We start from the raw sequence: 72,089 nt of genomic DNA on the forward strand, positions 1-72,089 counted from the left end.
CTTGGCAATGAAAGGCTAAAAAGATTACATGCCCGCCTCCATAAAGACCCCCGTATTTGTATAGCAAGACAAATGAGAGTGCATGGACCACATGGCAATATGGTATGCTCGTGGTTGCAAGACTTTGTGCAAAAACATGCTGAGGCTCTTCCAAATAGTGACCAGTTGCACGTACCAGATAATTTCTCCAAGTATGAGATCCATTCCATGTACAAGGATGCCATGGTTACTACAAGTGACGAATATGTGACATACCAGCATTTTTGTAGGATTTGGAAGAATGAATTCAACAACGTGAAGATACCAAAGATTTGTTGCTTTGGTGTGTGCGCCACATGCGCAAACTTGAAGGCCTTGCATAATAGAAGTCAAGGACAAGAGAGAGGTGTGTGTAATGATGCCGTGAAATTTTCTTCTTTTTGACAAAAATTGTTTGCTTGCAACATCTAATCGTTTTCTATATCTGCAGAAGAAGCAATTGCAGAGTTGCAAATGCATCGAGAAATGCAAGCTCTGGAAAGGAAGACGTTAGCGAAGCATCACAAGAAGAGCTACCAACAGCCTGATAAGTACATAACCATCATCATTGATGAGATGGATCAAAAGAAGGCCAATCTTCCAAACTTCAAACGAGTGCCCAAGAATTTGAAAGAGGAGAACTTCATCACATATCACGTGGTTGGATGCATGATCTACCATGGTGAATTAATCCCCAAGGTTTATCTGACGACACCAAATGTAAGAAATGATCCTAATCTCACAGTTTTCGTTCTTAATGATGCATTGAGGAATCTTACACAACCTCTTCCAAAAGTGTTGTATGTCCAACTTGATAACACATCGAGAGAGAACAAGAATCAAGTTGTGTTGGCATACCTTTGCATGCTTGTGGAGAAAGGCATATTTCTGAAAGTGAAATTAGGATTCCTTATGGTGGACCACATACACGACCATATTGATAAGATGTTTAGCCGGTTCTCAGTAAAGCTGAGAAGGAAAGAAGCATGGGATGGGGATGCAATGATCCGCATTTTACAGGATGCATATGTGCCAAAACTAATGATTGGAAACATGGAAAAAACAACAAATTTCAAACGCTTTGTGTTTGGTGACAACGAGCAAATTGATCGATGTATTGAGAAGCTCAACAAGTTAAGATTTCAACATCAACTTTGAATGAAAAAAGATCAAGAAGGCATGACCTTGTTGTGGGGGAAGTTCTATTCCACATCACCGACTTGGGTTCTAGTCAAAGGATTGAAGTTCTTGAAGTGTGTTCCAGAGCGTGAGTTGTATGTGGCACCCTTACAACCTTTACAATCAGTGAGGGAGGTGCAACGAGCCATCAAAGAGGGGAGAGATGTAAACCCTATAAGTTCAGTCAATGAGATTAGAGAAACAATCCAGCATGCTGCAACGTATTTTCAAGATGTGGTGTGGACATGGTGGAATCCATTCTTTACATCCTAAATACTTATCAATCACCAACTAAATGACCCCCAAGATGTGTCAGATTTTAGTTGGGCACAATGCATTGAACAAGATTTTGTAAATGCGCATATGAATGTTTCTTCAAGTGCACATTTACATGCACCTTCAAAGAAGAACTATCTTGGGGAGGAGAGAGAAATGTACCTTGGAGCAAGAAAGTCCAGGGAAAGGGTTCAAGAAATGTGGAGTGGTAGCATCGAGGACTTGGCAGTGGCTATGATGGTTGATGTGTTAGCAACAGATGATCCTAGTGGATTTCCTTTTTGGATTGATGTCAAATCTAGAGTAGCTAAGAAGTGACACTCAAAGAGTTGTGAATGTCACCAGGACTTCACCACCAATACCAAAGGGCCAAATGCTAATAGAAATCATGCACACCCCTAATTAGAAAATTGTTAAGTCTATTAGAAGTGCCACATGGCACCAATGGAAATGCGAGTATAGAGTGTCCCACACCCCTACCTCCTAGGCATTCCTAGTCCTAATTTGAGGTCCCTAAAGCGAGTACAGTGGGTCTCACACCCCTACCTCCTAGGCATGCCTAGTCCTTTGAGGTCCCAAAAGCGAGATGCTTGGGATGCTCAAAGGACTATTGAGTCTTCAAGTCCCATGGAGTGTTGCAAAAGTCATTAATTCTCCCTTGGAGCAATTTGAGGTTAGGATAATTAAAGAAAAAAAGATTGGTAGCTAGGCCTTAAGTCCTAGGTTAAGCCAAATATGATATTATGGACATTGGGTAGAGACTTTAAGGGGGGGCATATGATGTGGAAAACCCCCACATACTTCCATCATGGGATGATTGCCACATGGCACTATTTTATTGATTTAACTCATGTGGCATTGCCACATGTTATACAAGATAAGCATTCACCATGTCACTCACTCTAAGGGGACCAATTAGATTTTCTATGGTAGTTATGCATCTATTTAGTGGGGCACATTGTGTTTAATGCTTTCTAAGGCACAATGTGTTACTATGCCAGGGTTGAAGCCCTAGCTTATTTGAGAAGCCAGCAAGAGGCTTCATCTTCACATGTCATCACCTCCTCATGCTCTCCTCATGCAAGGGTTATCTATATGTTAGGTTCATTGATCATTTCTTAGCAATTACTAAGCAATTACTACTCTTCCAATTGTGCTTTCATTGATCATTGATCATTTCTTAGCAATTACCACTCTTCCAATTGTGCTTTCATTCTATCCAATATTGGCATTTTCATTGTAGCAATTAGCACACTTCTTCTTGAAATTTTTGTTGCACTTCCAGTTGTATACTTTCATTCTTACTAGTGTTGGCATTTCCATTGTAGCAACTCCTTTTGCATAGTGAAAAGACAAAAGAGTCAGGATAAAGGATAGAAAGAGAACATTATAGAATTAAGGAAGAGTTTGAGTATGTAGGTAAAGCACCTACAAAATTGCATAAAAAGTATATAAGAGCTTTGATAAGAAATGACAATATAATGTTTTTGCAAAAAAAAGTGGAGCTTGGTGAAGTCCTGATAAGCATCTCTTTTATTGAAGAGGAGAGTCTGCATACTTGCCACCGTCCAACAAGAAAGCATGGTGAGATCTAGGTTAACTTTAATTGGGAAGACAGGTGTCATAAACACCCCTCCCTTGTGGTCACAATAAAATAGTGGCTTGAACACAAACTTAAATAGCTCGATGTAGACTTTAAAAGTGTAAAAAAAGGGGCCTAGAGAGAATTTGAAAAAAAGGAAAAAGGATTTTAAAAGTTTGTTTTAAAAAATTAATAACAATAATTGGGGGGGAAACAAGTGAAATTAGGGAAAATTATGGGGAAGGAAGAGGAAAAAATAGGGAAGAAAATAGGAGAAAATTGGTTAAAGATGCGGAGAGAGAGAGAGAGAGAGAGAGAGAGAGAGAGAGAGAGAGATTTAAGAAAGAAATTGAAAAAACATTAGGAGGAATTAGGAAAAATTAGGGAGTGTTTGTGAGATAGAAGGAAAAGGAATTAGAAAAAATAGGAAAAGGGAAAATTAAGAAATTAAGTGGATGCAAAAGAAAAAGGAGAATAGTAAGTGTGTGTGTGTGTGTGTGTGTGTGTGTGTGTACCCACTACCCCAGACTCAATAGGATACAACACACTAGGTGAGACAGTAGGTCATCACCTAGTGGGATGACCTATTGTCTAGCCGAAAAGGACTAGTAATGTTTTAGAAGTGTCAAATAACCAGTGGAAAAAAAAAAGAGAAGTGCATGAGTAAGACATATGATTTTGGAGCAATGGGAGCTATTGGTTTTGCAAGTAACTAGGGGAAAAAAGAGTTTATTATGATAGCCATAACATGGATGGAGTGGGCTAATCTGGAAATTGTTTGGGGTGGAAGACTCCTTAGAAAGAAGAAAAAACCAAAAGAAAGAGAAAATTGCTAGACGAGCAATGAAGTGAGTCAAAAGGCAACACCAGGATGACTTAAATGTAATAAGTGCAACCATCAAAAGATGCTTCGGATGAGGAAGAAGGAGCCAAAAGAGGGTTGTTGAGAGCTTCTGATTGGAGCGAAACATCCCATGAAAATTTCTAAAAGGAAAACTAGACACAAGTTAGTGAAAGGAGTCAAGAAGTTAAAAAAGGCCTTAATGACTTAAGTGTACTATGTGCAACCGTCCAGAGTTATAGGGGAAAGGACATGTGTGGAAGACAAGAAAACAACCCCTTTTGTATAGTGAAAAGACAAAAGAGTCAGGGTAAAGGATAGAAAGAGAACATTATAGAATTAAGGAAGAGTTTGAGTATGTAGGTAAAGCACCTACGAAATATAGCTCGATGTAGACTTTAAAGGTGTAAAAAAAGGGGCCTAGAGAGAATTTGAAAAAAAGGATTTAAAATTTTAGTTTTAAAAAATTAATAACAATAATGGGGGGGGGGGAAACAAGTGAAATAAATAGGGAAGAAAATTGGTTAAAGATGAGAGAGAGAGAGAGAGAGAGAGAGAGAGAGAGAGGTTTAAGAAAGAAATTGAAACAACATTAGAAGGAATTAGGAAAAATTAGGGAGTGTTTGTGAGATAGAAGGAAAAGGAATTAGAAAAAATAAGAAAAGGGAAAATTAAGAAATTAAGTGGATGCAAAAGAAAAAGGAGAATAGTAAGTGTGTGTGTGTGTATGTGTGTTCAAATTGAGGCAAAAAGAACAAGAAGCAATGCAACAATGTCAATCTTTAGATTGGGGAAAAAGAACTACAATTGATGGTGATATGCACTATTTATTTGATCCAAAGCATGCATCCACCTTTAGAAGTTTCATAGACACATTGCTACTACAAAGTTTTACAAATATAAGCATCAAAAGCAACAATGTGCATGTGGGTGAAAGCAATATTTGACCTATAAAAAGATCAGTCAAGAATAGTTTAAAGTAACATGGAGGAAAATGTGTGTAATCTACAAGCGAATTCAAAAGCCCACAATAATGGAGCAACGTGGAAAACTTCCATCAATGTTGATAAGCCAAACAAGAAAAGAAGTAATTGATTGGTAAAGCATATACAAATAAGCAAACAACAAACAAAGAACATTGACAGACATTCAAAATATACCATCATCGTCAAGCTGCTCAAGGTGAAAGATTACCAACTTCTTTCCATATACAGATATTGAAAATATTATACAAGACCTCTATGGTAGCATTCAAGGTTGTATTGGGAGGTTGAAGGCTAATGGAAATGCTTTTATTGGTGGAATCATGTTTTTTGCTATCATAGGCCTCACAATGCTATTTTGTCTATAGATCACCATAGCCTCATTAAAAGCATGCCATTCATTTTGAGTAGCTATAAGGCCAAATTATGATTTATGCTATCTTGTAGTCTACAAGTGCCTTGAAGAAGGGTTTAATAAAACACACATATGCCAACATGTATTTGCTTCATCATTGAGATCTAGATTCTTTATTTACTCACTCATATTTCATTTCTTGGTCGATCCTTTTTTTTGACAAAGAATGCTAATATCAGTTGTCGGGTTGCATTCATGGGCCTTGTTTTAACACACAACTTAACCTCGTCATCGTTGAGAGCTTTTCTCATTCACATCATATCCTTGATGTCCTGTCACACTGAGAGAAAAGGCTACAATAGCTAAGAGATCTTCTCACACTCAAAGAAGAGCACCTTGTGCTAGGTGGCGATTTCAAGATTGAGGGGATTGGCATACAAGAAGCTTAGCATAGAGCAATTAAAGCCAAGATCAACAAAGCAAAGTGATAAGAGCCTTCATAGCAACAAAAAACAACGTTGTGCATTGAAATGCTAGAGGCTCACACAAGAGGAGTGTGGTTAAATCATGAATTTCTTTGTAAAAAATGAAACACTCCACTTACCAAGATGGATGCTCGAGGACATGGTTAATGAAAGAATGAACAAATGAGTGAGAAAAGAAAAGATGGATTCATGATAGTACAATGAATGGTTGAGTGGTTTGTAGGAACATGGCGATCCTTGATAATGAATGCATTTTACACACCTACACTAGTATAATTGTTACTAAAAGGACTCACATTGGAATGAATTTCGGGCTCCCAATCTCCTCCCAATTTGGTGTGCCCAAGAGAACACTATAAAGGGGAGACCTCCCATTGTTTGGGCACCACCCTCTTCTAGGCACTAGAATGCTATCAAAGTGCCTTTCCTCATAGTTACCCCTCTCCTATTAGTGTGGGTGACCATTCTTTTTCACTTTCCAGCTAGTGCCATGCCCACATGTGCTCCCCACTTCCATTTCTTCATGTGCAAGTATCATGTGGTGGAAATGGTCTAAAGTAGGCCCTTGTTTTGGAGCATGGGAATTACCCATATGTAGAGTCCTTCAATTTCACCCCTCTTTTGAGGGTTATTCTCCATCCCAATTCCATGCCTTGGTCATGAGGGATACATGAGAATAGGTCTTGAATTGAGTCATCTTCAAGATACAACGGTTTGCATATGTCAATCTTGCATTGTTACTCTAAGTTAAGTGTTGCAAGATATGTTGTGATGAAGATCTTGTTGTGGAATTTCTTTGCTTTGCATCTTTTTGGGGGTTATAGTTCTTTTGTATCTCCTTGGAGGCATGAAGATTACGAGACTCTTCTACAAATAATTAATGAATGCCCTTATTGTTTTTCACGCAATTTTACACTATTTGCATGTTTTAGATGAGCATCTACATGTTGTAGAAATCCTTGCCCTTGGTGTTGCTTCTTATTTGGATTGCAAGAAGCATGGAATTAATGGCAAGATAGCCACATGTGAAGATCATGTTGAGATCTTGATGTTCCAGTGGGAACATAAGAGAAATATGATGATCCTCTTTGATGGTTCCTTGATAGAGATTAAGGGCTCTAAGCGGATGTATCCTTGGCAAGTGAACAAAGTCCCCTTGATGTGGGGACCCCCCATTTAGGTGCCATATCTTGTGCCATGTACGTTGTTAGGTTTCCTATTATTTATGGTTTTCTTTTCATTGTTGCAACTTGATTATGAGTTCTTTCCTTATGCAAGCATAAGTTTCACCATTTGAATTGTGATGAGGAATAAATTGACATGTGTTCACCATTTTTTTTGCAAAATTACTTGTATTTCATGCTTTTGCAAGTTGACTATGTGAGATCTAGGGTAATACCTTCTTGATAGTGAGGCCTCTTATGAATTCTCGTCCTCATAGCAAGGTACATGAAATGATAAAGGTCTTTCAAACACATACTTCTCTAAGGCATAACACCCTATCCAACAAATTTGGGTTTCCCATTGAAATTGAAAGTGACAATAGAATGCACACTTGAATTGTTTACTTGAACACCTATTGTTGATGTTGAGGTAAGCCCATCATATTATTTTATTAATACATTAGGGAATGTATGCAAGATGTTCCAATCAACCTCCTTTGTAGTAAGTTTTGCTTGTAAAAGAGGCATGAAAAGTATGAAATAATTGGTTTAAGGAGATTCTATTTTAGAAAGGCACACTTCAATAAAGAAATGCACATGCAAGGGGTAGAAGTGATGAAAAACAAATACTATTGCTATCAAATACACTGCTCTCAAAACTGCCATAGACAAACCAACTATAATAATCATGTAGAATTACTTTAACCATAGGGAAAATTTTATCACCATAGACAAATTGACTATAATGATCATCTACAAATGCTTCAATTGTAAAGAAGAAATTAACACCAAAGACAAACCAACTACTTCCACCATTGAAAAAACAATTATAAACATCATCTAGTTGCGTAGAAAAAGTTTAGCACCATCTCATGTCTTGCTTGGCAAGAGATTAAGATCAATCATGATGAAATTATTTGTGGATTCCTTGTGAAAGCTCATTGATAGCAAGACTAAAGCTACTCATTAATGTTTGTGTATGGCCTTTTTCCTCAATTACAAACATGCTCCTCAACAATGTAAACACACAATGCATCATAAGTATATGAAGATTTGCTAGGGCCCATAACAATTGTTTGGGTCAGGGGGTTTTGTAATCCATGATGGGAGACTTACATTTGATAGTTTATGGACAAGGCCAAGGCTAGCATCCCGCCACCTACAACCAAAGATTATCCATCTTGTTCGTCTAAGATGGGTAAGTTACTATAATGACATCACGCCCATTTGGGCTAACGTTAATGAGCTAGTCATTTTGGCCCCCAATAGCCCCCTCAATGTATGCCCAACAATGTTCTAGCAGCCAAAGTCGGGTGTAAACAAAAGTGGCCCCCCTTCTATCAGAAATGCAAGCACACCATGGATGCTTTGTGGAAATCATCAGATTGTACATGTTAAGAGAAATTGTGGATATAATCATATTGTATAGAAGGTGCATATAGAGAAATTGGGAGGCGCTTTTGTATTCATGGTGAGGTTAAGTTGACAAGGCTTTGGGAGACATCAAAGGTTGGCTATTGAGCCAAACCCTAACTACGGGCCAGAGCAGAAGCATTTGTTAATGCTACTGCCTCGGAGGAATGATGGCCTTGAAAATGCATCTTGTCCACCACACCCTACTCCTTCTTAGCCCACTTAGCTCAAAGGTAAACCTCCTAATTTTCTTGTGTTTGTGGTAAAGTAAAGGAGGGTGATGCAGCCTTGAAGGGATGACTGCCTTTTGAAGGCCTAGAAAATGCATCTTGTCCTCCATAGCCTGCTCCATAGTCCCCCTCTTTGTGAGGAGCTTGTAAACTTTGTAGGTTGACTTAAAGGCAATTTGCTTAGCCCAACTTAGCTCAAAGGTATCTTGCTCGGGCATGTTATTTCACATGATTGTATACGAACCGAGCCATGTAAAATTCATGCTATTCAACAAATGCTAGAGCCTGAAGTAACAAGAAGCAAGCTTTGTGTTAAATGGGTAAAGTAAAGTAAAGGAGAGTTGAAAGCATAGGTCCTACTCTTCTTCTTCCACCATAGTCCCCCAAGAGTGTTAAATGGGTAAAGTAAAGGAGAGTTGAAAGCATAGGTCCTACTCTTTTTCGGTCCAGGCAATCTTCTTTGCCTGGCTTAGCGTCCTTCCTAAGCAAGCTTGCTTGCTTGAGGTTTGTGTAGTAATGTGGGTAAAGTAAAGGAGAGAGTGATGCAGCCTTGGAGGGATGATGGCCTTTTGCCAGCCTCGAAAACGCATCTTGTCCACCATAGCCTACCCTTCCACCATAGTATCCCTCTTTGCTCTGCTAGCCCCTACCTCTGTTCGTCACCTCTCCCTCTGCCTCTACAAGCTCCCTCCCCCTCCCCCTTCCCCTTCTCCCCTTCCCCATCCCCCTCCCTCTCCCCTCCCCTCCACCCTGGCTCACAAGATTGGTAAGTCCCTTCGCCGGCCTGGAGCCATGTCCAAGGCCCGTGTCTACTCCGATGTCAACCTCCTCCGCCCCAAGGACTACTGGGATTACGAGTCCGCCAATTTGCAGTGGGGGTAAGTGTTAGCTCTGCGCAACATGCATAGTCTCCAGTTGGGTCCCCATATCCTGGGTGGGTTTTGGGTTTCCTTCTCTCTTACGAAGCATAATCTCCAGTTGGGTCCCCATATCCTGGGTGGGTTTTGGGTTTCCTTCCTTGGAAGTAGCTGTGGGCTTAGTATTGTGAGCCTTGAAAGTGGTTGCTGGTGTCTTACACCTAGCATTGATATGTTAGGGAGCAGGATGATTACGAGGTTGTACGTAAAGTTGGACGTGGAAAATACAGCGAAGTCTTTGAAGGCGTCAACGTGGTCAATAACGAGCGGTGTATAATCAAAATCTTGAAGCCAGTAAAAAAGAAAAAGGTAGTTTGCCTGCACTTTATCTTCAAACCGATTCATACATCGAATGAATACACAATTAATGCATAACGCTATTGCGGGTTACGGTTTGAGTGGGATGTGTGCATTACTGCTTTATAGCAGAAATTCATACCATTCTAAACCGTTTGTTTTTATAAATATGACGATCTTCTCTCGCCCGGATTTTTATATCAATGTACTAAAGATATATCGACAGATTTTGGAGCTGTGATATGCATGTTATAAATGGCCTATTTTGGCCAGTCTCTTGTGTGCACGTAAATGAAAGATATATAGGCATGGGCACCAGGGTAATCGGCCACATGATGTTGTAGCATAGGAGGGTAGGGGGCAGTCAGCCCAAACTTTGCCAGGAAAACCTTCCAGTTGACCAGCTCCAAGGATTCCAGTGCCTATATAGGGAGCGTTTGGGGCTCATTCCAGCTGTTGAGCAGTCTTAACTTCTTCAGTGAGCATCAACAGCCCAGCCAAGCAGCTCAGACTTTTGTGCAGCAGCTCAGCACTCACTTCCAGCAAGAGTCCCGTGGCTCACCTTTGTATCGCAGCCCTAGGGGCTCAGTTGTATTCTTTTTGCGCTTGGGATTGGCAAGGCCATTAGCTATAGAGCAGCATACATGCAAGTCTTCTGCTGTCATGGGCCTGCTTCAGCCCACGGCCATTTGACTGGTGTACAGCCAGGCCAGGGTAGCACAAGCAGCAGCAGAGACAGGTATGGGCTATCACATCACGGCCATTTTGATTGGTGTACAGCCAGGCCAGGGTAGCACAAGCAGCAGCAGAGACAGGTATGGGCTATCGCATCACATCAGCAGCCGTAAACTACAGGTCCACATGACAGCCCCAAAGGCTGCCACATCAACACGGAACACTGCGCATTAGCGGTAGCAGGCCACACAGGACAGCAGACAGCAGTGGCAGCAGCTCTACTGCTGATGGAAGCAAGTCTGACCTATTATAAATATTATGGCTACTTCAATCCATGAACGATATTTATGAAGTCTGTTGACACTAGTGGACAATGTAAATCAGGAGAACACATATTTGGTATCTTATAAGAAGTGATTGGATGTTGGGCCTGAAACTGTTGTGCAAGTTTGCATGGATAATGCTGCAAATTATGTTTGTGCAGGGTTACTCATTGAGCAAGAATGGCCTTCACAAGATGGACATGCCATTGTTTGGATTTGTTGTTTGAGGACATAGGAAAGTTGGCTTGGGTGGCTCTTGTGTTGGAGCAAGGCACCGAGCTTTATCACAAGAAAGCCACGTGTTTTGGCATTGTACAGAAAGCATAGCACAAAGGAGCTAGTGAAGTTTGCTTCCACGAGATTTGCATACATGTACATTGTGCTAGTAAACTTGTTGGACAGCAGAGTGTTCAATGGATTGAGAAGAATGGTTGTGAGTGATGAATGGCTGACATTGAAGCCCTGTCGCACCAAAAAAACAAATGAAGTCACAGCCATTACCTTGGGTGTTTATTTTGGCAAAACACAAAAATGATAGTGAAAATTTGTGCGCCAATCTTGAGGATTCTTCGATTGGCTGATAGGGAGGCAGGTACTATGAGGCTGATTTATGAGCTCACGGATCGGATGGTGGAGAAACTTCAGTCTATGGATGATGTTGATGGAGGGAGGCTGGATGATGGCAATGTAGGCTCACGGAAACAAAAGGATGCACAAGAGTGGAGCAAGAAGTGGAAGCCGTCACATCAACTAGTGTAATGAAAATGAAAGTACAAAGTACTATAAAAGAGAACCCTAGGACCTAGTGTCCTAGTGGTACCACTAGTACTAGATGTCATAAGACACTAAAAGTACTAGGTGACCTAAGTGCCAATAACTAAAGCTACATGGCACATACCAGGGCCCAGAGGGCATCAATATGACCGGGAGAAGATGGCCTACAAACCCCCCTCCATGGTATGGGCTGAAGTATTCTGGAAACGTCTCAGAATACCTGGTATTTTCTGGTCATGGTGGCACATGTTCATCCAAAAAGATATAGCCACCTATGAATGTACAAGGTATGCCAGATCATGTAACAAAGGGAACCAAGTGTAAAGCCTATTGAAAGACTTCGAACGTGGGACGAGGAAGTGCCTTTGTAAACATATCTGCTATGTTGTCCTCTATGGGAAGGTAGGACAACTCTATGTCTCCTACTAACAACCGCTCTCGAACATAATGATAGTGAACTTCAATGTGCTTGGTACGCGCATGAAACACCGGATTACGCGCAATGGCCAAAGCACTCTGGCTGTCAGTGTAGATTATAGTTGACGATGTCTGGCGAATATCGAGATCTGTCAGTAATCGTCAAAGCGAGACACACTCTATTGTAGCGGTGAAGGCTGCCCTGTACTTAGCCTCACAAGTGGATGTGGCAACTGTTGGTTGCTTCTTGCTGAGCCAAGAGATACATGAATTGCCAAGCAAAAAACAATTGTCGGTATGTGACACTCTGGTGTCGGAACAACCTGCCCAGTCACTATCCGTGTAAGCATGCATGGTAAGTGAACCCTGATCACCATAGAAGAGGGCTAAATCCTGAGTGCCTCTGAGATATCTGAAGACTCTCTTCACTGCTTGCCAATGCTGTGAACTGGGCATGTGCATGAACCTGCTGAGTTGGGATATTGCATACTGTAAGTCAGGTCTGGTGTGGCATAAGTAAATGAGACATCCAACAGCCTGCTAGTAAAGAGTGATATCACATGGTGGGCTCCCATCATGAGCTGAAAATTTGAAGCCAGGGTCCACTGGAGATTGGCTTGCAATCCTCCAACTGAAGACGATCCAGAAGCTGTCCAATATACTTGGACCCCCCTCAACATGAGCAAATTGTGCCCAAATAATAGTGCAGCTGTCCCATGTCTGACATTTCAAAAGCTTGCTGCAAATCAGCCTTGAAAGCTGCAATATGCTGAGTATCAGGGCCCGTGATCAGCATGTCATCCACATATAAAAGCAGCACTAAAAAGTCAGAACCACTCCCACGGACATAAAGAGTGGGCTTTGTGGGGCTATTCTGAAAACCAAGGGACAGTATGAATTTTAGCATACCATACCTGGGGTGCCTGCTTCAATTCTCAGCCGGCATACCTTGTTTTCGGAGCCAACAACCTCAAAGCCAGGAGGTTGTGTCACATAAACTTCTTCCTGCAGATCCCCATGAAGAAAGGCAGTCTTGATGCCGAGCTGGTGCACTTGCCAATGGTGATGGGCTGCAATGGCAATGACACAACTAATAGTAGTAATCGTGGAAGTGGGAGCAAAGGTCTCCTCAAAGTCAATGCCTTGTTGTTGGGCATACCCTTTTGCAACAAGACGGGCTTTGTGTCGATCTATGCTGCCATTAGATTTCCTTTTTAATTTGTAGACCCACCGGGTACCAATGGCATGCTTGCCGGGAGGGAGATCTACTCATTCCCATGTGTTATTTTTGGCAATAGATTGTAGCTCAGCTCTCATTGCATCCATCCACTCTTTGCTGTCAAAAGCATCTTTATGGCACAAAGGCTCTTCATTGCAAGCTGTAGCAAGGAGTGCAAACTCAAGAAAGTGACCATGCATCTGTCTATTCCCTGATCTTGTCCGGGCAGCAAGTGGTTGATCTTGTTTGCTGTCCCTCAAGGTGTCAAGAAGCCATATGGGAACTTGCCTTTGCTGTGTATTTACAGCTCTTTCTTCAATCACTGCATCATGAATAGTAGGATCATTTTGTGCTGGAAGAGGAACCTGCAAATCAGCATGGGGTGCTGGCTGATCATTGCTTGTTGGAGGGCCTGCAGGAGGCTCATGTTGCTGGTCAAAGTCCCTCTCTGAGGGAAGCAGAGGTAACCAAGAGTCAAAGGCATCAAACATGTCAACTTCTGGCTTAGCTTTGCAGTCCACAAGAGGAGAAGCTGAATGTTCAGCAAAGAACACTTCAGATTTGGCTTTTAAAGCATTTTTCCTTTGTGAGAATTTTGGACAATTCTTTTGAAAAGGAAACCGACGCATCTTACCCAAAAGACAACCCTCACACACATGTTTGGAAACTGTGTGAGTTTGAGGCTGATTCTCTTGCATGATAAAGCAATACAAGAATGTGCATTTGTATCTCTTGCATCCCATCTTGTTTGTTCTTGAGTTGGAGGAGCAGCAACAGGGGTGCTAGAGGATAAAGCATCAGGAGGAGTACCCTCTGCAGAGGGACCAGCAGTAGGAGCAGCCACTGTAGCATTGGCTGGCCTTAGATCAACCCCAGAAACAATGTTCCAAAAATGCCTAGCAACAAGAATATGTTTCATGAGATAAGACCACATCGGATAGTTGGTGCCATCCAACTTATCATCTTCACGAAGAATGCCAAATAAATCATGATTGTTGCCAGCCATTGCAAATGGGACAAGTCAAAAAGCACTGACAAAGTAACCCAAAAGATAGCCTCAAGGCTTGCAATTGCAAAAAATAGGACTTGCTGTCCAAATCTGAAAAAGCCCCAAAATAAGCTGTAATTTGCAAATGTGATCAAATGGCCTCGAATTTCTTGCCAAATTCACTGCAAATCTGAAAGTATTGTGCAATCTGCCTGCAATAGACCCAAAAGCTCCAATTTGTAGAGCAAAACTGAGCCAAAAATGGGGCAAATTCAAGAAAGCCCCAAATTGTCTGCAAATTTGCAATCTTCTTGCAAAATCGTAGCCCGAATGCAAAAGCCCCAAATGTCACCAAAAAATTGCAGATCTGACGGATGTACGGCCGGTACAGAGGTCAAAGTACGAAAAAGCGCGAAAATCAAAAACTGTATGGAATAAAAAATTGTACAAAAATCGAAAACTGTACGGATAGTACGAAAATCCGTACAATTGTACGGGATAGGTTTTTGACGCGTTGTATGGACGGCCGTACGGATGGAGGTTTTTTTTGGGGACAGTTGACGTGTTGTGCCGTTAAACACCACTTTCGGCATCACCAGTGTTACCTTAGACAGGACATCCTTTATCAAACTTCCATGGGTGGTTCCATCCTGCCTCGCTTGCCCCCTCCAACATGAGCAACCTCAGGGAGCAGCCCGAATCTTCTTCTAAGAATGATACAAACTAGAGCGCAAGTTCGCGCTTTTCTCACAGGGATCTCCGATATGTCACAACGCTCGCGTGAAGCCTCTTCAGAGATCAAAGACTCAAGTCCAAAAAAGACCCCTGAAGTCAACGTACAAGGCGAAACACTACTGCAACTTCAAATTTCCCAGCTTCAGAACAGCATCTCCGACTTGGTCCAGAAAGTCCAACAACTTCAAGATTCTCGCAGTACCACACATACAGAGGATGACGTGACGCAACCCGACGCTATGCGGATTCATTCCCACCAGAGGTAGAAAACACTGAACTACGTGCCCTCTACCGTTTACTTCAAGCTTCCAACACTAAAAGACTTGACATTAAACTTCCGGAAGCCTACACTGGTCAATGCAATCGCCGAACAGTTGACCAATGGCTCGCAAAAATGCGCATGTATTTTGATACTGTTGACCTCATTGAAGGCAAAAAGATCGCCTTGGCAGCCTTCCTCCTCAAGGATACAGCTTTTCTATGGTAGCAAAGACGCTTAAAGGACGGCAAAAGTGTGTTAACATGGGAACGTTTCGAACACGTGCTCCGTAAGCAGTTCATACCTGCCAATGCGGACTTCCAAGCACGTTCAAAACTCCGACAGTTGGAGCAAACGGGCTCCTTGTCTTCCTACATCTCTTAGTTCACCACATTGGTGCTGGAGATTGATGGTTTAACTGAGGATGATCACCTTCATGCTTTCATCTCAGGCCTAAATCCCTCGTTACGCATTGATGTCCTTAAAGCAAACATCACCACCACATATACGAACAAATTGAACTTTGACATCATGCCTCTTTCTCGGTACGATGTCATACTTGGACAACAGTGGCTCTATGACTATGATCCATCAATCAGTTTTCGCAGCCATTATCCAGTTTGTCCACCAGGGAAAACTTATTGAGCTAACTGGTTCTAGGGACTCTCCTTCAACCCCAGTTGCCTCTGTCCTACAAGTAAAGAAGTGGGTTCGTAAACGTCAAGTAAAGACGTCACTTCTGTTGGTTACGGCAGTCGAGGAGACACCAACAAAGGATCCTCCTGAATACCTCAACCAACCTTTTTTCCAGCCCTACCTGGATATTTTTCCAGAGGAATTGCCAAAGCAGTTACCACCTCGACGACCAGTGGATCACCCAATTGAACTTATTCCCGGCAGTAATCCACCGTCGAAACCTCCTTATCGGGTTTCTTACACTCAAAATGAAGAAATCCAAAGACAGGTCACGGAACTACTCGACAAAGGTCACATTCGGCCCAGTCGCAGCCCTTTCGGATCTCCTGTACTACTTGTGGAAAAAAAGAATAAGTCAATGCGCCTCTACATCGACTACCGAGCCCTCAACAAGCTCACTATAAAAAACAAGTATCCATTGCCTCGCATCGATGACCTCTTCGATCAACTTCTACATGCAACACAATTCTCAAAGATTGATCTTCGTTCAGGTTATCATCAAATACGCATACGAGAAGGCGATGAGTACAAGACAACTTTTCGAACAAAGTATGGACACTATGAATGTTTGGTCATGTCTTTTGGGTTAAACAATGCCTCGGCCACATTCATGACACTAATGAACGACATCTTCAGGCCTTTCCTCGATAAGTTCGTCATCGTTTACCTCGATGACATCCTCGTTTTCAGCAGATCCCTACATGCGCACAAACAATATCTTGATTCTTCACCAAGTTTTTGAAGTTCTCCGCGCAAATTCTCTCTGCATCAACATTGAGAAGAGTGAGTTCTTCAAGACCCAACTCGAATATTTGGGACATGTTATTTCAGCTCAAGGCATCTTTGTGGATACCAAGAAGGTCGAGGTAATCCGAAACTGGCCTACTCCTAAGAATGTTCATGATGTCCGCTCTTTTCTCGGATTGGCAAACTTCTACCATACAAAGGTCTATCAGTTTTTCGAAATCGCAGCTCCTATGTCCGAATTATTGAAAAGCACAACAGTTTTTCAGTGGCTTCCCGAAACAGAGTATAGTTTCCAACAACTCAAGCAAGCACTCACTACCACACCTGTTATGGCTATTGCTGACCCAAACCTTCCATTTGAGGTCATGACCGACACTTCCGACATCGCTACAGGAGCAGTCTTGATGCAAGAAGGCAGAGTTATTGCCTTTGACAGCCATAAACATTCTAATATCCAAACCCGATACCCGGTTTATGATAAGGAGTTTCTTGCCGTTGTACATGCTTATCGCTCTTGGAAATATTCTCTCATGGGAGCCGACTCTGTGGTCAAGACAGACCATCACTCTTTAAAGTATATCTTTACTCAGCCAGTCATGAACGCTCGAGATCTGGACGACTCCGACGCTACTTGGCAATCTGATGAAGACTTACAGCAGTACCCTGACATTTTACAGCAGTATTTTCAGAATTTACAGTGATATTTTCTACATCAGTTCATTATCTCCACCACGGTCTTATTTTGAGTGGGAGGGGATGTCACGGTCTGTGACGTATTCCTTTCTCTATTTCTAGACTTATGGATGGTTTGATGAATGGACACCTGTGGAAGGGTATGCCCTTTTGACGGGACACTTCCTATGAGGCACAACCCTTGCCCTTTCGACGGGACACTTCCTATGAGGCACAACCCTTCACAAGAGACATTCTATTGAAGAGACATTTCTATTGTAATGTACCCTCTCATCAAGGGTCACACCCTTCACAAGGGGCACACACCTCTTCATGCACACACACTTTGGAGTACACACCTTTTCATGTGTGACTCTTCACTCTCTATATAAGAGAGGCCCAATTGTATGGATGACACACAACATCTACCCTACAGACATTCAAGCAATACAATTATTCCTTGTTCTCTGCTATTTCAGTCTCCTTTTTATTCCTTAGCACATTTCTAAATATAGTAAATCTAGGATTTCTTACAGGGAGAGTGCATCATATCCCAACAATCAATACAAAGATTCTTGCCTGTAGGCCATCTTCTCCCAATTGCATTGATGCCCTCTAGGCCTTGGTATGTGCCATGTAACTTTAGTTATTGGCACTTAGGTCACCTAGTACTTTTAGTGTCTTATGACACCTAGTACTAGTAGTACCACTAGGACACTAGGTCCTAGGGTTCTCTTTTATAGTACTTTGTACTTTCATTTTCATTACACTAGTTGATGTGACCGCTTCCACTTCTTGCTCCACTCTTGTGCATCCTTTTGCTTCCGTGAGCCTACACTAGTATCAGAGCACTTCCTTCCCGGACCTGCTTCCTACTCCCAGCTTCCTGCTTCCTACTCCAGCTCCAACTCCTGCACTTCAGCTCCATCGTCAAGCTCAGCTACCGGACGTCCCGCTCGTGAGAGGATAGGAGTAGGTTGCAGAGTCCATGGATCTGAGAAAGGATAAGGAGCTGCTGTCGGAAGTGGAGGATATCCAGGAGAAGGAGTGCCTTCAGAGTGTAAATACTGTCTTGGAGAAGGTACAACCTGTATAGGAGGATATCTGGGAGCTGAAGGAGGTGGAGAGTACCTTGGAGATGCTGAAGGTGAGGGGTAAAATTCTCTCCAAAGATGGACAGCAAACTCTTGAGGAATATCGGGTTCTGAGTATCTTCGTGTCTCGTGGAACACAACTTGTACTGTGCTGAGGAAGTAATGTAACTGAGGTGCCTCACGCAGAAGGTATAGGATGTGGTCCAAATCACTAGGAGGGCACGTGACACAGAAGACCCACGATGCAAAAGCTCCGAAATGGGCTGGTTGTGCAATCTGAACACGATATTGTGTGGTAGATGATGCATGAGGTGTCCTTGAAAGGCCGGGTGAATTACCAGGGGTTTCCATGCTTTAAGGGAGCGTCTTTCATTTGCTGTAATTTGATAATGACAAGAGAATCCTTAAAAGCAGAATGGAAAGACTCCACCTGGCAATGATTTAATCTGCCAAATTGTTGCATAGAAGAGGCCTGCAGATTTCTGTCCGGAGGTCCATGTTGCAATGGGTGGCGAGGAGCAATGTTGCAATGGGTGGCGAGGAGCAGATCTGGGCTTTTAATAGGCTGTCTTCATCGCGATAGGAAGCTGAAACTGCTGCTGATCTGGCAGGAAAATGTAGCGAACCAAGGAGAGCAGGCTATCAATGGCGCAACAGGCTGCAGGTACCCGATTCTGGATCGCAATAGGGGCTGGCGCACCAGGCTGCTGCTGTCATGGCGAAAATCTGTTTGCAGGCTGTTTTGCGACCGAAGGGCTGGCTGGTGCTGTGCTCACGTTGCAGGCTGGAAAGGAGCAGGGCTGCAAAACCAGCGGGGCTGCAAGGGCAAGGAAATCTGGCAGCGAAAAAGGCAAAGGGCTGGCAGCAAAATGGTGCGTTAATAGTGGATGGATAAACATTAAGAGCGCTACACTAAGTATGACATGGAGCAACAAGGAGTCCTTATTGATGATGACCTGATGTATATAAAATCAAAGGGGGGTTCATTTGCTCATGCCATTGCAAAAGATGAAAAGAGGATGCATTATCCAGTTATATGGTGGGAAACATTTGATGCCAGCACTTCTAAATTGCAGCAGCTTGCAAATCGGATTCTCTCTCAAGGAAGTTGTGCATCCCTTTGTGAGTGGAATTGGAGCACCTTTTCTCTTACACTAAAAGAATGAATAGGTTGAAGCCCTCCCACACGGAGAAGTTAGTCTACATACATGCAAATCTCAGTCTCATTTCTAAGATAAAGGGGAGAGGGTATGAGAAAATGGTGGTAACTTTGGAGAGGATCAACAGGCTGATTACTTTGCAAGAATTACAAGAGCCAGATGAAGAGACTTCCACTAGAGGTGAGACATGAGGACATGCAAGTGCAGACTGAAGTGCTGAAGGGTCACATGATGTTTTAGATGCTGCTGCTATGGTTGATGATGATGATGATGATGCTGCTGTTGTTGATGATGGTGATGGTGATGAGGGAGAGGAAGAGACTAGTGCACTGAAGCTAGAGTCCCGACTTTTGTAGCCTCATTTCTTTTTTGCCTAGGCTTTAGAAGTTTAGAGTTTTTAGCTTTGATGCTTGAAAGCTGAAAGTTGTAACTTGGAAGTTTTTTCAAGACTTGTCTTTTTTGCCTAGAGACTAGGCTTTAGAAGGCTAGAGTTTTCAGCTTTGATGCTTTGGAAGTTCTTCCTAGACTTGTCTTTTAAAAGTTGCAAGTCTCATGACTCTTCAATGTTGGGGTAAAGGCACTATGGCCACCCAAGTACAGTTAGTACACTTAAGTACAGTTAGTACTTTTATTTGTTAAGTACACTAAGTACGGTGTACTTAGTGTTGTAACCTTATCCTTTCATATAAAAGGTTGACTGTGTGCTAGGGGAGGTACACACATACTTCTTATCCCCACACTCTTGTGTACATCCTGCTTGTGTGTCGGTGTGCTCTCTCCTTTTCTCACTCTCTCTCCCTCACCACAAGTGGTATCAGAGCCTGCCTACCTTTCTCTCCCATCCGTCCAGCAACAGCGCCAGCAGCAGCATCGATCTGCTGCTTTCAGCAGGGCCGGCAGCATTCAGCGCTGCCAGCGTCATCAGCCATCGAGGCCAGCCGTCGCTAGCAGCAACGTTACCAGTGACGCCAACAGAGGCGACGCCAGCAGCGACGCCAATAGAGGCGACGCCACCAGCGACGCCAACAGCGGCGTCGCCAGCAGCAACGCCACATAGGCGACGCCTTCAGGGCCCAGCGTCGCCCATACAGGCGATGCCTTCAACGGGTCGCCAATTCGTGGCATAGGTGACGCCACCAGCGGTCCGACAAGTCGCCACACAGGCGACTCCTCCAACGCACATCCAAGACAGCCCGCCAGGCCTACGAGCTCTCGTCAGAATTTCTTCAACTGCTCCGGCAGTGTTATAGGTACAGGTGCATCCTTCGAGCTCATCGTGAGCATTGCTGGTATTGGGGGAAACATATAACTGTCTATGCCTACTGTGTGAGGAAATCCTCAACATTGAATTGCAGAATCAAGGGGCTTTTGTAGCCAGTGCCAAGTATTGGCTTGTATACGCATGCATTGCGTTTATCCTCCTATTTGGAGTTGATTCTTGCAGGATTCGTATGCATTTGTTGATCCACGGGACAGTAGAAGCTACATTGAGTACTACATTGTAGACTTGAGCACTGAATGTGCCAGTCAAATTGGGGGTTTTGCAATTGGATGCATATCAGTGCTGGGGGAAGCAATTTAAATGCCTTACAGTGGTTAGTGAAGCAGTAAATGCACTTAAAATTCTGAGAATTTTGCCTCCAGTCAAGGGGCTTTTGCCTAAATCCTACTCTAAACTGTGTCATACAGTTTTAATGGTATCTTGAAGCTTGAAGTTGACAGGTTTGAACAGTCAAACAGCCATTTACTGATTCTGTACTTTCTGGTACAGTCAGGTACTGTTCTGTGTCAACTGTGGGGCTGATTACAGTCATTGTACAGAAGTACAGAGTGCAAAATATACTGCTGTTTTTCACTGTAATTGCAGGGCAGATGCTGCTTTAATATCAGAGTATTGCTGATTGTACAACAGTGCATTTAATGATGCAAACACAGTTGCTGTTCGGATACTGCAGCAAGCAGTAAACAGTTATAATTTTCTGTTTAATTGGGAGAAATATTTGCAGGTGCAGTTCCTGTTGTTCCGCTGCAGGAATTAAATTTTTTGAGCACAGTTCAAATGCCTGTGTGCACTTGGTTTGCAGGGAGTCAGGCACCCAAGTGTGGGTTATATTTCTTGCTGATTGTAATGGCTTCATCCTCGGAATCTTCTCTTCTCAATATTAAAAAGTTGCAGGGTGCTGCTAACTACCCGATGTGGAAAAAGATGGTCCTGAATGTGCTAATTCTCAGGCAGTTTCATGCTCCTATTATACACAAAGGTGTGAAGCCCACTGGCACATCTGATGATGCTTGGGCACTAGCTGATCTGTCAGCAAAGTCCATAATTGAATTGTCACTCCATGAGAGTGTTGTTTGGAATGTGGATGGTGAAAAAACAGCCTGGGGTGTGTGGAAAAAGCTACAGGACACATATGAGCAGCAAAGTGTAGCCACAAAGATATATTGGTTGCGCAAGTTCTTCAATCTGAAGATGAAGGAAGGGACCTCCATGGATGCACATCTCAATGAGTTTAATTCAATTGTCACTCAACTTGCAAATCAAAAGTATGTGGTGGATGAGGAAACCAAGGGTATGGCACTCTTGATCTCTCTTCCTGAAAGTTGGGATACATTCACCACAGCTGTAACAAATGCAAACACTTTCATAAGTTTTTCAGATATCACAGGGCTGATTTTGCAAGAAGAGCAGAAGCTGAAAGCTCAAGATGCAGTAAAGCCTAACAATGCCTTAAATGCAAGGGGGGAGAAGTCAGCAAAGAGGCAATCCCAGGAAAGGGGAAAAGGGAGGAGCAAATCCCGCTCCAACAAAGATGTTGAGTGCTACTACTGTGGCAAAAAGGGACATACCAAAAAGCAGTGCTTTAAACTGAAAAATGATAAGAGAGACAAAGCCAAAAACACTGATGCGTCAGATGCAAAGGCAATTGTACCAATAAGCAATGGCAAGAGCAGTGTGAAGATTGAAGAGCTTCATTCTACACACGGTTATGACAGTGAGGGAGAGGTTCTATTTCTCTCTACTTTGGATGCTCATTCTCTCCATGCAGGAGATTTTGCAGACATGCACTCTTGGATCATTGACTCAGGTGCCTCATTCCATGTTACACCTTACATAGAATTGTTTGTAAGGTATGCAGCAGGCAGTAATGGAGTCGTTTTTCTAGGGGATAATCATGCATGCAGTATTGTCGGTGTTGGAGATGTCAGGCTTGTATTTGCTGATGGTACTCAGCTTATGCTTCACAATGTCAGGCATGTATCCGAAGTCAAGAAAAATCTGATTTCTACTGGCATGTTGGATGACGAAGGTTTTGTGACCAGCTTTGGTCATGGTTTCTGGAAGGTCACCAAAGGTGCCCTGGTTGTTGCCAGAGGCTCTAAGGTTGACACAATGTATACTCTTCATGCTAAAGTATGTAATCATGCTGATATTCATGCCATCGAGCTGCCGAATATTTCTATGTGGCATAGCCGGATGGGACATATGAGCATAAGTGGAATGGAGCAATTGGCTTGCCTTGGCTACTTACCGTCTCTTAAATTTTCTGATTTAAAGTTTTGTGAGCACTGCATATATGGTAGACAGTTACAGTGTCCTCATAAAAGGAGATTAGGACATAAAGATGCTCAACTTGAGCTTGTGCATACAGACGTGTGTGAGATGCCTAGTCCTTCACTTGGAGGTGCACGGTACTTTGTCACATTTATAGATGATTCCACAAGGAAGGTGTGGGTGTATCCTCTTCGATTGAAGAGTGATGTCTTTCCAGTGTTCCAGAAATAGCTTGCTATGGTTGAGAACCAAACAGGCAGAACACTGAAGGCTTTGCGGTCAGATAACGGTGGGGAGTATATGTCTAATGCATTCAATGCATTTTGTGATGCTAGAGGTATCAAAAGAGAACTCACTGCTCCTTACAGTCCAGCGCAAAACGGCACTGCAGAGCGTATGAATAGAACCATACAGGAAAAGTCCCGCTCTATGATGTCACATGCTGCTTTACCTCATGGATTTTGGGCTGAGGCTGTAAAAACAGCAGTACACCTCATCAATAGGTCACCAAATAAAAGACTAGATGGCAGAGTACCAGAGGAGCTTTGGACAGGAAAACCTCCTTCCTATAAGCACTTGAGGGTCTTTGGCTGCACTGCGTATGTGCATATACGCAGAGAAGATCGCAGCAAGCTTGATCCTAAGTCTCTTAAATGCATTTTTCTTGGATATGGTGACATGGTGAGATGGGTTACCGCTTATGGGATCCTGTGAATAAAAAGCTAATTCGCAGCAATGATGTCTTATTTGATGAGTCATGTATGTTTAAGGCAGTAGATAAGCCTTCTGATGCTACAGAGGTTGACGTTGATGACTCGGGACATCCTGTACAATTCAGGCAGGCTGCAAATCAGCCACAACAGCAGCGTAATCAGCCAATACATGATGCTGCAGCAGGTCCAAATGGACAGCCCGCAGTGGCAGAAGATGTACTACGGGACATGCCACCTTTGGAAGACCTCCCAGGCATAATTCTGCAGCCTGATTTACTGAAACAGCCACCTGTTTTAGGTGAGCAGCAAGTTGGACAGCAAGACCAATGGGTCCGAAGGTCCACTCGACAAATGAAACCGCCAGACAGATTTGTTCCAGGAGCAGATTTTATTATTCTTACAGACTGTGGAGAACCTTCCTGTTACAAGGAAGCCGTGCAAATGCATGATAAAAGGCTATGGGAACTAGCCATGAAGTCTGAAATGGACAGTCTCCATAAAAATGGTACTTGGGAATTGGTGCAGTTGCCTAAGGGCATGAAAGTACTGCCATGCAAGTGGGTGTATAGATTGAAAGTCACACTTGGAGCTAAGCCAAGGTATAAAGCTAGGTTGGTTGCCAAGGGCTTTAAGCAGGAGTATGGCGTCGATTTTGATGAGATATTTTCTCCAGTGGTTAAGATGACCACACTCAGGATTGTACTTGCTTTGGTTGCATGTGAGAATTTGGAATTATGCCAAATGGATGTGAAGACCGCCTTTCTTCACGGTGATCTTCATGAGGAGATCTACATGCAGCAGCCAGAAGGATTTGCAGTCAAGGGGAAGGAGTCACTTGTATGCAAGCTTAAGAAGAGCCTTTACGGGCTGAAACAGGCACCAAGGGAATGGTATAAGAAATTTGATACCTTCATGAAGTCCCAAGGTTTCAGGAGAAGTGATGACGATCACTGCTTATATACCAAAAGGGCTGCAAATGGCAGCTTAATCATTCTCATTTTATATGTGGATGACATGCTTATTGCTGGTAAAGCTCGTGAGGAGCTTGATGACCTTAAGAAAAGATTGCATGAGGCCTTTGATATGAAGGACCTTGGTGATGCAAATCACATACTGGGAATGCGGATACGGAGAGACAGGGGACAGCGTTTGTTGTATTTGTCTCAGACCGAATATATTGGCAAAGTATTGCACCGGTTTCATATGGAGGGGGGGAAGACCGTTAGTTCTCCATTGCCTCCATATGTGAAACTCAGTGCAATGGACAGCCCACACTCAGATGATGATAGGGCTGAAATGGCCAAGATTCCGTATGCTTCAGCTTGTGGCAGTCTCATGTATGCCATGGTTGCTACCAGACCTGATATTGCGTTTGCAGTGGGAGTGGTTAGCAGATATATGGCAAATCCAGGCAAGAAGCATTGGAATGCAGTGAAAGGTATCATGAGATACCTGAAGGGCACACAGGAGTTGTGCATATGCTTTGGCAAGCGAGATGCAAAGGTGCATGGTTATGTGGATTCAGATTTTGCTGGTCATCCAGATAATCGGAAGTCTACTACCGGTTATGTTTATACATTCACTGGAGGTGCCGTGTCATGGATGTCAAGGATGCAGCAGTGCATAGCCTTGTCTACCACGGAAGCTGAATATATTGCAGCCACAGAGGCATGCAAGGAGGCCTTATGGTTATCTCGGCTAGTGGGAGACTTGGGCATTACAGGAGATATTCCATTGTTGCATTGTGACAGTCAGAGTGCTATTCAGTTGGCACACAATCCTGTCTTTCATGCAAAGACTAAGCACATTGATGTGAAGTATCACTTCATCAGGGAGGTAATAGATGATAAGCTGATTCAGCTTGTCAAGATTCACACAGATGATAATCCAGCAGATTTGTTGACAAAAGGCTTCTGTAGAGCGGTTTGCACATTGCCGACAGTTGATGGGTATAGGTTGAGCCTCATTTATTTTTACTTGAGGGCATATTGCCTTTAAGTGGGAGGTTGTTGGGGTAAAGGCACTATGGCCACCCAAGTATAGTTAGTACTTTTATTTGTTAAGTACACTAAGTACGGTGTACTTAGTGTTGTAACCTTATCCTTTCATATAAAAGGTTGACTGTGTGCTAGGGGAGGTACACACATAGTTCTTATCCCCACACTCTTGTGTCCATCCTGCTTGTGTGTCGGTGTGCTCTCTCCTTTTCTCACTCTCTCTCCCTCACCACATTCAGTCCTTGATCATTGATGTATTTGGTGACCAATGAATTAGGAAGTAACAACAAGTCTTTCAAATTTTAATCACAATGTTTGCGGTCTAGATTGAAGATTCTATAATCAATGGTTTAAGATATATTTTTGGAATGCTTAAGTAGTGGAGACTTGAAACTTGAACTTGTTAATAAAATTTCCTATACCTTATGTTTAAAGTATGAAAAATTTTAGGGTCGTGTACGGTTCAGCCAAGGGCATAGGCAAAGTGTCTCACTTGCAAGGAGGTGATTACAAGAAGTTGCCACATAGCACCCACTTAGAACGTTATCTCCCACATAGATTCGATATGGATGCTATGATCATCCATTTCTCAAGACTCTCTCTTGATGAAGCATCCATACCATGTAGGTGTCATGTGCATGGATTATATCTGACGTGTGTTTAGGCACACAGGACTAGCTTTGATAGCCTGGGGCGGCTACTGGCTAGGCAAGTGATTGTCAGGTTGGGTTGCAAGGGCAACGAATGAATCAGGGTTCTAGCTATTTTAGCGGCACTGGGCGAGAGAGTATATAAGGGGTCCAGGAGTTCAGTTCTCATACACGCAAGTCAACAAGTCTAGCTCTTCCTTGCTGGTCTGGATCTTGGATCATGTTTTGGATGTGCATCTGCTTTCTAGCATAGGCCGGATTCACAACGCAATCCTGAGGCCCTATGAGTGCCTTTTGGTGGTATGGGACACTAGGAGGTTGTGGACTGGTTGGATGCAGATGTTCATGCCAACAGCCTAGCCTGTGGCTCGGGGGGATGCTCGGATTCTATGGGTCTTGGACCCGTGAGCATCATGCTTATGCCGAACATGCTTGCGCCTCTCTTTATGGTTCTATGATCGTTGGTTTGTGCTTGTGTGCAGGTCCAGATTTCCAAGAGCGATCGTGGTCGTGCGAGTTGGTATTAGAGCCACTGCTGGATGGCGAATTTCTGAAGGTAATTGTGAATTCTGTTTGGATCTTCCGGGTAAGTGCAGATTTCGTTTTTTCCACTAGATGGCTGGAAAAGCAACTGTTTCATCAGCAGGTGGGAAAGTTGAGATCTCCATGTGAGGGAGGATGTGATTGAGTGAATTAGTGCCTGATTGGGAGGTAGATTAGGATTTCGATGGAGAGAGAGATGTGAAATTGTAGAAGAAGGGCCCAGGGGTTCAATTCTCATACACGCAAGTCAGCAAGTCTAGCTCTTCCTTTTTGGTCTGGATCCTAGATCGTGTTCCGAATGCGCACCTGCTTTCTAGCATAGGCCGGATTCCCAATGCAGTCCTGAGGCCCTATGAGCGCCTTTTGGTGGTATGGGACGCCAAGAGGTTGTGGACTGGTTGGATGCAGATGTTCGTGCCAGCAGCCTAGCCTGTGGCTCGGGGGGATGCTCGGATTCTACTGGTCCTGGACCCATGAGCATCATGGTTGGGTGGTGAGCATGCCTGCGCCTCCCTTTATGGTTCTATGATCGTTGGTTTGTGCTTGTGTGCAGGTCCGGATTTCCGAGAGTGATTGTGGTCGTGTGAGTTGGTATCAGAGCCACTCCTGGATGGTGAATTTCTGAAGGTAATTGTGAATTCTATTTGATCTTCCGGGTAAGTGCAGATTTCGTTTTTTGCACTAGATGGCTGGAAAAGCAACTGTTTTGTCATTAGGGGGGAAAGTTGAGATCTCCATGTGAGGGAGGATGCGATTGGGTGAATTAGTGCCTGATTGGGAGGTAGATTAGGATTTCGATGGAGAGAGAGATGTGAAATTGTAGAAGAAGGGTAGGCGAATTCCGTTGGGAGCGTTTGGACGTTGATTACTTTTTGTTGGAGATGCGTTGGGAGGTGCATGAGCATTCCCTGAGTTACGAGGGAAATCTCCGTCAGTTTGAGGAGAAGGCGAAAAAGCAACTTTGCTTTTCTGCGAAGAAAACCCTAAAAGCAAGCCATTAGATTTGGCTGGCCTTGCTTTTCAAAAGCTAGGGCACCAATTGGGATTAAAGCCCATGAAGATTTGCGTTCAAATACTGGCACCCTGATTTTGTTGGTAGCAGCCTTTGATTCGCAAGAGTTCCATTCTCTTCTAGCTCTTGATTCCTGCTTGTTTTGCTCTTCCCTGCCTCCTGCCATCCCATCGCTCATATCACGCCCTCATCCCTTGTTCGTTTGCTACTATTCGTGCACGTATTGCTCAACGCTGGTTCGTTAGGAGAGCAAGAGGATTCCCTGATTGGCCGTATGATTTACTGCATGTTGGCCGTACGCTTCACTGTTGGCTGAGGTCTTGGAGTGCGTCAGCTCATACGCTCGTTCCTCAGCAAAGCTTGGGCATTTGCACAGTCATTTTAGCGTGGTTTCCAGAGATTTGACCAGCCTTGTGATTGCTTCGTGGTTCGCTTTCACTTCGTGCGCCAGAACAGCTCTCTCTATTCGGAATTCCTTCCAGGTCTTGCACTTTACAGCTTTTTTCCTTTTGGGTATTCCTTTCTTGTTATCTCTCATAGCTGATGCAAGCAACCTCCCTAAGGCGGATCAGAATATAACTAATTCAAATTTACCCTCCCCTATGTCTGAAAGGATATGGAAGGGGACAACTACGATGTTTATGAGGATCTGGTTACAAAGGACGCCTTCAATCAATTCCTCACGGGATTGGATGAAAGGTTTGCGCTCCTAAATTTGAACCATGACCAATTGTTCCAGCAAATTGTTGCCATGCAGTCCCAGCTTCAGACCGTGACTCACATGGATGCCATGGCTTTTGTTCTTGGCCCAAATATTACCCCTAGTGCAATTTTCAGGGGAACAGAAGGATCGAAAGAAAGAGGTTGTGGATACCTGGCTGCATAAATGGCAGGTCCACTTCAATTTTCACCCCTACCCGCAGGACAAGCGCATTCAGTTAGCTGTTGGATATCTAGTCGGGAAGGCTCTATTATGGTGGAAGGAATTGAGGCCTCAGCCATCCACTTGGGCAGAGTTCGAGGAAGCCTTTAGAACTGAGTTTCTAAAAAAGGAAGATGACTATGACATTGTGGCCAAAGTTTAGGGCCTTGGATATGACCAAACTGAGCCTCACTTTCAAGACCTATCTCCAGAAATCTTGTGACCTTCAGACCCGTACTACAAAGATGGATCTTGTGACCCTTTTGTGTTTCTTTGTGGCCGGCTTGCCCGATTCATACAAGTTGCAGGTTAAGAACAAGAGGAGCTCAACCCTGAAGGAGGCCATACATTTTGCGCGCATTTATGATGATACGATGGCCTCGACAAAAAAGCTGACTACACCCGAGACGCAGGGGAAGAACAAGAAAGAAAGAAAGAAAGAAAATTTATTAAAGTCTTTGAACGATCGATGGGTCTATGAGACTGTGAAAAATCCTGATACAAACAAGCTGTGTGGGTGGAGCTACTAAACGAGCATCCACTCCAATGTAACTACTAGCACCGGAGAAGTGAGATCTTTTGATGATCCTCCTTACTTAAGCAGAAATCTGCCAAGGGTAGCAAGGAGCACTTCCTCTGTTCACTTCAGATTGAGAAGGAAGGGTGATGCTTCATTTGTGAGGAGCGTGGGCATACCCGGGCTGATTGCCCAAAGAGACCGAGAGCCTCATAGGGACCTACACCAAAGCTCAAAGGACCACCTATGAAGTCAAAGACAATCGCTTAGACTACTTTGATAGGTATTTGTGTCAATGTCCTCACCCGGCCTCATTCATTGTTTGCCCCCCAGGATCTCTACCGGGCTTATGGTTAGATCCAAGGGACACGGATTTATATTCTTTTTGACCCAAGTAGTTCTCACAAGTTTGTTAATCACAAACTTGTGCAGATGCTACAGCTGAGTACGACGCCTAGTGATCACACCTACTGTGAAGAACCAGCTTTCTCAAGAATGCAAATGTGTGCAATGCATGCAGAATTTGAATGCCAATTGGCCCTCCAATGGGGAAGAGCGCCCTCGTGAGAGTACTTGTTTCTATTTTTGACCTACATGCAAGGTGTGTGAGAGATTGCGGATGAATGCAAGGTGAATGAAGAATGCTACGTGAGATTCACAATGAACGGGGGATACCCTTTCATCAATGTCCCTTCAGATCACTCAAGTTCCATCTTCCAATTTACACCTACCCTTAGCCTATGACCCATGCATCTACCATTTAATGCACCTTAATGCACCCTTCCCTTCCTATTGCCCCTAGGACCTAGACATGTGTGTGCACATTTTTATTAATAGAATAAGTATCACATGTCCAAATTTGATGCTGTCTGAAGCAGTGGCTCCAGCTCGACTAGTCCTATCTACTGAGATGATCCACCGCCATAACAAATCGGTCGGTGTCCATCATAAATACATATGCATGTTACACCATTGGCGTGTAATATATAATACTGTTTTAATGTCTACTAATCACGGATTAGTGATTTCTCTTGTCATGACACTCCCTCTTGCTTGAATGGGCAGAAGTCCTCTTCTGGATCCTCTCTTGTCTCTTTCTCTTGCGTACGCTTCTCTTTTACTTCTGCATTTGCATCTCCTCTTCATAATCTGCAAATAATCTTCTCTTGGTAGTACACTATCTCTTCTGAATCAGAACTTAAATCTCATCTTCAAGTTTTGGTTCCTTTTGATGCTGAATATTCAAAATGCAGAAGTACCACTGCAGCGCCTCTTCAATATCTCTTCATACTCAGAATTCTTCTCTGAATACCAAGCTGCTGAAATCTCTTTATAGTAACCTGCTTAATAAGCTGAAACATATTCTCAACAAATTGGTCAGTATTCAAAAGATGTTCCCTCACCCAAATGTGTTATTGAACTAGACAGACCTTGGCTATTGATGATTTTGCGATGGAGAGCTACTTAATCTATAGAAACTATAGATCTTCAATCTCTTTTTCCAGCTCTTCTATTTCAGCCCTATTCATCCTATAAGATGTTCTACATGGAGGAGAAAAATATTTATTCTCTGTCCATACTCTATAATGAATATGCCTACTCTCTATTCAATTCACACATCCATACACCAGTGTTGGCTGAATGGATAGCATTTACTCTTGGTTCTATGTTCACCGTAGAGTCTTGGGATGAGGAGGTAGAAGCCTCACCCTCCTGCTTGGATGCTTTGCCTTTCCCTTTTATAGAATTTGTTTTGGCAATTTTGGCTAATAGAGTAGGACATTTATGCTATGGATGCCCTGGCTTTATGTTTCTTACATCGGAAACATTTACCCTCCTTAATTAGCTTTTTCTTCTCATCATCAGTCATGGAACGAAATGGTATCCATCCAAGACGTGATTGGCTACTAATATTTTGTACAATAGCTTTCTCATTTTCTTTGTTGAAGGGTTTACGAGGATTCAATTTCCTCTCAGCAATCTCAGCCAATTTAGTGAGGTCTTTCAAGGTGGTTGGGTTGAACATCTCAACCTCATATCTCACTTTCGGGGTTAGGGCTGCTAAATACTTCTTCCTTTTATCATCCTCACTCTTCTCAGATAACTCTAAAGAGAGTTTCCAGAACCTAGCTGTAAATTCAGCGTTACTCTCGTTTTCGAATTGCCTCAACCTTTCCTAGCGGAAGGTCAATTCTTCTTCATGCCTCGGAGGCATGAAAGTGGCCTTAAGCTGCTCTACAAATTTGGACCATTGAAGAATAGGCTCTTTTCCCGTTTGTGATACGGAACACCACATTAAAGTATCCTTTTGTAGATGCAGTGTGGCAAGAGCAAGCTTCTCATGGTCGGTCTTATCTTGATGAGCAAAATATAGCTCAAAATGGCGAATCTAATTGAGGATTTTATCCGCCTCTCTTGCTCCATCATACTTTGGGAACTCCATTCTCTCTCGGGGTTGGAATTTAGCTCTCTTTGAGGGGGTACTTAAATTGTCATCCCCAAAATTCAGCACTCTCTTAGTCCCTAATTTTGTCATAATAGACTGTTCAATCATATGGCTAAGCTGAGAAACCAGCTTACGGGATTTTCAGTTAAAGGCGTAAACTCAGCGCCTTGCTCTTGGATGAACTCGTTTCTCCCTTCATTTCTGAAGGAAAACTCCCTATCAAGAGATTCTTGAAGGAGAGATGAAGGTAATCCTATATGTGGGTTATCATACTCAATATGTGTGTAACTCTCATCTACATTATCCTCTTTAGGAGAAGGTGATGGTGTTCTCTCCCTATGTCCTTCTGGTAGTGAAGGAAAAAGGACAAGTTCATTATTAAATATCCCTCCTCCTTCCATTCTTTCCTTTTAGTAATACAAGAGAAAATGGCTTGCTGTAATTTGAGAAAAAGGGGTTTATTTTACAGCAAAAGTCAAGTGTTGTAGAGTTGGTGGTACTTATTTGACTCTCGCTTCGCTTGTGTCGAAAAACTACTTCATTTGACCTCTTCTTCCTTCTCTTTTAGCCTTTCTTCCTTGTTTTTATGCTGTAAACTGGTATACTCTGTTTGGGCTACTTGTTTTGAGCAGAATGGTGCTCTAGATACCGTTATAGGGGTACTTGATGGGTGGATCACCCCCTTAAAATTTGTTCCAATCCGACTTTCTGTTGGGGAGAACCGGGGGGGGCGGGGGCGGGGGCGGGTCTCTTTTCCTCACGGTTTAAGGGTTTTAAGGGTCTATTCGCATGGGGGGGGGAGTCACCCCGTTAGGACACCCCATTCCCCATCCAAAGACCCCAAAAATCAGACACAGCCCTCACCTCAGAGCCCCTGAATTTCAGAAATTACTGGTTCCGGTCCTCGCCTCTGCTTGCAGCCTTCTGTTGCGAGCCCTTTCCAACTGTGTTCCCTCTGTCCTGTTGCAGCAACCTCCGGTTTGTGCGCGCGTCAACCAGCCCGCCGTTCCACGCAGTAATCTGCAAACCGTCATTTAGTGCCACGCGCCTTCTCTTGCGCCTGCCTCTATTCGCGCGTGTAGCACTTCGCTCTTCTTTTGCCTTCCGTGCAACCTTCCTTTCGCGGCGCTCTTCCACGCAACCTTCTGTCCCGTGCACTCTCTCGCTGTCTCGGTAGTAGATAGTGGAAGCTCTGATGCCAAATGTGAAGAACCAACTTTCTCAAGAATGCAAATGTGCAGAATTTGAATGCCGATTGGCCCTCCAATGGGGAAGAGCGCCCTCGTGAGAGTACTTGTTTCTATTTTTGACCTACATGCAAGGTGTGTGAGAGATGGCGGATGAATGCAAGGTGAATGAAGAATGCTACGTGAGATTCACAATGAAAGGGTGATACCCTTTCATTAATGTCCCTTGAGATCACTCAAGTTCCATCTTCCCATTTACACCTACCCTTAGCCTATGACCCATGCATCTACCATTCAATGCACCTTAATGCACCCTTCCCTTCCCATTGCCCCTAGGACCTAGACACATGTGTGCACATTTTTATTAATAGAATAAGTATCACATGTCCAAATTTGATGCTGTCTGAAGCAGTGGCTCCAGCTCGACTAGTCCTATCTACTGAGATGATCCACCGCCATAACAAATCGGTCGGTGTCTATCATAAATACATATACATGTTACACCATTGGCGTATAATATATAATGTCTACTAATCACGGATTAGTGATTTCTCTTGTCATGACACCTACGAGGTGCAGCTTCTAGCTGGGAAGCAGTTTAGGTGGATCGACTTCCTGTTCGGATTCAAGCCTACGAGGATATTTTGGAGTGCTATGTTCTGCACTTGGATCATGTAGACTTGTTGTTGGGCATTAAATGGTTAAAAGTTAAAACCCATCATGTCCAATTTGATTGAGAAGCTTATACCCTTTCTTTTTTGTACGGGAACCCGACTTTTGATACAGTGTGATGATATATATCCCTTCAAGGGACCTCTTGTAAATGCGATTGAAGTTCGAAATTATAACTTCTTATGATGTGTTTCAATGTGTTTTGATTCCATTTTCTTCATTTGTTGTATCTGTGCTTGATGCAAATGATTTAAGTGTGGTTGAACATATTGAATTAAAGAAGTTGTTAAATGATTTTAGTTTTGAACAACTGCTGGTAGGTTTGCCTCCAGAATGGCAGTAGACCATCGCATAGATTTAGTCCCTGGTTCTCAGCCTATAAGTATACCATTTTATAGGACGAGTCAGCTAGAGGAGGACGAGTTAGCTAGAGGAGGACGAGTTAGCTCATCAACTTCAAGAATACTTGAAGTTGGGGCATATGTGCCTGAGCATGGGGTGCTCCCGTCCTCTAAGGAAGAAGAAGGATGGAACTTGGAGAATGTGTGTGGATTATAAAAGATTGAATAAAATCACGGTTAAGAATAAGTATCCTCTCCCTCGTGCTCTTTTGGGAGAGACTAAAATGAAATCGTTTAGACTTCACAAGCAGTTGTAGCTTGAATGAAGAGATTTGGACTACTTTTTGATTAGCCTTCTCCTTTAGTGGCTGAGTTTGCCCTTCACCTCCGGAGTGCCGACAGAAACTCAGTACGAAGACTTTGTATAAATGGATGCTCAAGTATGTGTGGGTGTGTGGATTTGTATGTGTGAGAGCATATTTTTATACTATGGTCTACACCCACTGTTGGACACTGATGACTATCGTATGAGTGACTATCGTGAGATTGAAACTGCACTATGTGTGTTTTTAGAGGATGAGTTTGGGAATGTTCTTGGATTCATCTAGGTATATGCTTCTGTCGTATCAGTGGACATGCAAATTTCACCTTGTGAAGTTTTCGTCCAAGTTGCGGGCTGCTGGTATTGCGATAATTCTTTCTATCTTAAATGGTACGTTGTCCTATCAGCTAGATTTAGATGCTCATTTGGGAGAGACTAAAATGAAATCGATTAGACTTCACAAGCAGTTATAGCTTGAATGAAGAGATTTGGATTACTTTTTGATTAGCCTTCTCCTTTAGTGCTAGCCTTCGTCATGGCTGAGTTTTCCCTTCACCTCCGGAGTGCGGACAAAAACTTAGTACGAAGACTTTGTATAAATGGATGCTCAAGTATGTGTGGGTGTGTGGATTTGTATGTATGAGAGCATACTTTTATACTATGGTCTACACTCACTGTTGGGCGCTGATGACGTCAGTGGGGTTCTTGGATGATATCTTAGTTTACAACAAGACTCTAGAGGGTCATATTGCTCATCTCAGAATAAGTTAAGACAGAATAAGTTGTATGCTAAGATTAGTAAATGCGATTTCTTCATGAAACATATCATTTACTTAGGACACAAGATGACTCGTGTTACCATTGATGAAGACCGTATTCAAAAGGTTCTGACTTGCCCTATACCTCAGACAGTGAAACAACTTCGTTATTTCCTAGGATTTACCGTCTTTTTGAGAAAATCAGTTCGTGAATATTCCAAAATCACAGTCGCCGTGACCAACGTATTGAAGGGTTGTGGCCGTAGGTCTACACAATCTATTTCTTGAACATGGCTTTCGATACTTGAAAACTTGTATAAAGAGTGCCTCTGTTCTAGCATTGCCGGATTCTACCCGGCCTTATGTTTTGGAGGCCGATGTGAGTGACTATGCCATCGGGGCAACATTATTCCAAGAGGGCCGACCTGTAGCTTTCGAGAGTAAAAAGATAGATGATACTCCTCTCAAGGCTTGGAGGCATTACCTGTATGGTTCTAGTTGACTGATCATCAATCGATCCGTTGTGTGTGTGAAGGGGATGATTTGAGGGGTAGGATGGATCGATGGGCTGAGTTGATGCAGGATTTTGATTTAAGATTCGGTATAGGAACGGTTCTTTCAATAGTGTTCATAGTTGCCAGGGAACACTGTTCCATAGCTATGGAATGTTGGAATGGTGTTCTCTTCATTGAGCTTGAAGAGAACCTCTGTGGAACGTCTGCTCTATGGAACAGCTATGGAACGTTCCATATCCCTTGTGAAACGTCTATAAGCCATTCCCTACATGCAGATCACGATTTGGGACAAATTATCTAATCCTAATCTAATCGGCGCGATTCGCCGCTCTGTGTGTTCATTGCTTGCAGACGACCTCCATGCTCTGCATGTTCGCCGCTTACAGGCTTCGCTTCGACCTGCAAGGCTGCATGCAACACCTAGCCTATGCCTAGCAGCTAGCTAACGCTTCAGCCTATTAAGCTACGCATAGCTATGCTAGCCTACGTTACCTTCGCGCAGCCTATGCTATAGCCTACGCTATAGCTAGCCTATGCTAGCCTACGCATAGCTAGCCTACTCAGCTAGCCTACACTAGCCTACCGTATGCAAGCGTTTCAACGCACACAGGTGACGGCACAAGCCAAACAACTACACTAACGCCCATCTTCCGAATGTATACAACTACACAAAAGCAAGTTCTTGCTTGATTGTAGAGGCTCGACCTTGGCAGCTACGCTAGCTGCTGGCAATAGGCTGTTGCGCTCAATGACCAATTAGAACTTGCATTGAGGCTTGAGCTACAGAAGCATTGACTCTATGTTGAGACTCTACATTGCCTCTACATTCAGATTCCAGAACCTGAGCTGAGCAGTGAGGAGTCAAGACTTAGGAGGTGCTCAAGCCTTAGTGAAGCAGCCTGCAGGTACATTACAACAAAAATTATATACATATGCACATTGCCAATGCTGTGTGCAAGTAGCATAGTTTAGTCATAATTAATTGCTTGTATAATATATCAATGCATCAAATATTTTGCCTATTGTGCAATGTACCAGTTGATATTGATGGAGTTCAGTTTGTTGCTTTATCAATGAACTGTGAGAGCAGCGAACAAGTTACAACAATCAACTTTGAAGTTTGAATTCTCATGGCTCCTCCACGCCCTGATGCCCAATCCCCTTGGTGGAAGGAAGTGGACCTTCTAAATCCCGAGGAGTTGCTTGTAGGAGGTTCAAGAAAATGGACATGCGACTATTGTGGCCAGCCAAAGATTGGTAGTTCAGTGAGAGTGCAAGCTCACTTGCTAGGAGTGCAGAACAAAGGCATTAGCATATGTCCTTCAGTGCCAGATAATGCTCTTTTACGCTTAAAAGCATTGGCAAATGCATCTAAGCATGGTGCTCGAGCTTTTATGCCTATTGGAAGTGTAGTGTCTACCAGTATTCCAGTCTTAGCAATGCCTTCTGTTTTAGTTGCCACGTCCAATCTTGGAAAGGGCAAGAGACAAGCTTCCTTAGCTGCCACTTGGCACCTTGGCAGGAAGGCAGAGGTAGATGATGCAGTGGGGCATTTTTTTAATAGTGGTGACATTGCCTTGAATTAAGCCCGCAATCCTTATTTTGTGGATATGGTTTGGGCTGTTGCAGCTTTTGGTCCCTCTTACACACCGCCATCTTATGAAGCCGTGAGAACCAAGATTTTAGAAGAAGAGAAGCAGAGCATAGAGCGGGCTTTGAAGCTTGTTAAAGAGGAATGGCAGACATTTGGTGCTACCTTGATGGGTGATGGATGGAGTGATACATGTAGTCGATCTATTTAGGGCATAGTTGCATATTGCAGGGGTGAGTCAAGTCCATTGATAACTTAGAGGGCGGAAAGACAGCAGAGAGGTTGGCTGATTTGTGGAGTGAATCTATTAATGAGGTGGGGGCTGAACATGTCATTCAATTCATAGCAGATGGGGAGAATTCCAACAGGGGCAGCAGGTCACATTTTGGAGCACGTTATCCTAAGCTCACTTTTAGTGCTTGCATGGCACATTGCTTAAACCTGCTGAGGGATGTAGGGAAGCTTGCTTGGGTGCATCCAATTATTGATTTTGCAAAGGATGTTATTGGCTTTATCACACGACACCACTACATTCTTGCAGTGTATCATAAGCTTGCCTCCAAAGACCTCTTGAAGTATTCAGAAATACGTTTTGCATACAACTTCATCATGTTGGAGCGTCTTCTAGAGGTAAAAAATGCTCTAAGGCAGCTTGTTGTGTGTAATGAATGGGAGGCGTGGAAGGAATCAAAGAGTGCAAATGCCTTGGAATGCAAGTCTCTATGCTTATCTGATGCCTGTTGGGAGGATGTCAATCATATGGTGAAAATAGTGAAGCCCATAATCCTTTTGATGAGGGCTATGGATAGTGATGAACCATGCATTGGAAAAGTTTATGAGGGGATGAACAAAATGATTGAAAACGTGAAGGAGGTGGTGCCTAATCTTGATAGGAAGCAGGAATTAGTAGACTTGGCAGTGGAGCGGTGGAGCTCCTATCATTCACCCTTGCATGCTGCAGCTTATGTCTTGGATCCTGAATTTCAAGGTGATGCGAGGATGGGAGGAGATACTGAAGCAAATGGTACCAGATGCACAAGAGCAAAGGCAAGTAAAGGATGAGTTGGCTTTTTATAGGAAGAAATATGGAATGTGGCTCTGAGGATGCACAAAGGGACATGTATACTGTGGGGTCTGCTCTATGGTGGGAGGATTATGGGGCTGATACACCTTTGTTGCAGAAATTGGCTATTCGCACTTTAAGTCAAGGAGCAAGCTCCTCTCCTTGTGAGCGCTTGTAGAGTAGCTTTGGGCACATTGCATCAAAGAACAGGAACAGCCTTGGGACACAAATGGCAAGTGACCTTGTGTTTGTGCATGCAAACTTATGTTTGCTTCAGAAGATGAATGCTGGGTACAGCCGTGAGGAATTCATTGGATGGTAGGAGAAGAATGGTAAGGCAACAGGCCAGCAAATCGTGCGTGTGGTGGGTGCATCCATGGATGATGTTGGAGATGACCAAGAAGATGGAGATCATCCAGATGATGGAGATGATGAAGAGGGCAGCAACCACAATGCTGCAGATTTAGATTGATGATTAATGTGGACAATGTTGAGTGGATCATGCATGGAGCAGCTAGTTTTTAAAGTTCTAGGAGCCTCAGTAGTAGGAGGTCTCACTCTACTTTTCTTGTATCGAGATTCAAGATTCCAAGACTCAAGATAATCTCATATGCTTGTGCCTTGTCTCTGATGGACTTTGCTTTTGTATGCCAGTTGGCAAACTATACTGATTAATCTAGATTCTATTATCAATGATTATGCATGAATCATGATTCATCTATAAGATTCAGTATTGAGTTTATGTCCTGAGTCTTGAGTCCTTACTCCAAAAGCAATTTCAACGTTTTTGAGTCTTGGATTCTAAGTTTAAGCTTTCTAATGTATAGAATAGTATGTTTGTTTATGGATATGGTGACGTGGCATTCCCTTCCGGTTCCCGTTCCCGTTCCCATTCCCCAGGGGGTTGATGTTTCGTTGCCGTTCACGTTCCCTAGTAACTATGATAGTGTTGCTGATGCCCTAAGTCAGATTAACATGGTGAACGCTTTGCCATTTTCCGAGATATCCTCTGACCTATTTCAATCCTTGAGAAGGACTGATAGTCATTTAAATCATTATTGGTAGACGGTCTAGGATGGTACCGATATGATTCACTAGGACTCAAGGATTGTGATACCTATGGTTCAAGCGGCGGGAGGTCAGTGGATGATTCGGAACGGCTTGTTGTTCCGAAATGAAAAAAATTGTGTACCAGATGTGTTGGATTTTCGATGCAAGATTCTTCGGGAGTGTCATGATGCACCTAGTGCGGGACATCCTGGAGTACATAGGACTCTGTCTCTTGTGAAACATAGTTATTACTGGCCTAAGATGAGAGAATTTGTTTAGCACTATGTTGTAGGTTGCGGTACTTGTCAAGTGACCAAGGTAGAATGCCTTAGAAGCGCGGGGTTGTGGCAGAATGCCTTCGAAGCGCGGCGAGAAAGGGGAGACAAGGAGGATAAGGAAGAGAAGGAAGAGGGAGAATTATGATGGTGTCGAGCTATGGTTTGACCTAGGAGGTTTCTTGGAGACATATAATGATAGATATGATCTTCTACACCGAGACGCACGAGAGCCCAGAGAGGGCTGCCCACAATAACAAGATGTAACATGCAACGGTTATCTGATCGTTTAATCACAGCAAGACCCTCTTTAAACCTTTAACAAGGCATCGTATTTATACGGGAGAGAGAGATAAAGGATAGAGAAACGGAGACGACAACCGATTGGTTCCTTGTACCCACTGAGGGCTCCCTCCCCCAATGTAGGGGAGAATTTGCTTTTCACTTGGAGAACTTCGAAATTCAAATAAAACTCTTCAAGAGCGCATGAAATGCTACTCTGAAGAACACTTTGACCTCGTGAATTGACCCAAAACTTGAGCAACAGACCAGCCACTGACCAAGGCCTCAATGCTGTCCACACGGGTGATGTAGACCACTCTGCAAGGCGAAGGATGAGGCTTGTGCTGTCTACGGGCATGCAAGGTTATTGCGTGAGTGAGAGAGATGAACGGAAAAGAAGAGACGCAGGCTTCTATTTCGTTCAATGTTTGTGTAGTCTTAACGATTGCCATTGGCTTCTGTCATTGTGCAGGTGCAGGTCTTTATCTCACTAGAGCACCCTGTCTCTTAGAATACCATCATTAAAAGAGACTATCTTGGAGGTGGGTGCTGAACGTGTAGTTCAAGTTGTTACTGATAATGCCTCAAACTGCAAGCTAGCTGGTCATCTTGTGGAGCAAGAGTTCAAACATGTCTTTTGGACCCCTTGTGCTGCCCATTGTTTGAACTTGTTGCTGAAGGATCTCTCAGCCCTGGCATGGATGGAGCTGGCAATCTGTCATGGCAAGGAGGTGCAGCAATTCATCTCCAATCATGAGGCACTGAGGGCTATGCTGTCCAAATTTTCAAGATTGAAATTGTTAAATCCCGGTGATACTAGATTTGCATCAAACTTCATTATGCTCCACCAAGATGGTTGTCAGCCAAGATTGGGATGATTGGAGAGGTCGAAATGATGAAGCCTTGAAGATTCAAAACACCATATTGTCAACCTCATTTTGGGATGAAGTGGAGAAGTATGTGGGGGTGTGCTGGCCTATCATGCGCATGTTACGATTGGTGGACAAGGATGATGCATGTCTTGGTGTGATCTATAAAGGTATTGATCAAATGCTTGAGAATATAAAAGAGGTCCTAGCCGGAGAAAGCAATGGAGACACAATCTATGAAGAAATAAGAGAAATTGCAGAAGTGAGATGGGATATGCTTCATTCTCCTCTCCATGCCACAGCCTTTCTTCTCAATCCAAAATGGTTTGGTAAGAATCCACGACAAGATGCTGAAGTGATGAGAGGTTGGAGGCAAACTCTAGATAGAGTGGGAAAGGATGCTGCAGAGAGGACTTTGATGAAGGATCAATTGTCGATGTATCTTGGCCAAGCGGGTGCATTTGGTGAGTCCTCTGCTTCTATATATAGAGAGTGTCTTTCTCCCGTTGCTTGGTGGGAGAACTATGGTTCGGATACCCCTCAATTGCAAAAGTTGGCAATCAGGCTCCTCTCACAAGTATCAAGTTCCTCTGCAGCAGAGCGGAATTGGTCGACCTATGGGTTCATCCATTCACTCAAATGTAATCGGCTTGCTCCTAAAATGGCAGAGAATCTTGTGTATGTGCACAGCAACCTCCGGCTTCTCTCTAGGAGTGACCCATTGTATAAGTCTGGCCTTCTCAACAATGGGATGTTCATGAGGAGGAAGAGGAAGATGGTGCACTTTCCATGTAATCTTCATTTTCTCAGTGATGTAGTAATGCGTATGTGCATTGTGCACATTTTATTTAAATTCTGGAATTAATGGAACATGTGATGTATCTGGCATTGTGTCTGCATATGTTGCTGTAATTGCTGCAGAATTCCTAGTGATATGTTGTTCTAGTTCAAGTTTTCTTTACTTAGTTATTACTTAGAAATTCCTAAATTTATGTGTGTGTGGGATGCAGCTGTAATAAAAGAATGTTATTATTTCAGAAATCATAAAGGTATATGGTTTCACAAGTATTCTTTACTGAGCCTACCCCCGCTGTTTCCTATCAATTGAATAGGTGTTTCGGAAACGTTTCAAAACTTGGATGTTTCCTGCAACTTAGATTACAGGTTCTCTTGTTATCACGGATGATCTTGTTAGAAATTGACCAACAGAGGGTTCGCATAGCGGAAGACTGATAGAGTAGCCCAGGAGCTCACACAGTGTGCGTGGGGAGTTGAATCACAAACTTCTTAAACTTATGTGCATCAAATAGATGTGCAGATTCATCAACAGACAATGATCCAGCCAGATATAGAAGCTACAAAAGAATATATATTTCCGTCCAAAGCTATGGACACAACAAAAGAGAGATAGATCCAAAGTCCCACTGGAGCGTGGTCCTTTGATGTTACCACCACACACTTCTACTATCTCCTGGATATCTCTAGACTTGAGCCCGCGTGCTCCACCTTGAGCGTATGTAGACTCTCCGTCCAGATCTCAGCACCTTACTGCCCTGGTACTTGATAGACAGCCTAGGTCTCAGCCAATGTAGAGCTAAGTCTGCAGCACTCCTGATCCTCCTTGACCTCCCTGAAGTAGGCCCAAGTGTAGGTCTGCTGCTGCTCCTTACTGCTTCTGGAAGGTTGCACTGCTGGATACAAAATGCCCTGCCAAAGGGCTCCTTTATAGGCCCTAAAGGGGCTCAAAATTGACCGACTTGAAGGGGCCTCCTGGCCGACTTTGTCTGTCCACCAACCGACCCCACAGGCCCCTGTTTATAGGGCTGTGGGCACTTCTCTAGGGCTGTGTGCTGGGACCTGGTTGGCCAGCTGACCAGCCAGCCCATCCCTATTTAAGGGCAGGACCATGCCCATTTACTTATGCAGGGGCCAGTCCATTGGCCAGCCCATAACCAGGCCTGGTTGGCTGGCTATACCCAGCCCAACCAGCCTATCTACACAGGCTGACCCTGCTGCTGCACACCTTCCTTCATTGTGCCATTTCCAGAGCATGTTGCAGACCTTGTGCCTGCCCACAAACCTCGCCAAGTAGCTCGCCATGTAGGCCTCTGTACCCTGGGATACCCCGCCATCTTGCTGCTCATCAGAATCCTTTTGCCAGGGCAGATCCAAGGTATGCTGCCCCCGCCATCTCCCCTGCACAAAGGCGACACTTGTTGTAGCCACTCTAGGTATATGATGTCTCTCTTCTTTGATGTGAGGTGCTGCCCATGTAGCAGCCCATGTAGCAGCCCCCTCTCTTTCTTCTCTTGGGCACATCCTGCCCTAGGTCTCCCTCCCCCATGCTCTCATATGGGGGCTTACATATGGGGAGATGACCTTTCCAACAAATCTACAATAAGCCATATATTCCTCATCAGATCATTTAGGCTGGGTTCGGGGCATCTCCATTGCAGTTAGATGGGGCATTCTAGACTATCAATTATCAATACCGTGTGCGAGATTATGGTTCTTGTATTACAGGGCACACAAGCTACCTTGGTTGGTGTTAGCATTTTCTATGGCATTAGCAGCTCAAGGTGATCAGAGATGTTGGTACGCGCACACATGTAGATGGTTTGAGAGACTGGTTAGATAGTTTGCCATCCTTTTAGTACAGCATTGATGCCCTGTTTGTCCCGTTTCGGGGCATCAAGTTCAACCCACTCATTCGGGAGGATCTCTTATAGTTGTACACATTCAGGACTTGGTTGGGCTTTCTGTGAAGCTCAGTTTCTATCGGGACCTTTGCCTGCACATCTTCAACGAGGGTTTCATTATCCCACCAGGGTACACCTAGATCCACCTACCACACTCACTCAGGATTACTATTGGACAATTTAGTGTGTCATCGCACCGACTCCGAACCAAGAGCAGGCGAGCAAATGGAACCCCTAGAGAGAGTCGTATCTGCACATTATGTGAGCAGCACGAGGTAGCACTTCGTCTTCCATTGCCCAGTCTATCACAAGATCCGTGCCCATTGCCTTTTCAAAGATGGATTCGAGAGCCTCTCCAGACTCCTTTCATACCCAAGTCAGAGATGCTTGGCCGCTTTCATCCACGATGCGGTCCGACATAGAGAGCGTCTCATCAGATCACGGAGACAGGAGCGGGGGGCCTTGCCTGGTCCTAGAGTATGATCACAAAGTTCTTCCAATTAGAGCATGTCGCCCCCCGGTCATAGATAGGAGAGGCATAGACCCCGAGATTGAGGTGCGGCACACTTGTGTCACCAAGCTGTAAATACTCCAAAGTCAAAGTTTTAATTGACCATTTATTTGATCATAATTAAAGAGTCTCTCGTTTATTTACTTATGTTCAAAAGTTATTTCTTTTTGGTCAAAGTATTTACTTTCAGGTGCAGAAAGAGAGTTGACAGTGATAGAGTTTTGAGCTTCTCCTATAGCCACTAAAGACCTCATTGGGAGGCGCGCAGCAGCAGGAGTGAGCTACTCAGCACTAACAATGCTAGTTGATTTGTGGCGACCTTCTAACCTACAACTGCTAGCTGATCTCTGACAACCTTGACTTAATCAAATGCTCACTTACCAGATCTCCTTCCTCCAATTTCAATGTAAACAACCGATTCTAGAGCATATGGATTCATCTAGTGTTGTTTGTGTCATACTCTCTTTCGGTATGGTCCAAGCCAACTCTACAGTGTCGGCCAACTGAATTTGTAGAACTGCTGCATTTGATATTGTGGTAATGATCAAAGATTATACCTCCATGTCCTCCTCCTCCCATTCTTCCACATCATCTGGGTCAGCTTGTGCCACTCCGTACCCAAGCATCCACGAGATCCTTGGGTTTCAAGTCTCTGCCTGTGGCAACCTTCCAAATCTTCCTAGCCACCAGGTAACTCCTTATTTTCACCTTCTAGAACAACCCTCCAGCTTGCCGTTGGCCCCAAAGTTGGGTAGCAGCATTTTTGAAGCCAAAAGATCCTAAAAAAACTAGAATCTAAATTGATAGACAACACACTCTGCTCACCTTTTCCTTTCTTTAAACACACCCTCTGAGTTGACTTGCTGATCCGCTCCTATGGCGCCCTGTGGGTCCTGCTTTATTAATTATACTTGCACGGTCATTGGTAGTTTACATTCCCTGTAGTGTAATGTGTATTTTTGAAACTTTGCTTTGATGTAGGTAGCCTAGGGAGTGGAGCTGTGCTCTTCTTTATTGTATGATAGTTATAATCTTAGTAGTGTGCTGTATGTACCCACTTTTTCAATATTTGGGATGTGTGTGGTTTATTGTTTTTACGTTAGTTTGCTGAACTGAGGATATTAGAATATAATGTGAGCACAATGGATATTCTTTTATTGTTTAAGTTTTACTAACTATGGTTTTGTGTTCAGATAAAAAGGGAGATCAAAATTCTTCAAAACCTTTGTGGAGGTCCTAATGTTATCAAGCTTTTGGATATCGTCCGTGATCAACACTCAAAGACACCCAGTCTCGTGTTTGAGTTTGTGAATAATACCGACTTTAAGGTTCTTTATCCCACTCTTACAGACTACGACATCCGGTACTATGTGTATGAGCTACTAAAGGTTTGTTTCATGTGCTCCTTTGATGCATTCTGTCTTGTTACTTGAGTTTAGCTAACTGCACTCTGTAAGCTATGCTAGATTGCTTGCTAAGTAAATGGCACGTGAAAACTTATGTCTAGTAAGATTCCATTATCCACGTTCATGATGAAGTTGCAAAAGTTAAAGAGGCTCTCGGAACAGAGAGTCTTTCAGGCCACTCTTTTAATGTTCTGAAAGCACAAATAGGGGAGCTCCCATTCAAGGCACCGAGGCATTAAGTAGGGGCTGCAGCTGCTGTAGGAGCTTTAATGAGGGCGAACGCAAGAAAAACTGGCAGGCCTTGCCTGGGCAACAGATCTATGTATTATATCTACTGCATCTGGATAGATGCAGCAAGAGTAAGGGCTCTGAGTTTGAGAGGCAAGAGAAGCTAGCAGTGCAGGGAAGAGCAGCGGATCTATTTACTGCAGCTGGTTTGATAAATGTACACCCAAGTAAATCGGGTGTAACAGGGATTAAGAAAGTATCATGTTAAGCAGGGTCTTAATGATCAGGAACCAAATTAGTGCCTTGTATACGGCTATGCTTTTACACTACTCTTGTCTTCCGTGTAGTGTGCTTTATTCATGACTTCCTTCCAAGTTACTTTATAAGCACTTAGACATAGAGGCAGTTGTTTCAGAAATGGTGCATTTGCTGACAATGGGGGTGTTTGATGAACAGGCCCTTGACTTCAGCCACTCACAAGGAATTATGCACCGGGATGTCAAACCTCATAATGTGATGATTGATCATGAACAACGAAAGTTACGACTCATTGATTGGGGTCTGGCAGAGTTCTACCACCCTAATAGGGATTATAATGTTCGTGTAGCATCAAGGTGGGAATGTGAAGCATGTCCACATCCTTTTGAACGCACCCAGGAACTTGGTTGTGGCAAAACTTTGTGGCACAGGTGGAGGCTGCTATTTCATGGATTGTTCCTACTTTGCTGTGATGCAGGTATTTTAAAGGCCCAGAACTACTTGTAGACTTGCAAGACTATGATTACTCACTGGACATGTGGAGCCTTGGCTGCATGTTTGCAGGAATGGTGAGCTGGAGTCTTGTATTGAAATAGGCCATTTTGGATGCATTTCTATCCTGTAAGCAAGATTACCTTTTTAACATTTATTTTGAAAGATGATATAGCCCTTTTCCTCGCAGATATTTCGAAAGGAGCCCTTTTTTTATGGACATGACAATGCGGATCAATTGGTAAAGATTGCGAAGGTCATTAATCATTTCCATAAGCCTTTTTTAGTCTTTGTTGTCAGTTTTCTGTTGGTGGTTCTGGTTGATGGCATTTTGGTCACTGGTGCACCACGTGCATCATTGGAGCTCGTTGCACCTTCTCCTTCATATGAAAAACAAATGGTCTATTTGATGCACAACCAGAAACACAGTTCCTTGGTTTTAATTTGTGGAACTCCTGCTAATTGTGGGGTCAAGTTTGCAAATCTGTGTGCATTTTAATGTGAATCATTTTCCGTTCTGGTCAGAGAAATTCACTTCCTAAGGTTTGTTGGCAGGTGCTGGGAACAGATGAGCTTAATGCTTATCTCAACAAGTATCATGTCGAATTGGATCCACACCTTGAATCCTTGGTGGGAAGGTGATTAGACATGACTTTATCATAAAGTTTCAACTTTTCATCTCTGTTACCTAGTGCACCATTTTAAAACATTTCTCTGCATTGTGTGAAGATAATCCATATTTTTTGATACAGGCACAGTCGGAAACCATGGTCAAAGTTCATCAGTTCAGATAACCAGCATTTGGTTACACCTGAGGCAAGTTCAGCTTTAGATTTTGCAAAGCTTTTATGTATATAGATGTGTATATCTATCTGGCTGTACATGCTGTTTGCAGGCAATAGATTTTTTGGACAAGCTTTTGCGCTATGACCATCAAGAGAGGCTTACAGCTAGAGAAGCGATGGTGAGTTTCTTTGCTTCAAATCACTTGTTGAAATCTGTTATTTGTTGACATTAACTCATGCAATTTTTGCACACCAATTTGTCTTTGTTTTGGACGAATGGACTGTAAAGAGAACTGGTCAGGAAGAAGATTATTTATTGACTTCTGTCCTCTATTTCATAACCAGGCACACCCCTACTTTTACCCTGTTCGAACAGCAGAGACCAACACTTGTCGCACTTCTTGAGAAGAAAATTAGCAACATCATTTCTACAGTTCATGGTGCATGTGCTCAGTTGCTTAGAGACGGGAAATGGCTAACCTGGTTCATGGGCTGCATAAGAGCAAGCACAGCGGGGGGACTCAGAATATTCTGAAGCTGACTTGTTTGGGTCCTTGTTTTTGGTCAAACATTGATTCAGGTCCCTGCACAATTAGGTGGCTGAAATCACTAATTGTGGCTGAAATCACCAAGTTGGCAGGCTGGACTGTACATGGTCAAGTGACACATTTTGCAGTCACGGATGAAAAAGAAGAGATTGAATCTCTGCTAGGGGAGTCTAAGTTCTCTCGATTCTGTTGTCCTTGAGAATGAAGCTGGCAATCCAAGGAATATTGTGCACGTCAGTTGTGTAGCTGGCAATCCAAGGAAGCTTGCTTGGCTTTTCTTTCACGAGGTAACCTGTTTGTCGTGGTTATGCCTACCTGAGAAAGTACATGTACGACAAGTTTAGTTTCTGACGACAAGCCCAATTGTAGATTTAGGTGGGCTATTTGCCTTGTCAAGCACATGATACTTCCCATGTTAGGTTTTTATCATCACTTTATAGGTGCCGAAGAAGAAAGGGAGTCTGCCTTCCCTTCATTCTAGAGCCGACAGGGGAAGATATCTGTTTGTGTTTGTGTGTGCACGTGCATGTCAATGTGGATATGTCTGCATGATGTGTGTGTAATAATCATTCACAAGTGGCTGTTGATGAAATTGGTGGGGCTGTAGTAGTAGTTAGTAAGTGCTCTGCATGGTTGTGGCTTGTGATGTCATAGATAACTATGATGATGTTATAGTGCAGTTCTCTTTTACATGTTAAAATTTGGATATGATTCAGTGTTTGTGCACACACTAAACTCTGAGGCGAGTATCTTGTGTTTCCAAATTCAGGTATGTGATTGAGTGCATTTGCATGCATGTGAATATGAAGGTATGTTTGCACACTCTGTATGAAAATGATTGTCCATGGTCGGCTATTGATGAGTTTGGTGTGGTTATCATGTGCAACGTCAGGGGTTGTAAACACACTTTCCTTTACAGATGAGTTTAAGCATGTGTTGGTATACATCGGCCTATTGTACTTTAAGTGGAAAGGTGAGTATTTGTTGTAAGCAGTGTTCTTGAAAGTGTTAGAGCTGTCTTTTATGGCTACATTTGATAGAAAAATTCTAATATTGTTATGAAGCTATTAAAACCATAGGGGCTTGAAGATTGTGATATAAAGCAGTGAACATAGCATGACATATGTTCCCGCCGTATTAGCAGACGTGCGAAGTTCACCTTGTGAAATTTTCTTCCATGTTGTGGCGAGCCGATATTCTGTTAAATTCTATCTATCTTAATTGGTGCGTTGCCCCACCAGGTAGTTTGTCTAAGCATCTTTGAATGCTCGTTTGGGAGAGACTAAGAATGGAATTGTTTAGTCTTCACAAGTAGTTGTAGCTCGAGTGGAGAGAATGTGGACTACTTTTTGATTAGCCTTCTCCATTAGTGCTAGCCTTTGTCATGGCTGAGTTTGCTCTTCACCTCCCGATTGCTGACAATACGCAATACAAAGACCTTTTGTATAAATGGATGTTTAAGTATGTGTGGGTGTGTGGATATCTATGTGTGAGAGATTAGTTTCTACTATGGCCTACGCCCAGGCCTACGCCCACCGTTGGGCGCTAATGATGTCGGTGGGAATGTCATGTTAGCTAGACATGTTCTTGTAGTATTAGCGGACATGCAACTTTTACCTCGTGAAGTTTGTTGATGTTGTGGCTTGTTGATATTGCGAAAGATTCTTTCTACCTTAAGTGGTGTGGTGTCCTATCAACTAGTTTGTCTCGATATGATTTAAAGGTGTTCACGGATTTAACTCATAGCTTTGAGTATATCACAATAATATATTAAGCCTACTTCCATGAAGAAATTGCCAACTCCGTGGCTTTAAACTAGGTTAATGAATAAGAATACATATATTAGAGATAAAGATGGATTAGGGATGGGAAAGATTCTTTCTACCTTAAGTGGTGTGGTGTCCTATCAACTAGTTTGTTTATGATATGATTTAAAGAAGGTGTTCACGGATTTAACTCATAGCTTTGACACAATAATATATAAAGCGTACTTCCATGAAGAAATTGCCAACTGCGGGGCTTTAAACTAGGTTGATGAATAATAATATATATATTAGAGATAAAGATGGATTGGGGATAAAGACAAGAATAACAAGAAGATGGTGGCTAGAAAAAGAAAATTAGGACATGAATAGAGAAAGAAGGAGATGTAGGTGAAAAATCCTATGACTAAAAACAATTAAATAGAGATGCAAATGAAGATAGGATTGTTCATTATGTTTCTTTTTCCTACATTTTCCACCAAACCAATCACCATCTTCTTTTGAATGATTTTTGTTTCATAAATGGCCAGTCCTCTTGACCACATCTAAGTTAGACTTTTGAAAATTTTGCATAAATTGGCTAACCGAGCTAAATGCATAGCTGTACGTTGAATAATAGAAGGAAGAAAGTCTATAGAAACTAGCTTGTGGGTGTAAACAAGAGTAGAGAGATGATAGAGATGGATTGGGGATGAGGATAATAGATTGGCAAAGAAGAGACTATAGAGATGGATTAGAGATGAGGAAAATAGTTAGAAAGAGAGAACTTAGACGGATTAGAAATGAGGACAATCGATGTTGATTGGTTTGGAAAAAATGTAAAGAGATCTCGAATAATAGAAGGGAAAAGGTGCAAAGAAGAGGCCCAAAAAAAAAAAAAAAGAGAAGAGTGAGTAGTCTTGCTGAAAGTATGACAATGACCACTCTACAATTATAGTATTATAGGAGAGCCATAGTATGGGAGGGGTCCAAAAGGTCTTTTTAGAAGGGGCATGGCCTCAAATGAGATCCCTCCTACCTTGGGAGGATTTTAAAGACTCTAGTTGTGGGGTGCATTTCGCTACTCTAGTGAAAATGAGGAGAGTTTGGCTAAAAGAATGACAATGAGCACTCTAGAATTATAGTATCATAGTAGACCCACAATATCTAAATGGTCTTTTTGGAGATGCATGGCCTAAAATGAGATCCCTCCTACCTTGACTCCAGTTGTGGAGTGCATTTTGCAAGACTCTAGTTGAGTTAGACTTTATTAGAACCCATCTCCCCTCCTTTATCACAGGATTATCTTGCTAGCTCGTAGATTGCTTTACCAAGTTTTTAGCCACTTGTATAAGGATGATGCAGTGATCATAGCAAAGTTTCTTATGGATTGGGTCATATTCTTGGTTTGGTGTCCTTATAATGGATCAATGCAATCGTTTCCTTAATGACCTCATGAAAGGCATAGTAGAATCACTCTCCATTGTACACTAAGCTGTGAAGCCCTAATCCAAAGGCAAGTAGATAGGTGGAGGGCACCAATCAGGCCCTTAGGACCATTCTTTAGAAGACAGTGGGTCTAGTGCTTGGACCTCGTAGGGACCAGAAACTCAAACGGTGTATGGGCCTATAACCTCATGTATAAAAGGAAACTGGTTTCTCTGCCTACTTCCTAGCACTCTATATTTTTCTTCAAACCCATTTTTATTATTATTATTGTCCTCATATTCTCCAACCCATCTGTGTGTCTGCTATTATCATTATCACCTACGTGGTGTTCTTCATTAATCTACTTTTATAACCATGGTGTTAGTAATTATATGCTTCCTCATTGAATGGTCGATGGTCTTTTATAATATAGTTAAAACTTTAAGCTTTCTATTATGTACTTATTTTCATTAATGATAAGAGAGAAAGAAAGAAATTTTATTAGTCTTCAGAAGACGGATGGATCTATGAGTTTGAAAGAAAACCTGATACAAATCACAGTAAGGGTGGAGCTACTAAAACGAGCATCATCACTCGTACTGAATCCTAAGTCTGATCATACATAATCAAATACATCTGGGTATGACAATGAAAAGAAAAAAGACTGGAGTGGAACGGAATCCTCCGTATGTTATGTCGCCTTGGTTGGTGCAGAGTCGGTGATGGGACGTTGGCATCCGTCAAGGGGTCCCGTGCGTCTCGGTCTCCTGGAGGATACTCGACGCAAGACCAGAGCCACCATGACTCCTGTGGGACGTATCTCGGGTCTAAACAATGATGGGAGGTCACCTAGAGTGATTTGTGTCCCCTCGATGTCTCGTATGTCGTGCTGTGGTCGTCGGGTCGGGGTCTTATCACGTCTGCGGCTAGAGATTGGACGATCAATGTCACTTGATGGGAAGAACTCTGTGAGCCTGCTCTGAGAGGTGTTTGATAGTGTGGCCAAGCCCCGTCGCCTGAGTAAGTACTATTTATGTCGGACCCCCTTGTGAATGAAGATCGCGAGGCATCTCTGATCTGGGTAGGCGAGGAATCTGGAAAGGAGCTCGGAGCCATCTCCGAAGAGACAGTGGTAGCGACCTCGGATCTCGTAGTACACTGGGCACCTGAAAATAAAATGCTCCTCCGACTCAACCTCCTGACAATCGCACAATATGCATATGCGATGCTTCCTAGGGATCCCCTCTACTTTGCCGCTCTCTATGTGGAGGTGGTGTGATGATACATGAAACTGTCCGATGGAGATCCGTAGTGAGTGAGGCATATGAAGCTTAGTGTACCACGGTGGTGTGATGAATCCCTCCTCTGAAATATGAAGACAGTAATCTCTGTGAAAACTCAGCTTCACTGGAAGCTCCCTCGGCTTCAACCAGGTCCTAAAGGTGTCTAGCTGTAGGAGATCCTCTCGAATGACCTGGTTGGTGTCTCCGATTGGGATGGTGGGTGGGAGTACCGGAGGGGCATCTAAACTGTACTGAAAAGGAGGTATCCTATCGATGTGAAACCCTAGTCTCACAAACCATCTGTGAGTCCGTGCATACTAGCATTGCTCGTCTCCCTCTGCTGCCAACCTCATGGAGGAATCGAGAGCCAACCATGGCAACCTCTATCTTCCTGATGTGCAGTCCCCATATGATCTAACCCGGTGTAGATATGTGATGGTCTGAAAGGCTGCATCTAGTTGGAGTGGAGAAGCGCCAAACTCGGCCTGAATGATGTGATGTGGTACAGATGGTTTCCCCTGGATCATCCGTGAGAGCATGAGGATCTGCAGGCGCTCCACCCATGTCCACTCTCTCTGACATGTCAGGTCCCCAACAAGGGCTGCCGTACATACCGACTGCTCGGACCAAGGAGTCGAAGAGAAGGGCCTTGGTCCGAGGGTCCTAAAAGTGGGAGTGGAAGCATTGTCTCTCTAGCTGAGCCACTGAGGCGTATCCCCTACGGCCTGCATCGCTAGTCTCATAGTGAAGATCGGGCCGGAGAAGATGACCCCCAAGTAAGTGTATGAGGATACGATCTCAATCGGTGACCCATCGAAAGTAAATTGCTTTCGTTGCATGTTTGCTCGAGAGGTGTTAAAGATCATGACCTTGGTCTTGCCAAGGTTGACCTCCAAATCATGGGATAAACAAAAAGCCTGCAGTGCATCCAAGTGTCGCTCGAGCCCCTCAGGAGTGGACGACAAGAGTGCCACATCATTTGCATAAAGAAGAATCCTGATGATGATCCCAGCAAGTGAGCAACCGGTCCCTCCGGAAGCCCCCATAAAAGTCTCAAGCTCATCGATGTAGAGGCTAAACAGGGTTGGTGATAAGGGACAACCCTGTTTGACCCCTATGATACTCAAGATCTCATCTGTCTAACCTGCGCCTGTCCGAACTCAGCTTGAGACTCTCTCATAAAGTGCCATGACTGCCTAGATAATCTCTTGATCAAATCTTAGTGTCTGTAGGCATGTGATGAGACGAGCTCGAGGTACTGCTGCATAGATCTTGGACATCACATGCCCAATCATGATAGTCCTGTAGTTACTCGAGTCCATGGGGTCCCCTGCCTTGTGGATGGGGGTGATGGTATTGAGTGTCCAAGTGTGGGGGAAGCCAAGGCAAACAGGGTCATTGATTAGCTTTGTTAGGATCAGGGCTAACGTGTCAATCCCATATGCGATAAACTCAGTGCATAGCCCCTCGTGATCCTAAGCTTGGCCATTGTGCAGTTCAATGTCACGTCCTTGACTCCCCCTCTAGTGAACAACATGCAAGTGGTGGGGTGGGGGGTGTGTGATATCTGGAGTAGGCTGGTGTGGGACATCATAAAGATGGCATGCATACATGTGCCAAACTCTTGTGTTGGTGAGGGGTGATGGAGACCTACGCTCAAGGAATCTCCGCCAAAAATCCTTAGAGTTGCTGCTGTACAAGATGTTCATCAGCTCCTCCTCATTTGGACGAAGAAATGCCTGCTTCTTTCGACGTACGAGATGTCGATACTTGTGTACCGTGTCTGGTGTGTTCGGGAGGTGACATCTAGTTTCAAGTCGGAGTTGTCGGCGATAAGCCTTGCACTCCGCATCATACCAGTTGTTGCAGGGCACAGAACCAAGAGGTGGTGGTCTAGTGGATCATGTGGTGTGGGGAAAAATTTGGAGGGCAGCCTCGTGGAGTGTGCGAGTAATCAGGGCAACACCGTCCTCTATGAGTGGTATGTGATTGATATAGGTTAGGACTCTGTTTAGGTGTCTAAAGTAGGCAGGGGAGAGGCTGTGATCAAAGTGTATGTTGTGGTAGGTGTCGTGCTTCCTATGTGGTGTGGCTAAGCGTGGGGTGGCGATAGTGAAGAATAGGTATGTGTGATCAGCTCCTGGAGGGAGTGGTGCTACGGTGAAGTCGGTGATACATGAGGTGAAGATAGGGGATCCCATGATGTAATCTACTACACTAGTGCCCCCCCTGTGTGGGAAGCAAGTAAAACCATCTGAGGAGGGCCATAGGTCAAGCCCGTTGTAGATGATGAGATCATGCATCCTACCCAAATCAAGGAGCGCGTGTCCATATGGTGTAACAGGCCCGTGTCGGTTCGATGAGATCCTAGTCATACCTGCTCCGTCTAGGTCCATGTCTGGTAGCATGATAGAGTCGTCTCAGAAGTCCAGGAGTGGTGTCTGGCACGTGCTCGTCCTGGCGTTGAAGTCCCCAACAAGGAGAACTTCCCTACGGGCTAAAAGGTCTGGGATATCTTGATGTAAGGGTGCATATGGCGATGTCTCACCCTCCTCTCGTGCCACTCTGGTGAAGTGGGAAGTGTCTGGCGGGAAGTAGCATATTGCTATGAAAAGGTCATGAGTGGCTATACGTCGGATCCGGATCCACATGAATCGAGAGTGTGCGTCCTTCCTCTCAATGGAGATGGCTCTAGTGAGGGAGGACTTGTACAATACTGCAACCCCGCCTGATCCTCGAACTCCTCCTGTATCCCTCGTCTCATCCCTGAAGGCTGACTCCCATGTGTAGCCACCGACTATCGGTAGTGGACGCTCTAGGCTCTGGTGTGTCTCCGTGTAAAAGACTATGTCTTGTCCTGTGTAAGATTCCGAGAAGTCCCTGGGTTTGACCATAAGGTACCATTACAGTTCCAAATGGTGCAGGCTAGGGTCTCGAAAACTTGAGTCTCATAGGCCCCGTCCCCCTAGGGGATATGGGTGGGAGCCTGACGGGTGTTGGTCAACAACCTACCATCTCGGACCACGGCCCATTTTCCCTCCTTGCAGGCAACATCCTGCTGCTAGAGAAGAACTCGTCGCTCCTCAATCTGTAGTGGTGTCAAATCCTCATCCACGAACAGGGTGGGATGCTCTCGTAGAGCGGCTCGTGTCGCTAGTCGAGCATGTGAATCTGTGAAGTGAATGACTAGGGGCTGCTCTCGGTTTGGGGTCTCTCCCAACACACCATGCTCCCTCTATGCCATGGTCGGAGACCCCCATGGTGGTGGTCACAAAGGTGATCGCCTCCTCCATGGGCGTCGTGGTTGTGCTGGTGTTGTCTCGCATGATCCCTGGTATTCGGATGTTAAGGGCCTTCGAAGCCCTCTGCTGCTGCTCCTGTATGGCGGCTGAAACGGTTGCATTTGTGGGCTCCCGTTTCGCCACGTCCACCCACCTAGTCGTCTCTGTTATAGCCGATTATATCGTGGCTATCTATGCCTCCATTTCTGTGACTGGGGTCCCTCCAGGCACTGCTCTCAGGGTTTCGAGCTCCTCTCAAAGCTGTGTGATGTCATGTTTGAGCCCCTGGATAAGGGTGTCCTGCTTGTGTATAATGCGGGCCTACTCTTGGGTGTATCGGGCCTGCTCCTAAGTGTAATGTGTTAGCTCTGCTTGACAGGCCCGGATGCTATGTATCCCAGCCAATAGGGAGTCCCAAGCATCTGGTGGAGGCCTAAGATATCCTGGTCCAGGTGGAAATTGGGTCTCGAGAGGGGTTGGAATGGTGGACTGCTGAGGTTGTACTGAGGGTGGGGACAACGTGATCTGGGCAGGGGAGTGGTATGTAGGAGTAGCGAGGCCGGACGAGGTGATGAAGGGTGGTTGATTGAGAGGTAGAGGTGATACGAGGGAAAAGTACTGTGGAGCCGTGGCCGGTTGGGTTAGTGGTGGGGCTACTAGGGAGGATACCTGTGATGATGATGCAAGAGAGGGGGAGGAGAGAGGTGGCGTAGATGCTGAGGCAGATGATGGTGGTGAAATAGTGGTGGTAACCATAGAGGTTGAGGATGTGGTGAGCGGCATGGGGGCCACTTTCTTTTGGGCCGCGGTGCTGTCCACTATCAAACCGCTCCGGTTGCTGCGTTTGTTGAAGTCCTCCAGGCTGAGTTGCTTTTGTGTTTTCCCCTTGTCACCGTTCCCCTTCCCCATCTCCTCACGTATGTAGATTTGGACCGAAGGGTCTCCCATCTAGTCCCTGGTCCTCATCCCCCTTTGATTTTCATTATGGGGGAAGCAGTAGTGGGCAAAGGAGGGGTTGCAGGAGGGCGAAGCTGCAGGCAGATGGGGCAAAATAGGAGCAGCTTGGGAGGGGCAGCGAGAGAGGGGAGCGGGTGCAAGGTGGAGAGGCAGAGCGAGAGGGCGGAGAGGCTAGCGGGAGGGAGCGGAGAGGCTAGCGGGCAGGGCGGAGAGGCTGGCGAGGGGACGGAGAGGGAGCGGAGGGGCTAGTGGGAGAGGGCGGAGGGGTAGGGCGGAGAGGCTAGCTAGAGGGTTGGAGAGGGGGCGGGTAGGGCGGAGAGGCCTAGTGAGGGAGCGGAGGGGAGTTGGTGCAGGGCGGAGAGGCAAGCAGGCAGGGTGGAGAGCAGGTAGGGGGGAGCTGCGGGGGTGGGGAGGAGCTGCATGGGGTGGATGAGCTGTGAGAGGCAAGGAGCTAGGAGGGCGGAGCAGCCTAACATGTGGCAATTTGCAGATCAAGGTGAGCTGGGAGGGGGTGGTAGCAGAGTTTCTCATGAGTATATGCTGGTATTTTTAGGGGTATTTTTCTTGGTAAGGATTGAGATCGCATCTGAGCCAACGAACTACCTTGGAGGGGATATGGTTGCCCAAGAAGCACTTCAACGTTTTGAGCCATTCGGGCTACCACAAGCCCTTGGGTAACATCTTTATCTTCACCAGCCATCAACCTTTCTTCGACCAATACATGTATGAATCCTTGCGAAAAGTTGTACAAGGTCCTAAGCCCATAGTGGAAGTTGCTGAGTAGTGGAAGTCTCATTGGAATTCATCACATCCAAGTGGATGATGTTTGAACTCGAATAGTTTACCTCCAGTTCCTTGGTAGAGGTCTATCCTCTTTTCTACAAATCATACCCAAGATGACTTCAATTCTAAAATCTTGGCAAAATGGAAAAGGAGGTGGGAAGAAGTAGCATTCCAAAACTAGAAACAGAGGATTAACACAAGCAACTAGCTCAATGCTATGATGTTTATAGCTGCAAACTAGCGAAATGTATACATAATCACTATTGCACCGATATATGCAGAAAGCTTTTCCCATTTTTACCGGTAGGAGAGACTCACGTCAAAGGAACTCACGTGGGATGTACGATTTGGACCTGATGACGCTCACAAGTCTACAATACTTGCAAATAATTACGAGATGTAGGAGCTTGCAATCGATTTGGGGTGGGGGTGGGAATCCATGAAAGCCACAAATGAGTGAATGGCTCTCCTTGCGATGGCTTGTGGGATACAATTTGTCAGTGCAAGATTTGCAAGCAGTTCTAGACGTCATCGTCTACAACATCTCGCCATTAGCAGGTGTCAGTTCTTCAAGATTCTGCGCCTTACAACACACAAATCTAGAGACGCTATCCGTTGCTGGAGTAGGGAATCGGCGACTGATGCCGATTTTTGATCGTCGATGGATGGGGGAGGCGGGCATGAGTTGAGACATGTGGCAATTTTTGATTGGGGGATTCGGTGGCGATTGGGCGATTGGGGTTGTCGCGCGACGTTTGTTGTGTCTGGAGCTTTGTTCTGCGTAGCACCATTAGATCCTGCTTGGATCTAACGGCTTAAAAGCGATGGGATTCGAAGGGGCTACGTTCATCCAAGGGTGGAGATGGGGTGCTGCTCGCGAGCCGTTGATCTGCTCATTCTTACCTTTGATAGCCGGTCATGTACATAATGGAGCTGGTGAAGATGTGAAGCACACATTCCCATTATTCCAAAACTTTAATCCAATGGTTGGGATCGTGATTCGCTGACCCTAGCCATTGATGGTTGCAAGCTGTTCATAATCTCAACTCGCTTACCAACCTACAATACTTGGAGGATGTTCTTGCTCAGCGCTTGGAATGCCACATTCTGAGGGGGCATTGGCATTGTGTGGGAATTGCCTTGCTACTAGGTTGCAACCTACCTTGACAATGTTAGAGTGATGGGATCTCTCCAATAGGTCATCAATGAGATGGGACCTCCTACAACCATTTCGAGTAGTTAGTGAGCCAATTGGATCTTTGTAGACTTTCAAAGATGCAAAAAAATCAAGCAATGTTCTTAGAGGGCCTACCTGCTCTCATGCTAAAGCTGGAACTCTACCAAGGAGATGCTAAGCCAGCATTGTTAAAAGCATGTCGCCAACATTGTGACAAGCACATCCCCATGAAAGCTTTGTGATTCTAGTTTGTTAGTAATGAGGACCTGACAAGGTTGTTGTAGTTTGTTTAAGCCAATCAGAAAGAAGCTCGAAGTCTGTGCACCAATCGTAGGGCTTGGGCAGTGGAATGTTGGGCTAGAATTGGCAAAATCCACAAAGCCAGGCCAGAGGTGCAATGCTAGAGAAAATGTTGGTTGTAGCATTTTGGAGCCATGGGGATGCAAATCCTCCATGCCAGTGGGGATGGAATAGCCCCACTAGCATGCACGGGGAGGCCCTCTTAGGCAACGCCAAAATGCTCCACCAACAAGGAGTTTTTTTTGTCTCCAATGGGATTGTCACATTGTGTGGGAAACAATAGGTGCTAGCAAAATCTGGCATTTTTGCTACATGGGTGTTGAGTGGGAAATCCCTCTTATCTATTCGCAAAAAAAAAAAAGATAGCAAACTATTCTCGAGGTCCTTATGGTGCTCACCAATCGACAACATTTATCTCTTTGCAAAAAATTACCTCATGGCCTCTGTTTCCACCTCACACACCTACAAACTCAAAAAATGATTGCAAGCTATTCTCGAGGTCCTTATGGTGCTCACCAATCGACAACATTTATCTCTTTGCAAAAAATTACCTCATGGCCTCTGTTTCCACCTCACACACCTACAAACTCAAAAAATTATCCAACCTTGACTATTGTATCTCAACATTCAAGATGGAGATGTTTCTTACCAAGATTGAGATGTAGGATGTTGTAACAATTGCATGCCCTAGGTCACTACCTCCTCCTACCGGTGGCTATTCTAGCATCCACACTTGCAATGAATCTAGCTCCCTCAAACTCGACTACTTTCCCGATTGACGGTTATAATGCTTGGTTGCTTGCATGTTCTGATAGAATCTTGAACTATGGTGATCTTTAGATCCAACTTGTTCACATGTTGAACACACCTAAGGCAATTTGGGATAGCCTTAAGGCGACCTACAACCACATTGATGTAGCCACTCAGATTAATGCCCAACATTGCCTCCTTTTACTTCAACTCAAAGAAGGTGACTCCATACTTGACTTCATTGATCAATGGCAAGGTTTACTCTATGAGACCATCAACACTGGCCTCAAAGTCCGTAATCTACAAGAGGTAACTACTCTTCATTCTAGCTTACCCTCCTCTTGGTGCTCATTTGCGAACACACAGAGGAATCTCACCAGATTAACTCTCGCTACCTTACTGGTTGAATCCTCTAAGAAGGCATGATGCTCGACGTAATTCCTCATCAACCACCACTCATCGAAACCCCCAAGAATTCGAGATCTTTTTGTGGGGTGGAAGATGGGGTCATGGAAATTGACAAGTCGATTTCTTTTCTCTCAACCTACAATCCATCGCCTCTCTCATAATCAACATACTCGGTCACTAGAGGAGCTATGCAACTCGAGAATCATAGGTCTAATAGAAATCCTACGGTTTACTTGGGCATGTCATTGAGGCTATTGGAATTTCACACACACACACATACACACACACACACACACACAAATTGATTAGTAAATGTATCTCACACACACAGATACTTGTTTCTTTACACACATACACACACACACACACACACATCCCCTTCAGGATGCTTGTGATCTTGGAGTTATCGACATTGGGGTAATCCATACAAACATTACTAGCTTTGACCTCGTGTCATTGAGAAGACTACATCGAAAAGGTTTGGATAACAACTTGGAGCTTAGGATTCTTTCTATTTGTTAAGCTTATGTGTCGAAAGCACCATGCCTCACCTTCACCCTACTTTAGTTGATGAATTTGGAGGTATGGGCTCTTGAAGTTTTGGGTACTTTTGGGTCTTTATACCCTTCCATTATTGACATTCATAGAGTGTACTAAACACCCATTGAACCAAAATGGGTAAATGTGAAAACGCATTGGACAATGAAAAGACACACACACACCCCCACACCCATCCCCTGGGGTTTGGTGACCTTTCTTGTTAAAGGAGAAGGACTGATATGTAATGGCATTGGAGAGTACACCTCCTCCTACAGTTTGGTTGGGAAAAAGTTGGTACTTGGGGGTGGAGAAGAAGTACAACGTGCCCATTTCTTTTCCCCCTTCTCTTGGCTTGGCCCATTCTTCACACTGCATTAACTGTAGTCGAGTAGGAGCTGAGAAACTTTTAAACAAGTGGAGGAGCTGGAGTGAGCCTGGCACTACAACATAGCTTGGACTTAGCTCAAGAGGAGGGCAACAAGCTCGACGACCAGGAGGGCAACACACTTGGAGAAGTTCTGGCTGCTGATCGAACGAATGGATCCAGGAAGGTCCCCATGTTTGCTGAGCTTTACCAGGTAACGTGAGATTTGCTCTACTTTGTAGTCTCTACTTCGCATGGACAGCTATGCATTTCTCCCTTTAAAGTGCTCTACTTCAAAGGCATCGACTAAGTGCTCTTCGAAGGGAGATGAGATACTCCCTATATCTAGTTAATGTTCGACCGAGCTCGACGCTCCTCTGCACGACACTTGAACATGTAGAGAGCCCGGGTAGCCCAGGCACTACAATGCTAGAATAATCGGAGTATGAGAGCAGGAGCTAGCGAGATCATAAGCTGTGGCTACATTAGCCGTTAAATACCAGGATGCCGTGGAACTTCCTGGAATAAACTCGGTATTCTCGGTCTTACAGTTTGTCTTCTTGAGAAGAGCTGGTTATCTAGAGCCCGTAACGATATCTGTCGATGGATTGTAGCCTTTGTGAACTCGGTTTGCTGGGATTTGCTGTGGTGCAGCTCACTAGACATAAGAGCTACCAGTCTGTGCGACCCCAGAAAGCTGTAGGTGCCTTCTACATTCGCACTGACTACTGTGTTTGTACTTACTTCGTTGTCACGGTTTCATACTCCTTGATACTTTGTTGTTGCTTGGTACTTGCTGCCCACCAGCGAGAAGTATTATAGTGTTGGCAATCTTTTCCGTTAGAGAGTTGTGTCGTTGATGGCCCTTAGACTAGTCGTTGGCGCAGCCAGGAAGCTCACAAATGCCCTGATCCAATACATGATACATGGAGCACAAACACTGGCCGGCAGTCATCACGTAGCCAAGCGATGGCTTGTCCCTTTGAAAGATTTCTTTGTTGAATGATATAACTCTCTGTGCGCATATAACTCTCTGTGCGAATGCATATTTCCAACGGCACGACGGCCCTTTGAGAGGTATTTCATGCATGCTTTTCGACTGGGATTGAGGTACACCTAGATTGATGTGTCTGCTTGGCTGCCACTAGAGATGTGTCTGGTGCTTGGGAGCCCATATATACGAACGAGAAAGAAACAAGAGGCAGCGATGAGTTTGCTAGGTTTGAGCACTATTTGCTTGGGGCCAGTTCTTGGCTTTCGCGAGCTGATCTTTATCAGATTATGGCCAGTTCTTGGCTTTCTCACTACCAAAAGCCATTGCGACTGAGTACGCAGGCCGTTCAATTGGGCTTGTGAGTCGAAAAAATTGAAGGTGCTACTACACTAGTATGGCCAAGAAAAGTTGAAGGAGTAGAAAAACTTGGAGGAAAAGAACGTTGAGTAGTTGATCGGCTTGGACTAAAGATCTATTCACGTGTTGAATTCATGGACCCGGTTCTGTCCTTAGAAGATAGATACCACGAGATATAAGTAGATAAAATGATATGGGGATGCAGATACATTTGATTCGTAGGTGCTATGCTATGCTCATCTAGTCTCGTTTCTATTATGGGTAATCAAAGCTATGGTTAGATTTGTTATGCGTTTCTCGTATGAGTAATTAAAGCTATATTTTGCTCTTATTTTGCATGATTGGATGCTAACAGATAGAAATACGACTAGAGATATTTTTTAGCAAGGAAGGATTTTTTAAAAGTCGAGAGCTATCCTTAAGTACTTCAAGGGACACTCCATGAGTATGATATGGAGGGAGCTCCTTAATCTATTAGAGATGGGGATATTTCCTTTACATGTGAATATGCAAATGAGGCTAGTCCCTTCAGCATTTTCTTTGGCAGATAGGGAGAGTAATAGCTTATGATATAAGAGACTTATGTTATAGAAGTCAGAGTTCATGTCATGACCATATTATACTTTTGTTTGCTTTGGATACTTGGACTTACTGGTCAGGGAAGCCACTTCCCATTAGTGAACTACTTTACAACCTTCTATGGTACCTTTGGGGAGGTACTTTACAACCTTCTATGGTACTGTAAACGAGCATGCGAGTTAATTTACAGATTGTGGAGCTTAGGATGAAGTTTAAAGTTGTCCTTTACTTTGAATTTTACTAGGACATTACTCTATTGTTCATGATAAAAGAAAAAGAAAATGAGGGAATTTCCTAGAGAATAGTTTTTAAATTAAAGAAAATGAGTCCATGGGTAATATTTTACCATTAGGATGGTCTTCGTGTACACTTTACACTTTATACTTGGATATTTTACACTTTACACTTTATGTTTTGATAAATGGAAAAGGCCATCATATTTCATAGTTATTTCCATACCTTATTTGTCTAGCCTATTCCAAGTACATACCTTTTACATACGTCTATTAAATTTTTACTCTTTGTTCATGACTTATTTAGGTATGTCAATCTTTTTGTGCATCCACATATTTGGAGTGTTATGGAAGAATGAAAAATGCCGAGATTCATTGATGTTGATCTAGATAACTTTAGGATCATGGGATTTTACTCTGATTTGGGATTTTATGTGAGTCCATTGAACACTTTTTACCTTATGGGATTTCCATGGGGATTTTATCTATAGAGGTCATGTATATAGCATGATTTGATGTGTGAAATGATGAATAGGCCATTTAGCATGGAGTTTGTTCTTCAATTTTGACATTCTCAAGGACCTTATCGCACTTTGATGTGTGCATAAATTTAATTGTGATACTGATAATTAAAAAATGCCAATAGGAGATCAAAGAAAGGTATAAGTATATTGATGTTATATTTGGATTTGCTGACCTTAGGAATTCCCTTGGACTTGGTTGGAACACCCAAATTTATGGTTTAGTTAAGATTCCCATTTATTACTTGGATTTCACTAACATTTTATATGCATTTCTTCATATCTTTAATTGCCCACCTCTGATTACTATTGAATAGTAAAATGCCAAGATTTGATTATGCTAATCTAGATGGAGTGACACGGATAACAACTGTGTGCCAGCATTGAAGCCTGTAGTCCCACAATTCATAGTGTGCATGTTCTAACGTGCTATGTTTGTGGATGGATGCAGGTGAGTCGGCATACCTCTCCATCAGATTTGCATTGAAAATTTTGAGGCATGAAGATGGTGTTGGCAACTTTGAAGCATACTCTACAACAGATTATCTCCAAGTACTATTAAATAAGATTGAACATTCTATTGGAGACTAGCCATAAATATTGTTGTACTTTTTGCAATGTTCTGACATGAATGTGAGTATAAAAATTCACTTTCACTTTGTTACTTTGTCAGATGGAATGGTATGATATGAATTATTCTCACTTAGGCAGTATTAAGAGATTGGTTAATAATGGATTACTCTCATTAAGTGTTTGAAAAGGGCAATAGCGGATTTTGCAATAGCGAATTTTGCAATTGATTTATTTTGACATTGGAAACTGGTCCAGTAGTATAGTAGAATAGTTGTTTGATAGGAAAAACACACACATGAATACTTTCCTAACTATGAATTATTCTTTTTTGTACCTCGTGAAATCTTTCCTTTACACTTTCTTTTTAACCACCCCACATACCAAGCCCACTAATCATCCCATACCTCCTCTAATCCCTTCTTAACCCATGCACTCATTCACTCCTTACTCCACTTGTGACTTAAACTTCACTTGTGGCTAAATTGTTTTTTTAATTATCTAAGAATCCATATGGTTGTCTATATTCCTAGGTAAAGCTCATGGCAGGTAAGTGGACCCTGACCTCGAAATCTGGACTTTGCGTGAGGATTCGACATCTTTTTTCAATATTATATTTGTTAAACTCAATATTATTAAAAATTCTTAACCTTGATCAAAATTTTTGCAAATGCTAGTTGCATTTTTCAACTTAGATGCCTCAAACATTTTTTCCTTATATGTTTCTCTTTTTTAACTTTGTATCCAATTGATGGAATTAATTGTATGGCTCAATTATTGATGGGACTTTTTAATCTACACACACACACACACACATACAAAGATGAGAAACTGGCTCTCTAGTGCACAATTGGAGAGACTTGTTTTTTGTTATTGCAATTTGTGGTTGCTAGAGTAGAAGGGGAATCTCATCGAGCTACAACAAGTCAATCCAGATAGAATATTTATAAAAAGCTAAGGACATTCTAGACATGCTTAAAGAGAGAGACATTTACTCCATGCTCTATGAGACAATTACAGCTCCATGTTAGGCAACCCGATCTTCCCAAAGAGCTAGTACTAGTACTGCACTACCTCTAGCAGATGCTAGTACACGTGCTGCACCACCTCTACTAGATCATGGTTGTAAGACATGACACGTCAAGCATGCTTATGACACAAGTGTCTAAAATGTCTTAAAGATAAAGCATGTAAGACATGTCATTGTGGTTATAATAATAAATATTAGTAAATATATGTATAAGTATACAAGTGTACAACTTGTTAGCATAGCTAGTTGCTAGATTCTAGAAGTACAATAAACTACACTTTAACAATGCAAGAAGAAACAATGCACTTGTACAATGTAGCTAAGAGTTAAGACTCGTCACTCAAGACTTAAATTTTAAGTTAAGACTTGAATGTCTCAAGACCTTGCAAGTTAAGAGTCATGCCTCAAGAGCTTGCAAGTCACAACTCTCAACTTTAAAGGTTTAAACTGACAATTGAATCTTGATAGTCAAAAATCCAAATAAACAACTTAATAAGAGCCTAGAGGGCTACATAGATTATATACCAATCATCATAGATCAATAAACATAAATATCATGGCAATAGTTAGTTAGTCACATGTGACATGAATGAAATCTCGATACATATAATTGAAAGGAAACTTTCGACTCTCAAGAGTCAAATCTCTCAAGGTTCATCCTAATCCAAATCTGCGAGGTCATTGCCATTGTTGCATCCAAACTCTACCATCAATGATAGCATGGTTAAGTCAAACTCAATGTTTGTTGTTACACCCCACCCCCCCCCAAAAAAAAAGGGAGTGTCTAAAGGTGTCTTAAGTGACTTATCATAAGACATGAGTGTCTTAATAACCATGTACCAGATGATGACGGATTTGAGGAGTCATTCATTGCTAATGAGAGTGAGGATGAGGAGGTCATTGAGGATGACTCATGAGTTTTGACCATTGACTCATGACGTATGAGCACATATCTTTTGCTTCAACCTTACCTCTTGATTCTATTCAAAATTTTAGGTCCATCATAAGTATTTACTACTTAGTACTTTCATACTTTGCTATGTACTCTTGAGCAAGATGTTGAGGATGACTCATGAGTCATGACCATTGACTCATGAACATATATCTTTTTCTTCAGCCTTACCTTCTGGTTCTATTCAAGTTTTTAGATCCATCATAAGTATTTACTACTTAGTACTTTCATACTTTTCTACGTACTCTTTTTAATATTTTCCAATAGCATCGGAGTACCTATGAGCATCATTTTAGCCTTGATACATTGACATGAATCATGATTCGTGTATCTTTTTCAAAATTGAAATATGACCATTGACTCTTGAATCTATGATGATAAGTTAAATTTTTTGATTTGAAATTACTTCACTTAGTATCCGAAGCTTTAGTTGTAGTCTGGTATGTTGATTGTGCAAGCACATCCCTTTTAGAAATAATAGAAGTGTCTTTTTGATGATAATGTCTCTTTCATAGAGTTTTTCCTTTTCTAATAGGTTGTGCCCCATGGGAGGTGTCACATTGCAAGGGCAAACCTTTTCACCTGTGTATCTAGGAGCACAATCACACAATGTCACTGGAATCAAGAATGTGCAATTTTGCCCAAAAGGATACATCATGTGAAAAAATTTCCGAAAACATTTGATTGTCTGCCTTTTCCAAGGTGTGATCTACATTGCTCGCACCTTCATTGGGTCCTGCTTGATTCAATGGCTAAACCATCAAATGAGTAGATACATCCATACCCCTTATTCTAAGTTGATTTCCAGTGGCCTTATTTCCATCGATAGTCATGTCTATTACTTCTTCCTCGCATCTCGTGTTGAATTTCTCACGTTGAGGAATTTTCCTTGTTTCATTCCTTTGTGAGAATGATCTTATCACTTTTCTTTTCTCTTGAAGTGTTTTTGTCTTTAATGCCTTCCCAATGTTTGAATCTATTATTGTTATGTTCTCTTCAGACCTATTTGAGGGTATATTCTTGTTCATATCCATATCGACTTCTTTTCTTCTCTCTTGAAGCTTTTTTTGTTGTGCTTCTTTCTCCCCATCTACTCTAGGAGCATTTGACTTCAAGATCTTCTCCTTTGTCTTCCTCACATTTCTAGATTTGCACATGGCTAGATAGTCTAAGAGATCGCCCTTTGCCAATTGAATGCCTATCCTAGAAAAGACATCATTTCCCATTGTATGTGGCTTCTTTCCCTTCAATGCATATTTTATAAACTAGAATAAATTTTAGAGGAAGGAATTCTTCCTTCTTCAAGCTGCTTTGCTTTTACCCTTTCAAATCCTTTAACAATGTCTCCACATGAAGAGAGCCTAGAGTCTCCAATCCATTGTGAAAGATTTGGAATTTCTCAACCCATCTTAATCGAGTCTTAATCATTGAACATTCTATTCCATGTTTGCTTGGCCCCATTGTGATAGGAGAGTACTTAGGCCATTGTAATTCTACACCAAATAAAATTTCCTCCTTTTGTGAACACTCCAATTGAGCAAAGTTCATGGGGCACCATATGCAGATATTATGCTATCCATGCTTAAATTTATCCCCATACATTTGCAGCCTTTTCCATTTTCATTGACATAAACAAATATATCTCCCTTCTCTTCATTTTGTCAAATAGATTCCATATACCAAGGTAAAGTGTCAGAAATTTCCATTCTCTCATCTACTTCCACATCTATTATTGGAAGAATATCTTGATAAGACATCAAATCACTCAAAAATCACTACCATCGGCCTTGTATTACTTTATTTCACAACACTCATGTCTTTCTCTATATCTCCAACCAAAATTATTAGCATTGATAAATCAATAAAATTAACATACACAATAACATGAAGAATATATAAAAGAAAACCAAACACCACACCAATGAATAAATTTATGATATGAGAACTTAAACATACTAAGAAGTGTTTGTCTCTAGGGATGATATAGGTTTCATCATTATTTTGTCTCAAGTCTTGTCTTTCTATTCATAGCTACTTCATTCAATGTTGACAGATGATATCCATCAAGATAGAGAGAAGAATAGAGATCGAATCACTTTATTTAGGAAGCTTACCTAGCCTCCTCTTGGTATTTACTTCATTCACTCTTGGGGGATCTTAATGAAGGAAAATAAGTGCTAGATGTTATGTAAATGCTTAGTAACAGTTTGTGTATTCATGTCTTCTTCATTCCCTCTTGGTATGTACTTCATCCACTCTTGGTATGCCTAGCCTCCTCTTTGTATGTATTTCATACACTCTTGAGGGATCTTATCTATAGAGATGAAGAAAATTAAGTCTGTAATGTTGTGTAAATGTGAGAGGAGTGACATAGCTACCTGTACACTATGTTGTATTGAACATAATCATGAATATACACATATGAATTGCTTAGGGTTAGGGTTAGGGTTTTCCCCTAAGGTTGTGTCTAGATGGTGTAATTTACACTGTCCTTAACACCCCCTCTTAAATTGCATCGGGTAAGTAGAGGGTGCATGTACAAGACCTTTTTGTGGATTTCATTTGGTGCATATGGTAGCATCCAAAACTGAAAAATAAACCTAAGAAGAATCAAAGTAGTATGTGGATATGTGAGCATAGTGACTACACAATGGAAGCCTATACAATGAGTACAACTTTGTAGATCTTGTACATAGCATGCATTTCCCCCTCTTATGTTCTAGATCATCCTTCGTCCTTCACCTTTGGGGATAAAATCCAAAAGATAGATCAAAGGGTCCTTCGTCCTTCACCTTTGGGGATAAAATCCAAAAGATAGATCAAAGGGACGAGAAGGAAATCCAAAAATTAAGAAGTCCACCCCTGGGTCAAAGACTGGTTGATAAAAGGATGACTGTGTGAATGATTGCATGTAAGGTTGTGTGCTAAACGTGTCTTAAATTGTCATGAACTATGTAGTTGCTCTATAGAAGAGGCATTTGGATATGAAGCTAGTCAGTGTAGCCATGAAGACGTGATTCGATAGGTTGTGACAAACAAGGGTGTCACCAACCCAAAAAAACGGATGGGAATATGTGAGATATGCTGAAGTAGAACTATAATCTCTATCAAATGATCGGAGGGTCACAAAAGACTCCATAGTCAGTGTGGATAGAGTGATCCAGGGGCTGAAAATCTGGGGCCGAAGGTGCAAGTATGATACTCTGCTTTGCTGAAGAAGAGGCCCATAAAACTGACAAGGTACGATAACTTGGCAAACCTGTATGCTCAATTTTCATGAGTTGAAGGTGATATGATGTGTGCATGGCTAAAAATCCACCGGCATGGGATGTAGCATCTATCATAGGCTCACCAAGAAGGAGATGACAAAAAGAAGGCCTAGAAGCCTGAAATACAATAGAGAATGCATAAGATATCCCTGAGATGAATGAGGTATCAAATGTTGATGTAGGGACTGATCTAAAGTCTTAGATTCAACCACTAATCTTCATCAAATAAGGACTGTATACGATAGCCATAAGTGCATGCTGAAACACTGAGGTTCCCCAAGTTGCACTATGGCTAAACTTTATGATATCCATTGCACTAGGGTAGGACTATGCTTATGCATAAATGTTCTCATACTGTGAGGAATGATATGCTCATTTGAGGTGGTGCTGATTACCGGATCCAAGTATGATGTAATGCGGCACGACTGAGCCCATGCTAGAATGTCTTGAAGACGGATATGCTAATTTGAACTGCTCGTGGAAACCACGTTTAAAGATGTGATATGTTCCATGTTGGAGGTGAAAGCATCAGTGATGGATGATGGAATGAAGTCACATGAGGAGTTGAATGTACTCGAGCATGTATCTCGACATACTGGTAGAGATGTGAGTGCCTCATATTGAGGACTTCCTTGCTGAAAAACTGCATGATCATAATTGAACTCTTGCTATATATCTACATCAGATGTGATAGTAGATGGAGTCGAATCCATGCATGAATGTGATAGCTGTACATCACTAGAATCAGACTGTGCTGATGTAGATGGGAGTGCCTTGTGCTGAGGGCTTACTATCAAATGTGCCTCATGCTGAGGGCTTATCGAGAAATGTGCATGATAAAAAAATGTGAGCTGATTCATGCTAGCATGTGGTACATCCATATCTAATCTCTCACTATAGTCTCTCACTAAGCCTCTCTCTGTCACATGGAAAATAGGCTTGTACTTGGGTTAGGTTAAAAATGACCTTGGTTTTCATCAGTGTGGTTAGAAGTGCGCCACATCAACACCCTTATCTAGACTGCCACATCATTGCCCATGTGTTACCTGCCAATGACACCTCAGCAAGCCCAATCGGCAATAGCAACTAGATCATCAATTGCCCACTCAGCACATACCATATCATTAGGGCCACCTAAGCACATTGTGCCACATAGGCACACTTTTGTAAATAGCATGTGACCAATATTGCTACATCACCAGAGGCCACATCATCATTTCCCCCCATTCCTGGGACAAAGTCTGGTGCAAATTTCAAATGCCCAAAAATTTTGGTCAAAAGGAATTTTCATGTGATCTAAAAAGGAAAAATGCTCTGCAGATCATGCTCTACACGATGAGCACCTTAGATATGCATTTTCACTTATGCATATGTCAAAAACATTAAATCTTATTCATTAGAACCACCTCTTGATCCATTGCAGTTACCTAGCACATAAAATGAATCAAGACAAAATTCTTTTGTTGCATTTTACTCTTCGACGTGTAGTCTATCTATAGACTAGCACATCCTTAGAGGAGATTAAACTCCACCAAGACAAATAAGCCATTGCCATATTACCAATCAGTTCCCACTGGCATCAGCCCCTTTAGATCTACCATTGGTATACACATTCACACATCTAACACCAAGTCAACCACTTGGCATTTGTCAGTTTCATACACCAGTGACACTTGTTAGAGTGATCTTCGTCAGATTCAATATTGTCACATTCCTCTTGCACACATATGCCACCCATGTACATTCATATTTATTGACTATTTTCTAGCATTGGTTCCCTAAACATATCCATTTGCCTTGTATAGCCTCTTGGCTACTCCTGACACAAAGTTGTCCTCTTTATTTTATAGGCTTGATCTTTGGCATACAATGTTCTCACATGACTTGGTTTTGACCATCTAGTGTAAGCCCCTAGTGGTGGCAGCTCAAGCATAAGACCCTAGTGGCAGCTCTCATATGGTGTTTTGATGGGTAGACACTCTCATCATTACACGGGTAATCCTCTAGCAGAGAGCACCAGACTCTCTCCAGCATGGAGTTATTTAGATCACACAGTTGATGATATACCAGCCATGACTCTAGATGAGATCCATGAGTGGAAAGAGAACCTACCTCGAACATTCATTGCCACAAGGTATATACTGATTATGATGTAGACTCTGTTGGAATATGAAGCCAAAGTGAGTCAAAAATGAGTGTACTAGGTGTCTAGGGGGTGTTTTATAGTCTAGTGTGTCCTAGACATGCCACGTGTCATATTGGGAGATATTCCATAGACATTGTGACTTTCTAGAGTCTAGTGGCACACTATATAGTGTTGTACTTGTCTTGAGTCACAATACCTCAGTCAACATCAAGCTTCATAAATTATATCATGTGATTATTTTGGTTATCATTGCCTAGCACTTGTTCTTTCATTTGCTTTCCATTTTGCCTTTCCATTATGCTTTCCATATTTCCATTTCATTCCTAGTTAGCTTGGCATTCTCCTACCACCATGTCTCTTCATATGGTATCAGAGCCACCTCCAAGAGGTTGAGGTAAGAGAGTAGCGATGAAGTTAGTTGCCTTACTTCCTCCTCATTGGAAGGTCCTCTCCTTCCTTGACCACTCCCTCTTCTTGCTTAGCCTCTCCATCTTGAGCTCCTCTCCAACAATGGCTCCATCAACATGAGCTTCACAAACAAGGACTTCACTGATAAGCACAACATTAGGTGCCATTTCAGCTAAGATCTCTGCCTGCAACTGAGCTACCATTATTTCGCCCTCTATTCCAACCTCGTCTGCACTCCATTTTCTCCTCTTTCCACCCCCACCATTAAAGCGATTCTGCATGTTGACCATGCAGCTCTAGCTCCATGTTGC

General features: G+C 43.2%; 1 protein-coding gene and 1 pseudogene across 1 annotated transcript; both read left to right on the plus strand.

Annotated features, from left to right (window-relative positions):
* The first annotated feature begins 8,967 nt into the window (after nucleotides 1-8,967).
* On the plus strand, nucleotides 8,968-48,384 carry LOC147879718 (casein kinase II subunit alpha-2-like). The gene is made up of 10 exons (XM_087371461.1): nucleotides 8,968-9,403; nucleotides 9,622-9,751; nucleotides 45,183-45,377; nucleotides 46,080-46,237; nucleotides 46,360-46,450; nucleotides 46,564-46,629; nucleotides 46,929-47,011; nucleotides 47,126-47,189; nucleotides 47,269-47,337; nucleotides 47,504-48,384. The coding sequence occupies exons 1-10, from the start codon at nucleotides 9,084-9,086 to the stop codon at nucleotides 47,561-47,563; spliced, it is 1,236 nt and encodes a 411-aa protein (XP_087227587.1). The 5' UTR covers nucleotides 8,968-9,083; the 3' UTR covers nucleotides 47,564-48,384.
* Nucleotides 37,260-41,574, plus strand: LOC147879719 (uncharacterized; annotated as a pseudogene).
* Nucleotides 48,385-72,089: the final 23,705 nt, after the last annotated feature.

The sequence above is a fragment of the Dipteris shenzhenensis genome, chromosome 33 (assembly GCF_047967505.1).
Source record: "Dipteris shenzhenensis isolate YYH24624 ecotype China chromosome 33, Dip_SZ_1.0, whole genome shotgun sequence".
In the NCBI taxonomy this organism is placed as follows: Eukaryota; Viridiplantae; Streptophyta; class Polypodiopsida; order Gleicheniales; family Dipteridaceae; genus Dipteris; species Dipteris shenzhenensis.

Bases quoted from the DNA above. Each gene is read 5' to 3' on its own strand.
- LOC147879718 (XM_087371461.1), top strand. From the start codon at position 9,084: ATGATGGCCTTTTGCCAGCCTCGAAAACGCATCTTGTCCACCATAGCC. The intron at 9,404-9,621 runs GTAAGTGTTAGC...TTGATATGTTAG, and splicing joins TCCGCCAATTTGCAGTGGGG to GGAGCAGGATGATTACGAGG. The intron at 47,012-47,125 runs GTGATTAGACAT...TTTTTGATACAG, and splicing joins CTTGAATCCTTGGTGGGAAG to GCACAGTCGGAAACCATGGT.